Here is a 57,470-nt window from a genome sequence, read left to right as displayed (position 1 = left end):
GGAGCATCCAGGGTGAGAGCCAGGGAGTGAATACACACCAGCGCTGCTCCCGGAGCACTGCGTGATGCTGACTCCAAACCTGACGGCGTGGCCAACCACCAGCGGTGGGACTGCCACGGCGCTTGGGACCTCTCGCGAGCACTATGCCCAGCAAGCAGAGCTTGTCTCTGGCTCTCAGGGCAGGGGATGGCGAGACACCTGCTCGTCACCCCCCTGACCAAGGTCTGTGAGGACCCACCAGCTCCTTAGGACTTTCCAGCGCTGTGAGCTTCCCTCTGGCCGTGCCAGCGGGTGCCAGCCATCTCCTTTCCCCAGCTGCACAGAGGGACGCAGCGGAGACAGATGTCTCTGTCAGAGCGGAGCGGGCTCGGCTTGCTGGGAATGAATGGGAATTTGATTATGCTGCTCTGCACAGCCAGGCTAACGCGATTAAAAGGCTAGCAGGCGGGACTCGGAGGAAGGAGGCACCCCCTCTGCCCCTCTCTCCTTGCAGCTGGAGGCTCTCCTTTCCTTCATCCCCAGCCCCTGCCCTGCTCAGCTGGGACGGGGGTGCTGCACACCCTCTGCCCCGAGCCTTCACGAAAACCCAGAGCCCAGCCAGATCTGAAGGCAGAAGGAAGAGAAGACGGCAGAGACCTGCAACCAGCTTCCCCTGGCCCCGCAGGTCTCCCACCTCCCTCTCCTCAGCAGGCCCTGCCAGCTCTCCCCTCTGCCCTGCCCAAGCTCCCTTGCTATTTACATTACAAAGCAGCCGCTCTCTGGGTTATATTTAGCTCCCTGGCACAGAACAGCCTGTGAGATGCATTAACTGCATCCTATCTGCCAGCCGAGGCGCCCCACATCTCGCTAGCGGGGACAGGAGCTGGCAAGGGGACGCTCCGCTTTGCTCCACGGGGGCTAATGCCAGGCTGGGGGGCACAGAGGGCCATGGGGACCCCTCTTCCCGCTGCTGCAAGATACCTGTGAGGAGCCCTATGGTGCGTGGGCTGTGCTGGGTGCTGCCTCCGGAGGTGGCTGAGAACAGAAGGGGACTGCATTGACACCCAGCACATCCTTCACCCCATAAATGTAGCCTGCGGGGAGCCTTGTGCAGCGAGCTTTTGTGCGCTTGTGGTTTCCTTTCTGGGTAAACACGGCTGCGGGCTGGGTTGCTGGGAGCGGTGACAGTGACAAAGGCCACCGCTGCAAGTGTCACCCCAAAAACAACTGAGAAAGTGCTGAACACGACAGCGAGCCCGGAACTGCACCAGGAGAGGCTGCAGGGTGCTGCTGCGGCCAGCCAGCGCCCGTCCCAGCCCTCCCCAGCTCCAGGTCACAGGGCTTTTTCCTAGAGCAAAGTTCCTCCAGCCTCTAACTCGCTTTACTTCCACTGGAGCTGCCCCACTCGGGGAGCTGGAGATGCTCCTGCCCCACCGCAAAACCTTGGCAGAGACACCCGAGACTAGCAGGAGCTGTCTTCGGACTCCCCTTGGCCGAAGCGACCCTCCGGGAAGCAAGGCACAAAGCCCTGGCGCTTGCTCAGGGTTTGTTGCGGTGACAGGGAGCACGGGGTCCTTCTGGCATTGCGGAGGCACCTCCCTACCGGGAAGATTGTCCCAGAACGTGCAAATCTGGTGCACAAGCCAGCATCATTAATAAGTTTGGCACGAAACTGCTACTCAAAGCCCTAAATAGAACCTGAGCGCTGAGCTCTCTCCTACCCACCCAAGGCGCCTCCATACACCGTGGCAGCTATTTATGGAAGGAACTTTATTTCCATGGGCTTAATATCATTTCTGCTCATTTCAAAATCTTTATATAGCAGCTCATGCCGCGTGCCCCTTGTGATGACTAATGGGTCCCAGCAGGAACAGGCAGGTTGGCAGCAGGGGGACTAGGGCCTCCAACCTTGGCTTGACATTGAGGACACCTATGTTGCCCACAGCCCACGGAGGACGTCCTCCAAACTCCGTACCGGGGTTCGGTAAGTGCCTCCAGAGCCAGGCAGCACAGCGAGGGGATTTCTGTCAGCCCTCTCGGGGCTTCTTGCGCTGCAGGAGGGGCACCTGATGAAAGGCTAGCCCAGCTCTGGGCAACGGCTCCATCACCACCCGACCTGCCCCAGGGAGCAGCCAGACCCGACCCTGCGTGGGTGTCACAGGACGGCACAAGCAGATTTCCACCCCCAGACACTTCCTCTCCCGTTTCCCCTTCGCTTTGCTCAGCTGCCCGAAACAGAGGGTTGGAGGAAGCAGCTCATCCCAAATATCGCCTCTTCCCTCGCCGCTGGCCTGCAGGTAGCTACGGCATCCCCTCCGACCCAGCCAGACTCCTCGCTTCTGCAAAGCCGGCGCTGGATGGAGCAAAGCCTCTTGCAAAGAGACCCCTTGTGAGGGTTGAGGAGGACAGAAGCGCTTTGCGGAAGGGCGGCACGGGCTGGAGCGTGTCAGCGGAGCCGCCTGCCTGGGGTGGCCAGAGCAGGATGTAAACAATCCCCAGCAACCTCAGACAATTCTGGAGCAAATTCAGGTTGATTAAATTAGGTTGCAATATGGTCCCTTCCTCCCGTGGGGAGGCTGGATTATTGCAGCTGGCTAATCCATTTGCAAAACGTGTCATGCACATCTGGAGGAAGACAGCTAAGAGGAGAAAATCCTGCTCTGCCTGCTCCACTCGGCACGGTAATCCCTCATCCTCGGTGACGTTGGGGCAGAGACCCTCCCAGCTCTGCCCAGCACCCCAGCGAGCAGCGCTGGGTACCGAATGAGGGCCGGTGGGAATTGTCCCAGCTCACGCCAAGGCTCAGGGACGAAGGGCTGCCTCCGGGAGGACTCTGCCACCCCGGCTCCTGTTCGCCACCCACTGCAGGAATAATAAGTGCTCGAGATGAGTCAGCTCCGGGGCCCCTCCTGCTCTGCAGGCACTAATAGGGTTTCCCATTTAGTTCCCATTACTGCAGTATTAGAGAGCAATTTGCTCAGTTTGTACCGCAGCCCTTGCAAGGGGAGAGAAGGGCAGCTGCACGAGTGGGAGTGCAGCCTGGGGGAGACAGATAGCTCCTGCCCAAAATCTGCCCCCCCAGCAGAGCTCTGTGCCCCAAGGGTCCCCGACTCCCAGGCCAGCAGCAGGACGGCTCATCCAGCCTCTGCCCGCCACGGCAGCAGGCATGGCACCAAGATCGTCCGTGCTGGTTTTCCACCTGCTTGTAAACTACCTGGCATTTGCTGAGCACAGCATGACGTGGTGACACTGAGCCCAGGAGGACACAGACATGTCCCTGGGCCAAGCCAGCTCAGGAGAAGGGTAGGGAGGCAGCTCCTGCCTTCTCCCCTTTGCTCACTTTTACTCCGGGCAGGCACAGGGTTGAAGGATTTCTCCTCACTTACATCTGAGAGCCATTCTGTAAAGTTTGGGGACACTAAATGGTAGAAGGGCTTAAACAGTGGAAGAAAGAGGAGGATGAGACACCAGATCTTATTCGCTGTGAGAGAAAGAATAGAGCTGAGCTCCTGGAGGTGCTGACCCAAGCAGGATTTCAGACAGCATGGCTGGAGTTGGGAATAGGAGCTCACCTGAGCATCACCACGCAGTGGTTCCCATAAGCTCCCTGGCAATATGAAAACCATTCCGCCTCCACCAGCTTTGCTTGGCTATAGCAGGGGTGGGTAAGCAGAGTAGTCCTAGCAGAAGAATCACACCAAAAGCTAGGACAGATACTCCTCTCGCTGCGAGGTCCCCCCAAAGGGCACATTTTCAGATAAGCCCCAATCTCAGCCCCTTCATTTTGCACCACTGCTCAGTCTCCCCAGGTGAGATCAAGGTTGCTGGACCTGGGAATCAAGCAAGGGGACATTTGCCTTGGGGCAGAGGAGGAAGAGGAGAATCGATGTTGTCGGAATTCCCTTGTATCCAGTGCACTGAACAGCGATAAGGTGCTACAGAGAAAGAGGGAAATGTCCAGCCCACGGCCCCATGCCACAGCTGGTGGGAGGCCACTGGGCACGGGCTGCCTGGAGAAGGGCCTGGGAGGCATCACAGCCCTGGGATGGGAAAGGGGAGTTGGGTAGAAGGAAGAATAAGGGGCTCTGCAAGGGTGACAAGGGGACCGCCACTGCAGAGGGGGCTGTTGCATGGGTAGGGAGGGAAGCGGCTAACCCGTCCCCTTGTCCCTGTGCTCAGATGGTTTCTGCTGGGAAGGCACTGGTGGTGGGTGCGAAGAGCCAGCCCTGACCCCATAGGAGGGAGATGCCCCCAGGACAAGGCACTCATCCACCCCAGCCCAGCCCCGGACCGTGGGGACGCGGGGGCTCCTACCTGTAGGAGACCTGCTTTCTGATGGCCAAGTGCAGGAACTGCTCCTCCACCTCCGCCACCGCCCCTCTCATCTCCTCCCAAGCCGGATTCACGCCGCGGAGGCCCAAGCGTTGCGGTCGCCCAGCGCTCTCTGCATCTGCCGCTCCCCGGAGGCTCGCCGCGGCCCCCCTGGCCGCCTCTCCATCGCCCCTGGCTGGGGTGAAGTCTCTCCGGCTCCCGGGACCTTCAGCCATGCTGGAGTGAGGTGTCTCTCCAGGCGGGGAGTCCTGCTCTGCCCCCACAACCTCGCGGGCAGCTCGGTCCAGCCCCACAGGGTCCCACGGTGCTGCTCCGCTTCGCCTCCCCAGGGCTGTGGGACAATCCCAGCGAGGCTAAACTCCCCGGGGGGAGCACACGCACAGAGAAAAAGCAGCGTCCAACTTTTTGCAGAGGTATTTACTGGCCTCTTGGTAGCAGTTTGGGCAGCTCAGGCGCCGCAGCTCAGCCTCCCTCCGTCTCTGCTGCCCTGCCACTGCGAAGCGGAGGAATAGCTGTCAGAAACCCGGAGATGTTGGTGCTGCTCCTCGGAGGTGCCGGCACTGCGAGGGCAGCGAGGAGGGAGTGGGAAACCCTGCGCTCACCGGGAGAAAGAGTCTTACGAGAGAGCACGTCCAGGGATGGCGATGCTCCCAGCAAGCGAAGGAGAGCTTGAGGAGCCTTCTGGGAGGTTCCCCCGGGGACCAGGCGAGTCCCTCGGCGTCCCCAGCAGCAGCAGCCGAGCGGGAGAGGCAGGCAGAGGTAGGCAGCGAGGAAGGTGCCTGTGCACGGATCCTGCGGCAGCCCTCAAAAGACAAAGCAGAAAGTGAGTCTGTGCGTGGGGAGGGGGACTGCGGAGGGCTGCACCGAGCAGAGGCAGCCTGGTGTCACCTTAGAGACACTCGGAAACTGGCACTTAACCCTTCGGAGGCCAGGGAGGCAGAGGAGGGTGACAACTCGGCTGCTGCCCCTGGCTGCTCGCAGCCAGGCTGGTGTCTGCCTGCCTGCAAGGGCTGCTCCTCAGGGAGCTGGGTCTCAGCCGCTCATCTCAACCAGGCGTGCAGTCAGGTAAAGTCAGGCAGCCTGGAAAACTGTGACAGCAGCCCCAGCAGGGCAATGAGATGAGATCTGTCCGGGGATGGGGTCCCCAGCCTTGGGCAGTGGTACCCAAGGAGAGGTATGGCTGGAGCATGGCTTCCCTCCTCCCAGCAGGATCGCTTGGCTCCTTGCTGCTTGGGAGGCCACATTATCTCTGCTTTTTACTAATCCAAGGCATTTTTTTCTCCAATCCTGGCATCCAGAGGTAGAAAGGCCCTTCTGTCCTCTGCCCACATCCATCAGGAGAGTTGCATTGTCTTCGTCCTGGGCTGGGACTGGACTCTGTGACCCCAGTCCCAGCTCCTGCCTGCCTCAGCCTTTCCAGCCCCAGTGCTGTGGTTGCCAGCTGGGGTGAGAGATCCCCACAAAGCTCCCGTATGTGCCTCACTGCTTGTTTTGGATTTGTCCTGCCCCAGATTCACATGCTAAGGCTTTACCTGCTGGGCAATGGGAAATTTGAGCTTCAGGTCTGTAAGAGCCACCCCCTTGCATGGCAAGGTCCTACAGTCACGTGTTACATCAAGTACACACTGCTGTCACCCCTAATCCCAGTGTCTTCCCATGAAGGGCTAGCATGACGGGAACTGGAACATGTCCCCAGCCTGCTCTGACTGTTTTATCACCTTGGGAGTTGTCAGGAGCAGCTTATCTCTCCTGCCAGCGCTCCCCATCACCTCCGTGCAGCCCTGTGGCACCTCTGCTGCAGGGTGCCGTGGTAGGGCACGTTCCCACACCACTCCTGACCCCAACCTGGGAAGCAGCAGGGGCTGGAGAAGAGCTGTGCCTTTCCCTGGAAACCAGCTCACCGGCACCTCCAGTTCAAGTTACTGAACCTTTGTCTGGCCCTAAATGTCATGATGACATCCCACCCGCGCCTGCCTGCCGGGGGATTTGTGCCTCCCAGGGGCACGGCAGCCCCCGAGCCCACTCCTCCGCACAGTCGTGACTTGCGGGGAGCCCCGCACCCTCCTCACTGTGTGACTCAGCCCCTCCAGCCCCCACAGGGGGTTTGTTCCCCTTGAAAGCCAGAGTGCTGCTGGGCAAGCCCTCCCTGACAGGCAGAGCTGGCCCCTGGGGAAGCAGCTTCGCCTTCGCTTGCTGGGATAGAGACGCGCCTGGGAGTTTGCCAGCACTCCCCGCACCGATGCATGGCCCCGTTCCCCATCCTCCTGCCACCCACGGGCACCGCGGAGGCTGGGAGCAGGCTGTGGGCAGGGAGAAGCAGTGGGTACCCGGCTGGTGCAGAGGGACCTGTGGCACCTCGTTGCTTCTCGCTACCCACTGGGTGATGCCTCCCTGCCTGCCCCGGGGCTCACCCCAGCCTGGGGTGCTCACGTTGGCCATGTGCTGTGAGATCCACCTTCACCCGTGCTGGCCGGGCTCCCAGGGCAGGGCAGAACTGGGCTGCCCAGAGGAGCTACAAGGGATGGAGGATGCAGGTCCACTCATGCTCCCAGGAGATTTTGGCCAACATCTGTCTCGTCGCTCACGGTTGAAGGAGTCAGTGACCGCCGTGCTGAGGAAGGGGATGGCCAGGCTGGGGTGGATGCGAGTTGGAGGCTGGGGGTACGTGGGGTCCGGGTGCGGGAAGGAGGGGAGAGCCACCTGGGGCATTTCTCACTGATGGCTGCATCATCGGTCCCATAGGAAAGGAGTTTCAGGAAGGGAAGCTGAGGCCCTTATTGCAGGAAACCTCCCAAGAGCCAGGCACAGCAGAGCTCTGGGGTCACAGCACCTCTGGTTGAGGCAGAGAGAGGGGCAGGACAGCGGGTGCCTCCTGCCTTCCCACGGGGTCTGATCCTGTGCTACAGAAAGCGTCTCTGGGGGAGGAGCAGCCAGCAGAGGATTCTGCCCCTTTCTACCCGTGTGCCAAACTGTACGGCTGCCACACAGGCAGCGCATCCAGATTTTGTGTGTCTGGAGAAGAGGAGACATCACGGGATGTGCCTGCATGAGGGGAGGTAAAGGATTGCTTCTGCATCTCTCTGCCCACCTGTCTCTGCAGGACATTTCACATGTCTGTCACTAACGGGGTCACCTTTCCCTTGGAGGATGCCATCAGAGCAACCTGCGGACGTGGGAGGAGCAGGCAGACACTGGCTGGGGACAACGTGGCTGGGCAGTGGGGTTGGGTCAGTCCTTTCCTCCTGGCACCCAAGGCACCCTTCAGCTCAGCCAGGTCACCTGCTTACCTGGGGCTCACCTGCTTACCTGGGGCACAGGCCTGTGTCCTTGGCAGGGATTTCCTTCTTTGTGGGCATGTGGGACAGCTCAAGGGCAGCTTGGTGTTACCATGCAAACCCCATCCTCATTTTTTGCAGGCACAGGTAGGGTATGGGCTTCCTAGGAAGAAGCATTTTTAGTAAATAAAGCTCTGGGAGGGTACAGTCTCCTCCCCTGGGCATAAGAAAAGGAACCTCCACCCTGCTCACCTGTAAGCCCCATTTCAGCTACCAGGTTAGAAAATCAACACAGATTTGTTGAGGCTGAGGCGGGCTGGGTCAGCCTCTGGCCAGGTGCCATCGCTATTAACAAGCCTCAGCACCTGGTGGGTGTCAGGAGGTGAGACCACCCTGTTCACCCCAGAAGGTGTCCAAAAGCCCAGGCTCCTTGCCAGGCAGCAGGACGGAAGCCTGCCAATCCCATGATGGATCCGTGTGAGAATTGCTAGCACAGTCCCAAATGTTGACAGCAAAAGGGACCACATCAGGCTTGGAGAGTGGGGATGGTCTCCTGAGAGCCCTAATAGCACATGTCCTCCTGTAACAAACTCAACATACCCATCAGGTTGCTGCCACGCACCGCCAGTGGCCTGCTCGGCAGCGGTGAGATGCAAAAGCCAATTCTTTTCTCTTTTTTTTTTTTCAAGTTGGCCTGGTAACAGAGAACAGTTGGGAATAATTTGTCTCTGAAAAATGAAGCCCATGTTCTGTTAGCATTCTTTTGTTCAGGGCTTGTACATATCGACAGTGCAGAGGCTCGTTAGAAATGTGACCCTAAATGGGCAAAAGCCCGGCTTGGCGTGGCGGATCTTGGCTGGGGGCATTTGGAGCAGACCCAGCGTAACTGAGTGAGGCTGAAGGTGACTTGTAAAGAAGGTGCCCTCTCGCTTTGCTAATTCTCCTGTTCTGCTCTAATTAGTTGCTGTAGCCAAATTGCTAGGTGTGATTGTCCGGCTGTGTTTCAGGAGGCATAGTGAGGATCAAAAGATCCTAATGTGCCTCTTTTGAGCAGCTCAGAGTTATCTGGTAGACTGCAGAATTAGGAGGATTTGTCAAGATGAAGGGAAATTTGCTCCTGACGGACGGGATGTTCTGGTCACTCCGTCCGCATCAGTGTTAAAGGAGCCAAAGCCTGAGAACTCGTCCTTTTAAGAGCTCCCCTCTAGCACCTGTTTCCCTTGACATTTTGGAGCGTGCATGAAGGGTGCAGGCCAGAATGTCCCTGGAAGGCAATGCCCGAAGAGCTGGGTGATGTTTCACAGGGGTGAGCAAAGCAGGACCCCCTCCCTCGGGTGAAATCTGGTGGGTGAAGGGAGAAGCCTGGTTGCACAGCAGGGCAAGGTACATCACACTGACACAGGGGTAGGAGGCTGCTTCTGGACAAGGTGCTTCAGGGAAAAAGTCAGACCCTCGACTTAAAACTAGTTCTGGCCCAGGAGACAAACTGCAGGGCAAGGTCAGGCGTTTCCTTGCATCCGTGGGCGTGCGTAGGGATGGGAGCTCTGCCAGGGTCTGTAAAACCCATGTCAGACTAACCCACCATGAATCCCACGTCAAACCCCCTCTTGGCAGTACAGACCCAGCCAAGAAAAGAGAGCTCCTGTCTCTCCCAGCCACTGTTCAATGGCCAGCCCTGTCACAACAGTGTGGCAACTTCTCGGTGCTTTACTCCTCTCCACCAAGAAATTCTTACCCACAGAAAGAGATTTTTGCAAGCCCTGAGCCTCATAGCCTCCTCCTGTGGCAAAGTCAGAGCCCTGCTGTACCAGCCCAGCCAGAAGCGGGAGACGGAGCCACCTTTTAACACCTCTGAGAGAGGCTCCCGCTTGGGCTGCCTTCCAGATGTGGAGGGCCTGATTGCAAGGAGTTGTTTCAATGGCCAAGTTCTAACAAACCCACTTGGTGCCTTCTAGAAAATGAAGATTCATTTTCTAGACCCCCTGTTGCCTTGTGTTTTGCACAAAATCAGGACAAACCCCATCAGTTTTTGCAGATGTAAATGGACTGTCAGAGGTACAGGCTGACAGCCAGCCAGGTCCCAAGTCGTTACCGATCTGAGCACAGCTGCTCTGCTTTTACAGTTAACGGAAGGATTTAAGTATTTTTTCAGACAGGATGGGACCAGAGCCATGGTGCTACTAGCAGTGTCTTTGTTGTACAGACCCCTGCACAGCCCCTTCATCAGAGGAGCTCATTGCACCTCATAAACTTTCTTCCATGATCTTCCTTCCTCCGAGAGGATGATGTTAGCGGTATTTCGGAGGGGGAGAAGAAACTGAGGCAGAACAGTTCTGACTTGTTCAGAACTGCAGAAGAAATCACAGTGCTGCTGGAAATAAAACATGCAAGTTCGCTTCTAGCCCCTGACACCGAGCACGAGGTCCCAGCACTGAATCAATTCTGCATGCAGCCAGGGAACGGGACAGTCAGGGAGCAGGAGGTGAGGAGCTGTGCATGTGGGCTGGCGTAACAACCATGCCTCAATGAAAGGACCCGTCAACCCAGGGCTGATGCTGCATCTTTTTATTTTATTTTTATTTTGCTTCACTAAGCAAATGCAGAGCAAGTGATAGGAGGAGGGGAAAAGGTGGCTTGAAAAAAACAAAACAAAACAAAAACCAAACAAAAAACAAACAGGAGGGAAGAGGCAGCTGCTGGAGTATAAGGGGAAAGTGAGCTGCTAACAAGAAAGAAGTTCATAGATGCCAAGCCCGCACTATTTCTTAATAAAATACAATACTGAAAATAGGATCTGAGAGTCTCCAAAATACAATATCTTAAGGGATCGGCAATAATACAAAATAAGGTTCATTATGTACAAACGAGTTCTGCTCTTGGTCTCTGTACAACGGTGGGAGTGGGAGGCATGGGGACATGCTCGGTGGAAGTGTTGGGGTGGAGGAGGGCGTGCTTGGACCCGGCAGTGGTTCTTTGTGCTGGGGTGGAGGCGGAGGATGGGGAATGCAGTGGTATCTGGTGACCAGCAGGTCCTGTATGAACCTCAAGAAGAGCAGATCTATGCTGAAGGCCTTTCTCTTCCTCACCCCACTGGCCACGCATGTATGGTTGCAGCTAGCTGTGTCCGAATTTGTCCTAAATGGCTTCAGGGGGCAAAACCAGTTTTCAAAAGGGAGAAAAGAGGGATGTGAGGGCCCTTCCCTCGCTTCTCCCAGTCCTTGAGCAAGAGCCATCCCATCCTTCCTCTCCAGGGAGCCCTCTCCACTCCCAGCCTGAGTGGAGAGGCGAGGCTGGGGCAGTGCAGAGTGAGTCCAGGGTGCTTGCAGAGAAACAAGCCAAAGAGGAGCCTGCTGTGTGACCTGGCAGAGTGCACAGGGACTCCCATGTACAAACACGGGGCAACCTGCCACATTCCAGATCTCCGACACTCATGTCCCACATTGTCCTTCCATCAAATGGCAGCTGAGGGAACGGAGCGAGGAGACACTTGAGCCTTTCAGCAGGGCTTTTGCCGGGGAGGAAGAAGGGTCAGAAATGGGTGTCTGGGTGCTAAAGAGGATGGCATAGGCTTGAGATGAGGTCATTTCAGCACCAAACTTGGCAAGTCTGGCCTGAAGGGTAGTATGGCAAGAGTTTGCTACTGTTGGTGCCAGCATTTAGAAGGAAGAGGTCCAAAACAGTCTTTGGTGACCCTGGCCAATTCCAACATGCCACCTCTTTCTTGACAGAAGTACCTGTCACCAGAGATGCCAGTATGTCCTCAGTGGCTTTCACAACACTGCTGTGCACACGGAGGATGTGAGGGGAATGATGGCTATCTGACAGCCTTCCAATGGGCTGCAGTGCTCTCCTTGGCGGTTCCTAGAAAGACCCCATTTGGCATGAAGCAGAACTGGGGTTGGAGAGCTGGGATGGGGATCAGGTTATGGGAGTGGGTTTCTCTCACCCACTCTCAAGGGGGGAGGCCTGCAGAATGGAGAGTGAGAAGGCCACTGACCTGGTTAGCACTGCACTGTAGGGCCCAAGCTAGGAACAGAAAGGGAAATACCACCCCTACCAAAGCAAGGGTGCCGAGGGTGGGGACAGGTGGGTTGCGGGGGAAAATTGTTCTCTATTTCAGAGCTCTGGTTGCCCAGAAGCTGCTGGCTAATTTCTGGTGGTTTATCTGTCTGGGATCTGTCTCCCCCACTCCGTTTGTGTGCAGATCTTTGCAGATAGTTGGCGTGGAATTTATGTAAGTACGTCCCTCAAGAGAAAACTAGAGCAGGAAGAACTAGGTTTTCTCTCAATGGAAGCAGAAGTATACTAACAGATGGAGGGGAAGGAATGAGCTTAAACTCTCCAGAGCCATCTCTCCAGCACCAGTATCACCCACTCCTAAGTCTCCCCAGGCAGGACAGTAAATCCAGCACTCTCTCTCTCCTTCAGGTGCATCTGATGTAGCCAAGGGGTACAGGCCTGAGGACAGCCCCTTGGTCTGGAGGCTTTGGGGAGCGAGCTGAATAGTTTGGGGGCTTCCCCTGATCTCCCTCCACTCCAAGGTGAGCCCACATCCATAGGGTAGTGCTCATTTAAGCAGGAGGTAAGGCCAGGAGAAGAGGGTGTCTCAGGGTTTCGCCAGACATTTATTGCTGGTTCTGGCAGTCCTGCGACTCCCCTCAGAGAGATCAGTACTAACGGGGAGGCATGGGGAAGGGGAGGAGCTGAACCCAAGGCCAGTTTAGGAGTGTCTGAATGCAGTGTCCTCTTCCGCCAAGTCCCCTCAGTTGCTCGGTGAGGAGGGAATCCTGCAATCAGACAGATGAGGCCTTGAGGTCCAGCAGCTGCTACAAGTATTCAGCTGTCTCACTGGAGCTTGTCTCCCTGAGGAAAAAAATAGACAAGGCATCAGGTAAGGTTCATTGCAGCCTCCTGTGCAAATTCACCTCTGCGTGCTCAGCTGGTTTGCTCTGACCAGGATGGAGCCCTTCCCCAGGGTACTGAATGACCAGCAAGCCTGGGACCACCTGAATCACCCAGTCCTCCTCAGCTCTATGCCAGTGGGAGACTGCTTTATGGAGTCCCAAACTTTTACTCTAGAAAACAAACTTGGTTTTATGCTCCGTGCCAGCATTGGCCTCCTCCAGTCACTGCTCTTTAGCTAATTGTCTGTCCTGGGCACCTCAGCTGTCCTTAACTTGCAGCAGAGGGGACATGCCTGCTGCTCACTCCCAGACACTATTGTGTGTTTTTGGCTTGGAGGGTGGCCCCCATCTGCTTACCTCTCACGGAATTGCTCTTTGAGGTGGGTGAGAGTTGGGTCAGTTTGGTTCTGGTCAGGAGCCTCCAGCTGGGATTTGCTCAGGTATTTGGACGTCTCGTGTGTCCTGGCCAAATGAGGCCTTCCCTCCTCAGACTGCCCTTTTTCAGCCTCCCACCCCTCAGGATGGTCCATGGTTAGGAAGGAGCTATAGCTCTCTTCTAAGGAGCCAGCACTCTCATCATAGAAAAGGAGGCTCCGTGACTGAACTGGAAAAAAGGAGAGCATTGGTTAATAACGAGGACAAAGTCTCTTGCAATGGGCATGGGTCACAGTGGTGGTTTCAGCACATTCTCACACAGCTACGGCCTTGTCCGTGTGTAACTGTGCAGTAGGCCTGCTCTGCAGGTTACCCACCTCCCCACAGTCTCAGGAGGCAAACGCTCCCCTGGACACACAGCCTCTTCAGAAGACAATCCATCTGCCCTGGGACTTTTCCCTTGTGTTCCTTCTTTTGACACTTGTCATGTTTTGGGACAATGGTTAGCAGAGAACGACAACAGGCCCAAACAAGGTGCTGTTATCAGAGTTTGTACCACTGATAGGCCAGGAATCTCCCCTCACCAGAGCCCCAGCATATGCGGTAGGCACTGAGGGGAGGACGCTACCCCTGAACCAGGAGTCTTGAGAGAAGAGTTGACAGGGTGAAATGGAGGAACAACATTAGACTCACTCTTACTAGTTGTATAAATGTCTGGTGCTGGTGTTGCTTTCACTGTCTGTGATGATGAAGAGAACTCAGGGAGACAGGGCATCAGGGATCCCAGGATCAGAACAAAGCAGAGTGCCAGCACCTAGAGAGGAGACCAGCACAGAGTTAGTGTCGCTAGCCATGAGGGAACACTCCCCCCGCAGCACAAAACCACGAGGCTGTGTGAGAACATGTGGTCAGGCTGACAACCAGGTTGCTGTGGTCCCTCACAAAGGGAAAGGGCTTGCTCTGCTAACTCTGCTACAGATCTAAGAAGGGAAGCCAGAAGCTTCCTCATTTTGCTTTATTTGAAGTATTTCTGGTTCAATGGTGAGAACTTGCCTGTCCAGTTGATGAGAAACGGTAGAAGGCATAGCTGGGGAACAAGTCGAGAAAGAGGGAGACTCAACAGAAGGCACGAACTCTGCCTTGACCAAAGGGGACCTGACCATTGGCTCAGTAGGAGCTGTAGTGTTCTGTAAGAAAACAAGCTCACAGGGAGAAATCTGTGAGGTACCACAGCACATAGCAAAGTGAAGCTACTGTCCATGCAAGGACAGAAATGACAGCAGAACTGTAGCCACCTAATACCTGATAGCAAGGATGGAGAGTCCAAGGAAAGGGTTAAATTTATGCTTGACATGCACGTATACAGGACCATGTGTCCGTGCCTTCTGCTGTCAGGCAGATCCGTCAGAGCTACTGGGCAGTGATAAAAGGAGAGAGGCAGATGAAATCTCCCTGGAAATCCCCCTCTGGTAGGTCTGCACCTGTCTGTAAATTCTGCTTTAATAGTAAAGCTTCAGACTGATATGCCAGTGCTGATTGTAAGGGACTCTGCAGAGTTTAGGAAACTACCAGTACAGAGCAAGAGGGGACACATGAGAAATTATACAGAGCCAAATGCTTATTACCTGAATACCCATGTGCCATGGGTTGTATATAACTAGCTACCACCAGCTCAGTGCTCAGACTGAGCAGTCAAAGAGGCAATGCATCTCTTGGTGATTTCTACTACCTACATGTAAACTAGCTAAGTTTGACCTGTGGGGCCACCTGTGGGGACAGCCAGCAATTGCTTGACTGCTTTTCAGAATAGCCATCTGTTTTGGAATAGCCATGCCGGAGTAACGCCCAGAAGCGGGTACATCAAGGTAATTTTGACCACCAGTGGAGTCCAGGAGATGTGGAAGATCAAATAATAGCACGGGGATACTATGTTATGTCAAGAGGAATTTTAATTGTCCAGACTCTTCATGGCTGGTTTTAAAGTAAGGAAATGAAATGTGGAGAGCACAAGGCATTTAGAACCCTTATTCCACAAAAACAGGGGAAAAAATAAATTCTGAATAGATGTTGCTTGGAATTATCACAGCCAAACACACAACTTTCAAAAAGGGGAGACAGCCCTGTGAAGCTTGTTCTTCTCTTCTAAAACAAAACACGCTTTATGGGCTGGGAAAGAGCAGTATAGATAACATCTTGCTTTAATATGGCTTTCAACTCAGGCTTTGCAAACCAGCATTGTTTTTACTCTGTTTAGGTTCAGGTTAACTCTGATTGATGTTCTGATTCGGTTCTAGTTCAAACTCTGTAACACTTCATAACAATAACTCTTGGTTTGACTCTGAGTACCATTCATCTCACAGCTTTTGACCATCTCACCATTTTGACCTCTCAAAAAGCAAGGGAAACTAAGCTAGGGGAAACTAAGCTAGAGGAAACCACTGCAAAACCAGTTCGAAAGACAGAGGCAAAATTAATCAAAAAAAGACGCCCTGAGAGCATAGTTATCAAATGGTTCACTGTCAAACTGGGAGGAAGTAGCAGATGGAGTAGCAGAGAGATCCGTTATGGCTCTGGCAAGATTCAACATTTTTAAGCTTGGCTTGGATGATGGACTGTAGCAAATCTGCAGATGGGAGAGACTACAAGTAGACTGGCTTTTGGTCAGGATTCAAATTCAGAATGCTCTTGACCACGGGGAGAAGTGGTCCAAGGGAACAGTGGGCAGATCCATACAGACAAATACCAGGACCTGCTGAGACCTGTGAGGTGGCAGGACTGATTAACAGAGGAAACACCACATGTCAGCGACTATGTGGCCTGGCAGCTGTTCTACAGTAGAGGATCTGGGAGTTAAAATGGAGCACAATGCAGGCACAAGTTGGTGTCACTTTGCAAAGGGCAAATCTCTGCTTAGGCAGTATGAACAGGCTTTCTGGCTGGCTCTGTACCAGCTTTCAGGTGGAACAGTGTCCAGCTTTGGGCCCCATACTTCCGCAAAGATGTGGGGCAATCAGAGAAAATCTTGAAGAGAGCTCTGGGAACAAGCAGTGATTCAGTAACTCAACCTACAAGGGAAGACTGAAGAAATTGTGGTGATTTAGCAGAGCAGATTGAAGGGAGTTGCTCGAAAACAATAGTTTTCAAACATGTAAAATGCAGCAGCACAAAGGGAGGGTAAACTGATCTTGCTTACTGTGGGCAGAAGTTGTAATAGGCTTAAGCTGTTGCAAGGAAGATTGAGATGAGATAGCAAGAAAGCTTTATCTGTGAAAGATAACAACGCACTGAACAGTTTGCCTGAGGAGGCTGAGGACTGCTCATTGCTGGAGGCTTTCAAGAACTGGCTGGACAAATATCCATCAGGAATGACACAGGGCTAAAAGAGAAGGATGCTCTGACCCACTCCCATGCTGCAAGGCATGATGATTCTACATATCTGTTGTGATAAGGAGTGCCGTATTTGAAAATGGAAAATGGGAACTCTGAGGCCTTTGAGAGGAACTGGCCAAAGATAGAAAAGCAAATTACAAATTCCTGAAATGCTTCAAAGCTAGGAAGCCTGAGAGAGTAGTGTGTGGGCTGGGATGCCATGGAATGAAGAGCAGCAAGGAGAGATGAGACATTGATGGGAAGCTAAATTAGGTATTTTATCAGCCTATAGTGCAGGGAATGTCTGGAAGGCACCTCTTCTAGACTTGCTCATTTCAGGTAGTAGCCATGAAGAATAGAATTGCTGGAGCCAGGGGTGCTCTGATGAGCTGCTGCATTAAGGAGCAATGAGTCACTAGGCCCAGCTGGGTCACACCCGAAAATGTGGAAAGAACTTGGGAATGAAGACACAGAACAGCCAACAGAAAAGAAAGTAATTAAAATCTAGTCTGACATGGGGGCAGCAAAGAGTAGCAAAAGTTTGAGCAGATTTTGAAAGGAGAAAGTGCTGGAAATTACAGAGCAGGGGCTCTGGAACCCAGGAAACCGAACCAAGAGCAAAAAACAACCCCTCAGGACACTGAGGGTGCTGAGGAAGTGGGGCAAGCACTCACTATCTGTATTTCATGACTGTTAACAGTACAGAAGTGATAACTAGATACAGATAACTTTGACAAATTTGTCACAAGCAGCTACTCCAACAATCCTGCAAAGACATCACAGGGTTGAAGGTTATATTTTTACCATGGATCAGAAACTTTCCCCTGGCAAAAAATGAGACGAAGAATAAGCAATTGACTATATTTATGGCCACACACTGGCATGCCCCAAAACTCTGCAGTGAAGCCAATATTGCTTAACCATGATCCTCCACTATGAGAAAGGAGAGGCAAACAGGGATTACCAAAACCAACAGACAAGCCTGAATCATTGTGGTTAATCAAAAGGGCAAGCGAAGAGAATTCCAGCTGGATTTAACAAAGCCTGATGTGCAGGCATAGCAAGAACAGATGCCATTTCTTGCTGATAAACACAAGGTAATGCCCACTGGGAGGAATACTTGAACTGTTCATCTGCCCTGCTGAGTTAAACATTGAGCATTACCAACTCAGCAAAAGAAAACTCTACCCATTACGATGGAAGCTCATTGAAAATTTTTGCTGAATGGCTGATAGCTAATGAAAAGGAAACAAAGTACTGTTTTGCCCAAATAACAAGACAGTGAAAATGCAGGAATTATTCTAATGCTGTTGCATAAAAACCTGACACTACCGATGTATGTATGACACAGGGCCCAGCTCTGGTGACTCTAACACAAAAGGAGAGAGCAGATGTAACTGGCAACAGAGCCAGGCAGCGGGGAAGAGGGCACAAACAGGCAATCAACAAAGCTGTCTGGGGAAGCATGGTCAATAAGGAAGATGGAAATGAAGCTTATACCATTAGACAGGTCCCGGTCTGCGTGGAAGCCATTTTGTAAGGTCTGGAGACTTTCCCAGCTACCAGAGCCTGCAGCTTCTGTAACTGCTGGAGCAGAGTCCTGGGACAGGAAACAACCCAAATCAAAACTTGATAAGGAGGTAGCAGCCAGTCAGTGATGCAAGAATACCACTACCCCCTTCATATTTTACCCTGATTTTCCCTTTTTGTGAAAACAAGTATCTCCCCCTTGCTATATCTTGCCCAAGTTCTCCAACCAAACAGGCTTGGGAAGCAAGAAACAAATAAGGGTGAGTTTGAGATATAAAGTGTGCAGGAACTGTGGGAGGAACGCCCCAAGGTGCTGTTACGTTGAGGTAATGCCCTCTGTCTCCTCACCAGTAGATCCACCACAACCTTCACTGCAAACACCCACCACTGCAACTACAGCCCATTCATTTAGGGCTCCTGGGTGCCTCCAAGCCCAGCTGGTCATCTCCCAGAGCAATGGAGAGGCAGGCTACCATGAAAACCAAGCTCTGGGATGGAGGCAGGACTCTGTAGTCAGGTCAGACATTGAGCACAGGCCCGCCTGCTCCCACTTCACTCAGAGACACACACTCTGCAGCTTGACCTGTGCCCCAAACCATATGGTAGAGAAAGAAATAAAAACCAGTTTTTGATTCCCTTCAGCTTCTTCAGTCTTGGCAAACTCTGCAGAGGGATGTGGGCAAAGCCAAATCTTGAGTTCAGCAATTAATTCACTCTCTGGCTGCCCCAGCTGGAACATGTGCTAAGGTCTCTCCGCCCCACTTAACTGAACAAGGGCATCAGCACACATAAACACAAAACGGAGGTAGGTGTGTTACTAAGAGTCACCAAACGCTTCACTGGGCTAGCGAAGAAATCTGGGATGAGGGAGACTACAGAGCACACAGTTCCCAAGGGCTGCAAATTACCGAAATGCAGACTACTGTATGTTTCCCCTTGGGAGCACTGACGGTTTTACACAAATATGTTTGAACTTTTGTAAAATGCCAGGTCCTGAAGCCAGGAGATTGCAGGAGAATCCCAGCTTTATCTCTTTCCAAATCCTCTTCTGCTCCTTGTACACGTGGAGAGAAGCACAGAGCGTCCCCCTGGCAGCGCTCAAAAACCAAACCCAATTAGAAAGAACACAATGTGTATTTTGAAAAAAAAAAACCAAACAACTCTCTTGGCTTTTAGGCCAATCTCCTGATTTTGCAGGGTGAGGCTCATGCTTTTTCAGCAGCAGGGCTGCCTGCACTCCCAGAGAGGCTGGGCAGCCGGCTGTGCCCCACGGATGAGAGCAGCTGGGCAGCCATGTCTCCAGCAGATGGGAGGCTGCAGCCACCTCGGGCTGACCATGCCTGACAGCCCCTGGTCACAGCACCAGTGGCTGGCCTGGAAGTCGGGGCCACAGCACTCATGTCATGGATGGGAGGAAGGAGTGTGGCAGAGCCTCAAGGAGTACTCCATGAGCTGTAGTGGCAGAGGAGGGGTGGGTAGGGGGACTGGCTCTCTGGCTGTGGTTCTCCCCTTCAATTCGAGTTGGGGGTGATAGAAATGGGGATATAGAAATGAGTGTCCTGCTCACCAGCCCTGCAGCTGACCCTGCACTTGCTCACACCTGCTGCACCCAGTAAGAGGGACAAGAGCTGGGCCCTCCTCCAGCTTTTGCTGCCCATCCCCACTGAAGGCGTGGGAGTCTTCATTATTTGCTTCCAAGGAAGCAAATTCCCCTGGTGATCAGTTGGCCAGCTCCACATTTTAGGAGCACAAGTGCTCACCAGATTCTTGGGCAAGGGAGCCAGAAGCGTGCTTTGGGGCTGTGGGAGTGGCTTGCTCCTTCCAGGTGAGCAGCAGCAGCAGAGAGGAGGGAGATTCTCCAGGCTTGCTTTGCAAGGGGAAGAGGCAGGGCAAGGCCTGGGGTACCACATGCACAGGGAGTTGCCCTGGATTTGGTGCGAGCTGGGATCTCTACCTTTATTAGAGGAATGGGCTTTCCCTGTATTCACCAAGTCTGTTCAGTTCTTTCTCAAGAGAAACCTGAAACAGCCATATTATGCCCAGGGCTTCGTATTCCTCCAAAGAGCCCAAGAACAGAAACAGTGGGTCTGAGGGGCTGGAGTGACAGGCCTCCCTCGATGCAGCTGCCCTGCAGACAGCCAGAGGCCTGGAGGGCAATGGGGAGGGCAGCATGAGCCCAAAGGGCTGCAGGGAGAAGGAGGAAGAGACGTGAGAAACGCGCCTTCCCTCCTCCCCTTGCTGCAGCTCGGCCTGGCCGTCCCAACACAAACATTCCAGGCTCGCTAACCAAACCCAGCTGCCTCACTGCTGCCACGGGCCGAAAACCAGCGCCTTGCCGAGCAGCACATGTCCCGCCAGGAGCTGGGGGAGCCTGCCTTTTTCCTCTCCCCCCCCCTGCCCCAGTGCTCCCCTGGCTTCCCTTCCTGCCCACCCCGCTCTACCCACAGATGGTCAGGTCTAGCCCTTCTTACCTGTTTGCGTTTTCTAAGGTTTCCACTTTTTTCCAGAGTTCATTGTTTTCCGTTGTGTATGTCTCTACCCTGCGGGAATACAACCCATAGCCAGTTAGTTACAAAGGCCAGACAGATAAAGAAAATTTAGTCCTTGCCTCTCTTGGGGTGTGGAGGCTCAGTGGCCTCATCCATCACTTGCAGATATGGTCCTGGAGCCAGATGTTCCTGGCCCGTCTGGTTGCAGCCAGCCCCGACAGACCAGAGATGAGATTGCAGGTGGACAGTTACGTGTGACAGTTCCCAGTTCAGGCTTTCCCAAGGGCTGGGAGAGCCAGTGGCACCTGGTTACAGGCAGGTTAAGTCAGGACAGCCCCAGAGTTATGCAGGCATTTCCATCACTTCCAAACGCCCCTTAGGAGCATGGGAAAGGAACAGGGGGACAAATTCAAACCTCTCCCACTCAGACTGAGAACCTGCCCTGGGTGGGCGCCTTGCATATTGAAAACCAGGCAGTTCTGTGCAAATGCTGGGACAGCTCCGACTGCAGGCACTTGAGGGCAGCAGAGAACCTGCAGGCTCCCTCCCACTGCTTCGGAAGGGAAAGTGGCTAGGCTGCAGTTGGGACGAGGGAAGGGGAATGTCTCCAGGCCCGGGGGAAGGCAGGCCAGGGACACAGCCTGATCCTGCTTGGAGGCTTCCAGCACGGCCTCCGAATCAGGCGTTCCGTGTAAAAACTGGGCTTGCAGCAAAGGTGTCAAACTGAATGGTGAAGGGCCCAAGTACAGGTTTTGACAAACCAGCTGTTACAGGAAGCCAAGTTGACCAAAGACTTGTTCCATTAAAAAAATTCACTGAATACTGCTTTTGGTTCACATTTAAACCTGGCATTGTTTGAAAGCCATCTGTCACAGCAATGCGCTAGCGTAACAAACCGCTGAGTACATACAGGCACCACAGCCACGTCTGGGGAAGAGGCCCAAGCACAGAAAGCCCTGGACCTGCCACTTGAGCATGGCCAGCCAACTCCCCAGGCCCAGCTTGAAGGATCTGGGTGTCAATGTGGGATACTAGCTGGAGGTGATGTGCTCTGATGCTTGGAGACACACGTGCACGCTGAGGTGCTGCTTATGGAAGGGCACGAGAACTTGAAGGTGCCTTGAGTCTCATCTGTTTCTGTTCAGCATTTCTGCACACTTACAGAGGATAAACAAATAGCATCAGGGAGAAGAGTTAATTAAAGTTGGGTTTGGGGGTTGTTTTTTTCCATTTTGCTGATCTCAGGTGGTGTAATAACAGGAAAGAAGATGGTATTTAAACAGAAATGCGAATTTGCACCTGGATCCTGGCATTCTTCTTTGCCTGAGAATGCCCATCAGGGGCTGCTAGTACAGAAGGGATCACAGGATCAGGCCCTCAAGAGTTTTCTACCCTGTCAGTGTCATGTGATGTCACCTTAGGCCTATGCCTGCCATACATGCAGGACCTCAGTGTTGCAAGAAGAAAAACAAGCTCACGCAGGGAACAGTGGAAGGGGAGGGAGTGTGGGGAATAACTGTAATGCAAGGTTTTTCTTGCTATCAAGTACTCGTGTGTCCACCCTCACGGGAAGAGAGGGGAAAAAGCCATGGTCAGTGCTCTTAGAGGCCCTGCTGCTTATGGGATAGACAAAATATAAGCAACTTCTAGTGGGGAAACATGACTCTTATCCAAAATCCCACCTTGTTGGCAGCCAAAATGGCCTGTGTTCTGCAGGGGACCAGCCAAACTAAGCAGTTGGAAACACAAGGTTTCAAGAGCAATCTTTATCCTGCAAGAGGATTTCTAGGAGGGAGAGGAGTAGGGGCAGGATCCCAAACCAAACTTCTGTGCAGCCAGCCTTGCAAGGAATCGTACTCTTTGAGCAATCCAGAGACAAAAGTACTAGAAAGGGGGACTGTGCATGGACAAGGCTCCTTTTTCAAAGGTAAGACTGAGAAGAAGAAACTCACTTTTTCTCTAGACACTCCACATATTCTTTCTTCTTCCTGCGACTCTCCTGAGCAGAGATCTGTGAGGGGAGCAGCCATCAGAGAGGAGTCAGTATCATAACCCTCTAGACATTTCTTTGTGGCTCCCTCATCTTGTCTGTTCCCTGCACACACAGCACCCTAAAGGTAAATGGGGAAGTCGCCTTCCAGTCTGCCATTCCTACTGGTCTCCTGGCCAAAACTGGGAGGGATGGATGCTGTAGGTATGCAGCCTTCTTTGGCCTGTAGGCCACAACCATTTGTTGCAGTATGCCTGACCCCCTTGCTGCTGAGAGCATCTTTAGGGTTGCTTTGAACTCCTCTGACTCACATGGGTACGTGCTGTGGCCATCCAGGCAGATTCTGCCCCAGACCACTTCTGAGTCACTGGGTGACTAATTCAGGGTCTCACCATTTCTCCCATGGGATGCTTTCTAATCACAGTCTAAAGTCTCACAGTCTCTGCCTGGCTAATGAGCTCTGTGCATCACCCGTCCTGCACCACACAATGGCTCTTGTTTCCCTGCCCCCACAGCAAGGCCTGACCAGGCTGGTTTGTCTGATCCGTGATGCCTTAGCTTGTGGGCCCCATCCCAGGCCACACACTCCCAGGAGCTGGGCTGGAAGCCACACTTCCCAGACATGGCTGCATGCACAGCATGCATGCAGAGATGCCCCATGGTACCATTTCTGTGGGCTGGGCAGCTTGTGCCAGTGCACCAAAGGCAGGATCCCACCTTTTCTGAGCTGCACTGCAGCTGAGGAGGTGAGGGTAACTATAGCTCTGGAATCATGGGAACTGCATGGTTACGTTTTTTGCAGTCACCTTGTTCTTGATTTTCCTCCTGACCCTCTTCAGTGCTTTCTCCTCTGCTTTGGTGAGGGGCAGCTTGGTAGGAATGGGGTACCCCTCGGCAATCAAGGTGCGTTTCTCCTCTTCAGTCAAGAGCAGTGGGCCAGAGGTCCCTTGCAACTTCTGAAACACACAGAGAGCAGTCGTCAGTGTCAGCAAGGAGTTCTATCCCAGTGATCCTCCTTAAAGCCCTGCAGAGCAACTAGGGGCTCAGTACAAATAGATGCAGGGCAGTGCTCTTTCCTGCTCTCAATCTGATCCTGGGGGCACAGCTCAGCAGCTGTCTTCCTCTTTTACTTGTCAGGGCATCTGCTCCTTCACGGCGAGGCTGGCTACACACTTGCACTACATGACCCCGCCAAAGAACTTTTGGGTGATGGTTAAAACACAGTCTGGTTATGGGAATTCTCAGTTATTCCCTTCTCTTCCATTAACCTCCTCAGAAAGTCCTCCAGTGCATAGGCCACTTGCCAAAGTACGGGGTGAAAGACAGCACTTGCTAAAACAAGGTAGCTGCTGGTAGGCATTGTGCAAGACTCATTGCGCTTCTCCTCACTCCTGTGAGCACCATCCTGTCCCCACATCCCTGCGCTAAGACATCACATCGCCCTGCCAGCGCATTTCAGCTGGGAGACCTTAACAAGGGCAGGATCCTCCACATGAGCCTCGTAAAGCCTCCAACCCCCTCTGAGCACCAAGGAGCCCTGTGTCCCAGTGACATCCTGCTGCCTCCTTACGTGTGGTGCTGTGAGGAGAGGTGAGGAGGAGATGGCAGTAGAGGAGCGAGCAGCAGGTCGGGCTGGGCTGGAGGGAGGCAGGGACCGGGGGCTTTGAGATCCATCGCTGTCACTGCCGTGGCTGCTGGGTGGAGTTGGAGGCATCTGCACCAGGTCATCTACTGCAAAATAAGGAGATCAAGTCAATGGCTGTCATGTCAGCCTGTTCATACAGAAATGGGGCCCTGAGTAGCAACAGGAAAAGGCACTGCCATAACACAGGACTGAAAGGAGCCGGTGATGAGTCTCACAAAACAGGGTGGGTCTGAGAACAAGGCTGGACTAAGCACTGCCTAAGACAGAGGTGAGGCTGACCTCAAATGTGCTAAACTAGGAACTGCAGGAGTCAGAGAGCTGGCAGGGGCTTTGCCAAGACACTGAAGGTATTTACAAAGCAATAAGGTACTCTGGTGTCAACCAAAATGGAGTACAAAGCCTGTGATATTTTGCTCCATAGCCTGTTCACAAGTACAGGAAGCTCTAGAAGAGAAGAGCTCTTCCAAAAGCACCACAGGGCTCACACACTTGCCAGCACACTTGATCCAAAGGGGCTCTGGTCACTCAGTTGGTTCCCAAGCACTTGAAAACTGTCCCCACTTTGTACTGGAGAGCCCTGGGGGCCTTAATGGAGGTGGGAATATGCCTAAGGAATGTCTTTCTGCAGCAGTGGGAGTTCCTATAGTGCTTTCATTTGTGCATCGGCAGATTTTCAGATGCTTGGGTTTCTTTCAAATTAAACTGGATCCTGAATTTCCTGACTTTCAGATGGTTGTTTTTGGATAACACTACAGTCTCTCTGAGGATTTTAAAGGCACTCTTGCATATTTCCAACTCTGAAGTAGCCTGTTTTGCCTGGGAGTCCCTGTCTGAACAATTCTGTGCCTGGCTGCTGGACCAGACACTGAACTGAGTTGGAACAGTGCAGTGGTCACTCCTCTATGGGTCTGTGCCCCAGTGCTACCTTGTATGCACATGGTTCTGCTCTCAGGTCCTGTCTTTCCTCCCTCTATAGTAATGATCTATACCTGAGTAGCATAGAGGGATATAAGTTGACCAGCAAATTCTATCTTCTTACCTGCAGGTACATTTAGAAACTGGTTCACCTCTTTGGGTTCAGCTTTGATCACAGGTGCTGGAGTCATTTCTATGGGAGTCTGTGGAAGAGAAGCAGAAAGAGCTCTTGGGTGCTGCCACCTCCCCTACCCAGAGGGCTCCTACCAGTTCTGTTCACAGCCACTGCTCCCCTGCTCTCTGCCCTGCCCCGACTTACAGCTCTGCCCCAAAGCAGCCTCTTACCACACATAACAGAAACCAAGAGTCCAAACATAAGCCCCCTGAAGTCTCTGTCACTGGGCACACAAAGTGCAAACACATGTTTGCAGAGGAGGAGGCAGTGGCAGATGGATATGCTGCCAAGCAGTGCACTGAGTACCTCCAAAAGGGAGATGACTTTTATCCTTGGCAATTCTTCCCTTGCTAGACCCAGGCAGTGCAATTTAAACCAACCTATGCATTACCATGGGAAGTCCCTCTTTGATCTGCCTTCATTAGAAATGGGAGTATAGAGGTTGTACAGAAACAGAACAAACCCCCTGTCTTGCTCACATGATTTTCACCAGGGCTGCTGGACAGCTGTTTCCAATCAGAGGGGACTGAGAGTTAAATAAAGACTAGATTTATTCCCATCTGGGCTATGCTGCCCCTCAGCTCCCTGGCTCGCCAGCCCCCAACCCACCATAGGCTGGGGGAGTTTTTACACTAAACAGACACATTGCAAACTCCTCCAGACTGTAAACACAGCTGAGAGAGCACCACAGTACGGCTGCTGAGCACACACAGCAGAGCTTCGAGGGCACAGCAAGTTCAAGCTGTGTAAATAATGAAGGAAGTTTGTGCACAGTTTTGGCTGGAAGTACCCATTTGTTTTGGATGGTTGTTTAAATGGGAAGATGCTCAGCATGAGTGAAAAAAGGAAGCAAACCCCAGAGATGCTCTACTGTTATCTACTGAGCTGCTACAAGATAGCCAAGGTCTGTGTGAGACTGGTTGGGCCTTCCCATCCAACACAGCTGGACTCAAGGCCAGCCAAAATGAGCCCCCAACTTATACCCATGTACCAGTGGCATAAGTGAGCCTGCTTCAGACAGACTTCTTAAGAACTTGGCCCCTTGTTTCTTAGAAATAGTAATTCCTGCTGCTTCATAGAAAAAAGCAAGCAGGACCTGGAGTGGGACCTCCATTTCCACTGAGCAGCTGAGAAAAGTGAGAGGCCATATGATAAGCCCAAGGCCATGAAAAAGACAGTGGCAGAGCAGGGGTCTATACTCAGGAATAGTGGCATCACTGGCATCCCATTAATTGACACTGTTTGCTGAAAAATGAAGATAAGCCAAGAGTGGCTATAGAAATATTGGCAGATTGGATGGTACAGGCCTCCAGCACGTGCAAGCTTAAAAGCCTTTGGCTTTTGTGACAAGAAAACATGCTTGTATATAACCGAGATTGTAAAGTCTCCTGTGCTGGAGAAAACCCTCCTTCCACCACTTTCTCTGGAAGGATAAGCTGTCTTGTAGCTTCACTGCAGGGATCAAGCACAGTTCTAGCTAGATCAGGAGTGCTGCTCCTCTGACTGCCATTTCAAGAGGAGAATGACAAATAATGGAGTATCTGGGCTTTGTATCACCTTCTCCTGTCTGTCCAGCGGCTAAACCACCTAGCAGGACCCTGCAGTCACATGGCTGGGTCTGCATCACCAGGGGTGCCACTGTGTGAGAGCCCAGGTTCCCGATGGATCTTAGATGGGCTCACCTCCTCGGGGACTGGCAGTCTCTGCAGAGGGTTGAGGTTCAGCACTGGTATGGAGCTGGCAGCTAGCTGGGACTCAGCCAGGTCTAGAGCCAGGTTCTGTTCCTGTTTCACCATGATGGAGCAGAGCTTGGGCCCCAGCGACCATACTCCATTCTCCAGCTCTGAAACATGCACAACGTGAGAGTCAAACTCCAGCAAGAACAGGACAAGAAAAAAAAAAAAGCCATGCAGACAGCTTCCCCCCATTTGGGGAGGCTGCCTTTCCAAGTTTAGCACTGTCACCACACAAGCATGTGCAGGCCCACAACACAGAGTACAAAAGGGAATGAACCCCCAGCGTGCGGGGAGCAGACGGGACAGAGTTACAGGGATTGTGTCTCTGCTCTGCTCTGACTGTGCAGCTCAAGCGCTGGAGGACAGCTGCAGGGTTTCTTCCCCCAGTGGTGTCTCGGTCTGGTCCTCTGGAGCTTATTTATATTTAGAGCTCATTGAGAGGAGGATGCTGCGCTGTTGCTCCTTAGGCAGCATGGCCAGCATCACAGAGCTGCCAGGTGTGTTACCAAGAATAGCACCATCTCTGTGCTAGAGAGCTGGCGAGAGGGAAAGCACGATGACAGTGAAAGGCTGACAGCGCTGCTCTGGCCTCCTGCCGATGTTGTGCCAAGTACCAGAGCTTTGTTGCATGACAGGAGAGGAGGAAGGTCCATTTTTGTGGAAGGAAGTCCAATGTGGCACCTGCTTATGAGGCTGCTCCCATGGCTGCTCCCCTCAGTCTCACCTCCAAGGCTCCTTCCTCCACCCTGCGCTGCTCAGGGGGACTGCTGCCTACAGCCATGCCCCGCTGCCATTGCTTGCTGGGACAGAAACAGCAGCGAGGGAAAGGAAGTGTCTGAAGAGAACTGAATGGATCTGTGTGGGCATGCTCCCCTTGTCCCCTGCTTGCTCTGTCCTGTGCACATCTGTGGTGTGAGCCTGGCTTGTCACTGGAAGTAGAGATCCTGGGAGGTGGGATTCAGGCAGTGGTGGATAAGCTGCAGCTCAGATGGAAAAACAACACGCTAGGCAGGAGAGCTGCCTGGGCTCTGCTCTGAAGTTTTGGTCCCCTCATTGCTGTTCAAACACTTCAGCCTGCCAAAAAGCAACTCCTAGCTGGCCTGGAGCCTGCATCTTCCTCCTTAATCCTCATCCCTTCCCTTCCCCTTTTTATCTGACAACTAGAAATGCATTTAGCTTGACACAGGACAGACTGTTGCTAAGTGTGTCACCAGATAGTGCCCCAGTTGGCTCAACATGAGGCCACAGTCAGGCTCACTCCCTGACCCTTCTGCACTGCTCTCTGCATACAGCACTCACAGACCCAAGGATGTTGCCCAGCTGTCTGCTACTCAAAGCAGCTCTGCAGTGCAGGTCTCAGTCTAGAAGATGTCCTGGCAAGAGGAGAGGGCAAGAAAGGTCCTTCTCAGTTCCAGAAAAGCCTGCACAAAGAATAGCACAAGCAAGCAGCTGTTCATGTGGGAGCTGCCATCTGAACTAAACTTAAAGGTAGCTTAACATTGTCTTTGCCCAACTTGGTCTCTGTTGCCCTCAGGATAGGACAGGGCAGGATCCTGCCTCTGGCTTTTGCTTGGACACAGTGGTGTTAAAGCTTGGGCAAGAATTATATCAGTTAACACAGTATTGCCCTTGCCAGTGGAATACATTCTCTTCCTGTCTTTGCCCTAGCACCCCTTATTTTGCTGCCTAGATAGGTCTCTCCAGGAGAGGCTCATTCCTCCCAGCTCCCTGTGTGACTGGACATCAGGCACAGACACGAGTTCCTGTGGCTGCTCTGTGTGTGTGTGTGCGCGCGTATCAACTGTGTGCACTGCTCTCAGTGCTGCTGGATCGCTTCCTAGAGCTTCCCACAATGCAGCAGGGCCAATGTCATCAGGCAGCGTCTCAGGCAGGGGTGCACTGGAGAGGCTGCTGAGCAGGCAAAGACTGAATTGCATTTTCTCTGTGCCACCAAGGACACTACCAGCTCTGGGTTTGGTGAAGTCCCCATACCAGTTACCCCTGATATGCAGACAAGACCTTTATGATGGAAGGAGGCAAGGCGTTACATAGCCACAAGTGTCTGCAGCCAGAAAACTTGGACTGACTTCTTCTGCCTGATTACAGCCTGCCACAGAGATGAGGGACCTTGTGGATTCTTCCAGTCTGTCACACTGCTCTAGGCAAGTTCAACTAAACCTGTGTCAGTCCTGACAGATGGTTGTCTGACTTGACTTTACCCCTCTGAAAAGTGACAAAGAGCCCACAGCTTCCCCCATTAAATCTCTTCTATGGTTTCACTATGCCCACTATGGGAAGGTTTTGCCTACTGGCTAATCTGAAGTTCCCTTATTGTGATTTTAAGCTTCATCTTCCTCATCCTCCCTTTCTGTTGCAAAACACTACATTTCGCTTTTTCTCAGAGGCGTGGGGCATCCTCTGTCTGGGAAGGCTGCTGCTGAAGGAAGTTACCAGACAAGGGCGAGCAGACCACCAAGGGCTCTCCCCGTTCAGACTTGACTCAGGGAGAGAGCAGCCCCCAGTGCTGTCAGTCCAGACAGTCCAAGGCGCAGACACACAAATAAGTATGTGCTGTTCTCCCACTTCCTGTCTACATTCTGACCCTGCTCTCTTTCCCACCCTTGGAGATTTATCTGGGGAACGATTGGGTTACAGAATCAGAAACACATAAGCCATCAGAGGGTCAATGAGGGACTGAGGAGGAGGCATTTTGTGTGGACACATCCATGTTCTACTGCCTGAGAGAATGTTTCAGAGCTATGGCCAGTCTGCAACCAGTGCAGAGTTCACTGTATGTTGGTGGGTGAGGCATGCCAGGAAGCTCATCCTCTGCTCTAGAGACTCTGTACATAGTGGGAAGAAGTATGGCTGAGAGATATTCATAGCTGCCCTGGGCTGAGGAAGTGAGGCAAAGAGCAGTGAGGAAGCAGGACCTGTACAGGAGTGTGGGCACTAGTCCGAGGCTGGTCCAGCACCCGCTGTTCTGCACAGCCCTGGCTCTCCCTGCTCCTGGCATCAAATGACGCCCTGCAGAACTGAGGGCTGGTACTGAGAACTGAAGCAGCCGGTCCATATGCGCAAACCATCTGGAAAGCAGATTCCACTGATAAGCAGGGTCACAATGCACCCAGTGGCTTGCCCTAGCTGACCCATGTTAGTGGGAACCATGTGGGAAGGGGCAGGATTTGGAAGTGGTTTGGAGATCTGCAGAAAAGCTGGAATAAAGCTGATAAATAGCAAGCCTCAGATAGCTCCAAGCCTAGACAGAGCCCGGGCATTCCTGAGGAGCTCTGCAGACCAAGCAGAGCTTGCTTAATGTTAAAGAAAAGCCATTCCTGGGTAATTAATTTGAAGTGAATGTAAGAGGACTGAGACTGGATGGAGTTGTGCCAAAAGGACTGCACAGCATTGCAAATACTGGACCTGACTCAGGGCTACACTAGAATATGACTCGCATCCAGTTATGAGCCAAGATAGCCCTGGAAAGATGGGTTGAATTATCCTGCTGCAGGACTGGGTGCATAGATACCCCTATACCTGCCACATTAATACTAGGACTTACTCCCTGTATAGAGCTGATCTGCACTCTCAGAGAGCAAGTGTCACGTCCATAGGTCCATCTCAAGCTCTCCTGGGTTATGCACTGTACACCCTGTGCTGGCCTCTGCCCAAGGATCAGTGTCACACTCCATTCAGGAGAGTCATGGTCTTGCCTTGGAGACACTGCAGCTGAAGCAGGGGCATGTCCAGACAGAGAGGAGGGGAGCAGAAATGGTAACAACTCAGAGAGGAGTCCCTGAGGTAGCTTCATGCAGGCAGACTTCATTTCACTGCTTTCTGCAGACTCATGCTTTTGCTTCTCTCGTTCCCAAGCCTCATCTCCTCCTATTCATTTGCAGGGGCAAAATAAAGATGTGTTTATGCACTCATGCTGGTTTGTTTTTTGTTAGTCATCTGGTTGCCTGTTTGGGCTGAGTGCCCTTCAAGACTGTATGGGGGTTAAAGCTAAGGAAAAAAAAAAAGTAAATGGAAAGCTGCTTTGATACTGAGGCAGACCTTGCTTGGCCTGCCATGAGCCTCTCTCCCAGCACCTCTCTGAGTGGCCCCTAAGGAACTTGGCACTGATGGCTGCACCCTTCGCAGGGACCAAAGAGGCAGTGGAGGCCAGCTCCTCTCCTCCTGCCTTGGCATTTGTACCAGAGAGCTGGGATCATTCTTGGCCATGAGAGGGAAGCCTCTGTCCCAGGTCTCACTCTCACTCAAAGGAATGGCTTTCTTCTGTGTATACTGAGCCTGTGCCACTGCTTTTTCAGGCAGCCTGGTGTCCATCAGCTGTTGGGACACCCACACAGTCCCGCAAATTACAGGACTCTCTGCAAGGACGGCTCTAAAAATATCCAGCCATCATAAATTATCCTGAAATGAATTGTTTTAAAAATAGGTTTTGAAATTACTGTTCCTCTCTGTCTCCTGCTAAAAGATCTGCTGGTAAAGAAGCCACTTAGCTTTCCACATGTACCAGCACTGGTTGCAGCCGGAGACTCATGCTTCCTATATTCAAGCCAAAACCCTGCTGCTTGATGCCAAAACAGACCTGGATCTAGGGCATCCACACCCAGGTTTGCAGGGTCCTAAAGTGACATTGCCTATTGCTTGCCAGAAGCTGGCAGCACACCAAACCACAATCAATTATCATCCTCATAAATAACAGCCCGGCAAAGGAGCAATGTGACTGTCAGAGCACAAACTGAAGGAAAAAATGTGGGCTGTATTTGACAACAGCAGATCAAATTCTTGCCTGGATTAGCCATGCGCAGGCCCAAGGAATAGCCAGTTTGTCCTTATATATGGAAGCCAGCCAGAGCCTCTGCTAACAGATGTGCCCAAAGCTGTGCAGTGTGCACATCTCATGCTCACCGTTAGCATTATCTTCAGTCTTGACAGGCACAAGGGGGCTCTGGGGAGCAGAGTCTCCACTGAGGGAGTAGCTGTGCTCTGCCTGGATGCCTGGAGTGGGTGGATCCAGGTCCATGTCCAGCAGTGGGTTCTTCTCAGCCAGTACTGGGTCATCGAAGAAACTGCTGAAGAGGTCGTTGGAGAAATCCTCCATGTTGTCGGAGAAGTGATCCAGGTTCTCTGAGAAATGCTGAGGAAAAACAAAGGGAGAGAGTATGTTAGTGTCAACTTCAAGAGGGATCCGAGAGCCTTCCTCTGCACTGAGAGCCAAACCTCAGCAACAGCCCTTTTTGGATGGGAAAAAGCAGTTCCTATCCCTTGCCTGCATCGGTTTCATAAAAACACCTTGAATTAAGATAGAAAGGGTCATGGTGCTATACATCTTCTCTGCCTGTTTATCTATGCCACAAACACTCATGAAACTCTTCTATATTCTCACATTTCCCCCTTCCTCTGTGGGTACCTATCTTTGGCTTCCTAGCATCATCTCACTGTGACAGTGAGCTGAATAGAGCACAAGGCAAGAAATCCCTGTGATGACAAAATGCAAGTGTGGCAGAAAACTGTGGTCTTCAGCACCTGTCCTTGGTGACAGACACTTTCTCATGTTCTCTGCCAGCAGCAATAGGCACTCTGATGCCCCAGAGAACATCAACCCAGCTGCTGATTTCTATCAGAGAAAAAAGATCAGTTGGATCAACATAACAGGAAGGCCCCCTGTTGTATGTAATTTCCTCTGGGATTTCACAGCCCCTCTGTGGACCATATGAGGCTGTCCTCCAGCCAGATAGTGCCTGTGAAATTCAGCTCCCCGATGAAGTTTAAACACTACAGATGGGCTGTTAACAACAAACAATCATTCTACTAATCATTCCAGTAACAGTCAGTAAATCTGGCCAGTGCTGCTGCAGAGCTGGGCTCCTGATGCTACAGGGAACCTGTTTCCTTTGAGGCATATCCTCCTGTTCAGAAGTAAAATCGCTAACTTTTCCATTTGCTACAACAAAGCATTGGTTGGGCAGGGAGAAAAATGATGGTTGCCAAACACCAGCTGAAAAATTATCCCATTTGTTGGCAGATTGAGGCTTCTGGCTCAGGGAGAGGAAAGAAAAGACAGATACATTCAAGTGACTATATTACACAGACGGAACTGTGTAACTTAAATGAACTGGAGAGAGCTCAGCAGAGTCAGACTGGGTCCCCCCCGCCTGGAAAAGCATCTGGGTGGGCAGAAAGGCATTGAAAGCAGCGTATTGAAATACCAAGAGCAACAGGGTATGGACGAGAGAGAGTGGGAGAGAGCACGCAGGTCCTAGCGTGGAGACATGAATGCCAAAGGATTCCAGTGTGAGAGCTGAGCTCAGGAAAGAGCCCGGCTCCTAAAGGAGCATGGGGTGTGTGCAGTCCTTTCTTTCCCCCAGTGCTAGGACTGAGGGAGGAGTTGGCCAGAGGACCCCGGATGCTGTAGCCTGCAGGTTCCTGCTCCTCCAGGAAGGTATATTTGTTTTACCTGAGCACTGTATCACTCTGTCAACATTACGCTGGCTGTCAGAGGGTTGGGGTGAGGCTGGGGAGTGAAGTAGGCTCCAGCTGAGCAGACCCAAGCTTCCCACCAAGCGGGGGAGGGAGACGGTCAGCTGCAGCGATCTCCAACATGCCAGTGCCCTTCACCCTCCAACATCATCCCTCAGCCACTCAATTTAAAAACAGATGCCCACAGAGCATGCTGGAAGTGGGGGGGGGGGAGTCCCTGCCACCTGCATTGTGCCTAATACGAGGTTTCTCTTCCTTTGCTTCCTTCCCACTTGTCCTGTCCCCCCACTGCCTGGAGTGACAGCCTGACACACCACCATCCGAGGCTCCCCTGGGAGGGCAGACACTGCATGTGCAGGTAGGTGAAGGCACACTCATGCTAAATCCCAGTGTTGAGGCCCTCCCTGGGATGTCTGGGCTGAAGTTTTCTCCACTTGTTCCCATACCGGAAGCAGAGTTGGCGGGGTAGCTTGATAAAATCTACCCAGCCATTTCCAAATTGCCTAGAAGCATTTCTGCACTTGAATCAAGCAACAGAAAACACCTCCCATCTGTGCTGAGCATAACTGATCTTCAGAGGGAGCTGAGTCAGCAGATGGAACTGGGTTAGATACTTATCTAAAAAGCACTGGAAAACCACGTTTTGTGCTATCCTACAGCACTAAGGGGTAAAGAGTTTGGAGTCCTGAGCATTAACCCCAGAGGCTGCCTGCTCATGTAACAGCTGTTCTTTGTCTTGCTTTCTCTAAACGACACAAGCAAACACAGGATATGAACACGATAGCCTTACGGTAAAGGGTGAGAACATAACAGCAGAAAAGGAAAGAGATTCAGAGTTCTGGCTGCCAATGCACCACGACAGCACAGCAGAGCCGGGATCCAACAAGAGGCTCTCAAATCATATATACTGTTGTAACTGTCAAAACTAGAACCACAATGTAACCCTGGAAAAGCAGCAGAGCTGGATGGACAGCTGCAGGGAGAGCTGTCTGCGACTCTGACACAAGCTTCAAATCTCTTTTACAACTGTGCATTAACAAAGGCAGAGGTGGGAGTGAAGAGAGACAAGAAGATGCATTTATGCCGTAGTTCCACACACTTTTAGCGGCATCCCACCCACGCTTATAACAAGGATCTCTTGGTCAGTCAACAGTCTTCCCATTGTAGGACAAACCGACCCTGAGGGAAGAGGTGGAGATGTGCCTCTGGTTTTATTCTGAAACCAAAAAATCACCCCAGCAGTGGCTATGGGGTGAGAGGTGAGTAATGATTGCAAGGGGTTGAGTATCAGAGCCTTAACACAGGCACCAGCATTGGCAGGAGTAATTGCAGAATTCTGGTTCTTCTTTTAGACACCACACAACAGGCTTGCTGGGAGACCTCACTGCTTGGAAGTGAGGATGAAGGCAACACTGCTCTCCCAGAGATGCAGGAGTTCAGGTCCCCAAGAGACCATTATTTCCCAAGAGACAGAGACCTACTGCACCGTATGGGAAAAACATGGGTGAGAATCATAGAATTGTTTAGGTTGGAAAAGGTCTTTAAGATCAAGTCCAACCATCAACCCAACACCACCATGCCCACTAAACCATGTCCTGAACTGCCACGTCTACGCGTTTTTTTGAACACCTCCAGGGATGGTGACTCCACCACTTCACTGGGCAGCCTGTTCCAATGCCTGACAATCCTTTCAGTAAAGAAATTTTTTCTAATATCCAATCTAAACCTCCCCTGGTGCAACTTGAGGCCATTTCCTCTCGTCCTATCACTAGTTATTTGATAGAAGAGAGCAGTGCCCACCTTGCTATAACCTCCTTTCAGGTAGTTGTAGAGAACAATAAGGTCTCCCCTGAGCCTCCTCTTCTCCAGACTAAACAACCCCAGTTCCCTCAGAGAAGCAGAGAATGAAACTCACCCCCCGCCAGGAATCCAGAAATGTTGGGGCACATACCGCTCTCTGGGCTCCTGGGTCTTATCCTCCAGCACAACTAAATGCTGGCAAAGCCTCCTCATCAAAGTAGGCCCCTTTCAGCTCTCAGCAATCATACATATACCAGTCCAACATCTCCAAACACAGGTGGTGGAGAGAAGGGAGCAAACCTATGACATTGGGAATAACTGTGGTTATTATCAAAGGGGGCACCAAGGATCAGACACCCTCAAAGAGGGAGGGCACCTAGAGCTGTCACAGAGCTGGAGATTGCTATTTTACTCAAAGAAGGTGGCAGGAGGCAGAGGAAAGCAGAATAAGGAAGGATAGAGCAAACAAAGATAATGACATGGCTTTGTAGCTGGCTATATCCACAATGGAAACTACAGGACAAGCAGGAAGCTAAGCCACCATGTCCCAGGAAGACTGCTGTGTCTCTTAGCTTGGCTCCGTTCTCTCCTGATGCCAACAGGTATTGCCAACTAGATTTCTGATTAGTAAAGACAGCCATGCACGCAACCACATAGTAACAGGAAAAAGTGTCCTCTTGTCCAGATCCAACTGTGATGAGCATAGTGAGGAGCAGCCCAGGGCTTATTTTGGATAGATGCCATCAAAACCACTGCTAATTAGTTCAGATCGAGCCTGCTAACCCAGAATATGCAAACTCTGTCCCACCCGGCTCTGTTGGGGGAGTTGCACCTGTCTGGTAAAACTCAGAGAAGGCTTCAGCCATACTCTTCCTTAACGTGTATGAGAGAAGGCTCCAAGGAACTGCAAGTCGCAGGGTACAGTGTCTCAGAGCTGTGTGGATCATGGCAGAGTATGGCAGGGTCTAAGCTTCTGAGCGATAAACAGAAGCAGGTTAATCACTTGACCAAACAGACGGTAGCTTTATCCTGGCTGGAAGGTCACCTGCCAAAGGAGTTGCTGAGCAGCTACTAGCCCTCCCTTCCCACCCAGACTGGGGCCAGCACAGCTAAAGGCCTTCATGTGCTGCCACTAAATGAAACAACTGTGCTGGGCTTTAGGGATACTTTTGCCCATGCCGTGGCAATGAAGATCTCAGCAGACCAGAGGTCCATGTTGGTGGAAGGTCCAAGAAAGATCCCACAGGACTAGGACATGAATGAAGGTGGGATGGACAGAGATGCACAAGCAGAGCAGGCTCATACTCTCACAGCCTCTTCAAGGCCTAGACTCTCTCCTCAAGATCACCTTCCAGCCAGGCTGAGATCAGCCAGCTCCCGCTCCTCAGAGAATTTGGGCAATCTGGCCAAGAATTTCTAATTGTGACAATGAAGGACTCTGCAACTCTGCTGAGATTCTCCTTTAAGGTATCTCAAGTAGCTTTCACACAGAAGGGCGTGGCTTGTGCAAGGGGGAACCAGTCAACTGGGAAACGTGAGCCTTACCATCCTGGCCCAGAGGGAGCGGGTGTGAAGTGTACTGAGGGAAAACAGCTTCCAGATGGGATACGAAGCTCGCAGCTCAGTCTCATTTTGCATTATTTGCTCCTGCTATCTCCCCCTCCCTTTCACACCCTCCTTCCTTCTCCTTCTAACTATGCTCCAAAGCCAAGAAATAGCACGAGATGTGTTTCCAAAGCTGTATTACCAGTGAGCGGTCAGGGAGGGGGCAGCCAAGGGACAGAAACGCAATGGCGAGGATGTGCTGGATTTCCTGATCCAAGCCCGATTTCTGGCTGCCTGTCCCCCCCACTGCAGTTCTGAGAGGATAGGGAGGCAGCGCCCAAAGGGGACAAGCCAGCGTGCGCAGGTACAGGGGAGGCAATGACCACCGCATCTCCAGGCCCAACAGAGAGCCTTAAGCTGCTCTGGTGCCACAGAAGAATCTGCTCGGGCTGAGGCCACCCCAGCCACAGGGAGAGAGTGCGAATCTGTCAGCTGCTGGCTCCCGCTCTCTCCCACTCCTGGTGACTGACATAGGCACTGACTCTTCCAAACATATTTCCACCACATGTTTTCATCCTGACCTCATGCTTCGGGTTGTCTAAATAGCACACTGTATGTGCGTGCGTGCACTTCTCATTCGAACACCCTTTCCTGTTGTACAACAGTTATCTTGGGAGCTAATGTAAGGCATCCAGACATCCAAACGTAAGCTCTCTATTTCCCCCCACCCAATGCTGGTGTTAGACCTCTGGGGGCCCCAAACAAAGACTGAGGCATTAAGCCTTTTCCCCTGTCTGGTTGCGCATGGGATGCCTTAAGGTGCCACTCTTGTAGCCCAGTGGCATGACGCATTGCTGAGGAGGGGATGGTTTCTTCTCCTTGGATCCACTTCTGCTCTGTGGTCACCCTGGCTGCATCTGTCTCTCCTTTCCCCTTCCATGCTTCCATCCTTTGACTGTGACTTTCCCCTTCCCACCTCCAGCTGAGTTGTTTGGAGGTAATCTCCCTTCAGGATCAGCCTGGTTCTCACAGCCTCCCTGCTCTCACCACAACGGTCTCGCTCCAAAGAGAAAGCGGCGAGGGCCTAATCCAGCTGGGCGGCAGCCCAGGCCCAGGAGACGAAGGGCCTTTGCAGGTTGGAGGTTCTGCTCGTGCTGGCAGGCAGTGCAGATGGGGAGGGGATTCTTCTGAGTTTTCTCTTTTCTTTTTGAAAGTATTTTTCCTCTTTGCTTGCCAAGATAAATCTCCTGTCCCAGCTGTGACATCTGCATTTCCCTTCTCTGCTTTCACTAAGGAATGAAGCCCCCTGCACTCCAGCTGCACAGCCGAGGTTTCCTTTACATTCCAGGAAAGAAGAGCCCATACACTCCAGACAGTCCTTCTGCTCTCTTTAAAATACAGTGAATTTTAGACCTTATGAAAGTGAAGGTCTTGACAGCGTTAACAAGATCCAGGCAGGATGGACAGATGCTGTGCACACTTCTCACAGTCTAGTTGGTGCATCTGCACCCCAAGGGGCACAAGTGATCATCCAACCACCTCTTGGCTCTCTCAGACCGCTCTGGTCCCCCTCTGTCCTGACTCGTGTTGCTCTTGGTCTCTCTTCTCATGTACCACAGCTCCCTGCTGCTCCACGCCTGGTCTGATCAGGCCCCTGGTCTGCCTGGATAGCTTGCCACTGACCTTCTACCCCCTCGCTGTTCCTGCTTCTCTGCATGGCACAGGCAAAGCACTTCAGGCCAAATCATCTGCAAACCCCACTGCTATTTCCCTCCAGTAGCAGGACAGCATCCTGACCAGCGGCACCCCCCAGTCTTTCTCAGAGACTGCCAGCAATGCCCATGTCACCTGCGATTATCTTCTGCATCACGACCTTGGACCGTGTGGGGAACCAAACGCTTACCTGACACCCAGCCTCCAAGTGGCAGAGGGTTTGACTGAACCTGATCTGGAACCAGGCCCAGAATTTACTGCTGTCTCTAGAGTAATGCAGAACGGCAGAAAGAGGGAGCTTTGTGGTCACTGAAAGCAAGGCAGGTGACCTGCTTCCCCACCGGCCAGCTGTGCCATCAGCTCCCTCCCCACAGGGACCGCAGCCCCTCAGACCAAAGGCGCTACAAGCGGCAGCCATGTCCCCGGTGCCTCGCGAAGTCCCAGCAAGGCTCAGGCGCGGCTCGCTGTGGAAACCTCCTTCCACCGCACATCCGTGCCAAGGACCTGGATTTACAATTTCCAGCGCTAGGCGCCACAAGACCTAGGAGGGACGACAGAGGCTCAAGGCACAATCAGGGGAAGGCGATTGAGGGAGCCGCGCCAAGGCGCTACCCTGAAGCGAGGGAGCAGCGGCGAGCCGGGCCGACGAGGTCCCCGCCTGGGTCCCGGGTGCCCGCAGCCGCTTCAGTCCTCCGCCACCCCGTCCAGCGGAACGGCCCGAAGAACCCGGGTGAGCGCCCAGCGTTCCCCCGGCTGCCTCTGCGTCCGCGGGGCGACTCGGCCCGTACGGCCGCCCCCCCCGCCCCCTCACCCAAGCCGCTGGCCGTTAACGGTCGCCGCGGCACGCTTCCAACGGCCCGGCAGCGACGGCCGCCCATTGGCCGGCGCCGCCGAGCGGCGGCCAATGGGAGGCGGCTGCCAGCGGAGCCGCGCGAGGCGGGCGGGAGGAGTGCAGGGTTAGGACGGAGCGGTCCGGGGACCCGTCCGCGCCTCACGACCCGGCCCCGCCGGGGTATCGGCGTTAGCGGTCCTGTCACGGTTCTCCCGCGGTGTACCGGCTGCCTGCACGGCTGGGCTGGACGCTGAGGTCGGAGGGGACGCTGAGATCGAGGGGGAGAGCCCGCCGGGGGGGGGTGGCGGGAGGGGGGCTGCGCCCCCCTCCCGCCACCCCCCCCCGGCGGGCTCTCCCCCGTGAGGAGACCTCGCCTTTGCCCCTTCATGGCGCTTTCTCATCGTGGGATGTCAGAGGAAGGGGGGAAGAAAAATATCAGCTGACAGGAATGGGTGATGTTGTTAAAAGCAGACGCACAATACAGACCACATCAAAATTCTGTGGCTGTGATTGCAGCCGTGTAATTCCCAGCTCGGGAGTTTGCGAGCCTGGCTGTTCGTTGGGGAGGAATCTTGGGAGGCACCCAGGCGTGGGGGGAATGGGCGAGTGAAGTCTTTAACTTAAATGTTTTTGCCCCTGAAAGGAAAAAAAAAAAACGAGAGAGAGAGAAATGTATGTGGAAAGCTGAAATCCACCAGCCTGTGACCGGGTTTCTCAGCAACCCTGAAGGAGGCACCGAAGGCACCTGCTGCAGCAGTGGCAGAAGAGTCATGGGCACTCGTGTACCCACACCTGGGTTTAGTGTGCTCAGCATAAATGGGATTAGCAGCCAGTGTGGGGCAGTGGTGATGTGGGAGACACTGGAAGCGCCCTGTGAGGGGAATGACTTGTGGAGCAGGGCAGAGCCCAGGGCGAGGTGAGACAATAGACAAGTGGCATCACAGTGTGGCCATAATGGTGTGGCCATCTGTGTGCCCTCAAACCACCTGCGGATGCCAGGGTGCGGAGAAGGTAAGCGTGTGCTAGGGAGGAGGGGGAACACGTCAGCCTCCCCTAGGGCAAACCAGGACTCCACTGGCCTGGGGTGGAAAGCAGCTACAGTACACCATTTGCTTGTTGCATGAGACTTGCTGAATCTGCAGAGACAGAAGCACCTCTCCTCCCAGCAGCAGCACCCTAGGGGATAAAGAGGAATGCCTCTGCTTTCCAGCGAGTTTTTGCTGCGTGTACGCTACATATGCAACGAACGTCCCAAATTTCTTTTGGCTTACAACTCCCTTGCAGCCGACTGATAAAAAAAAATTTGAGTGGGACTTAAACCATAGGCAGAAGTGGACACAACCCTCTCAGGATGAAACATTTAGATCAGCTGCTCTTAACCCTCATTTGGCAGAAGATTTGGGGGCTATGTCTAGGAGTCCATGAAACGTAAATAAAAAGTTTGTCCTTCAAGGCCTTTCTTGAGCTCGGAGAACTGAAGACACCTGCTTGCTACAAAACAAAGCTGCCTTTATTTCTGAGCTGTCGTGGTGGCAGCTGCGCCGTGTTAGAACGGAGATGCGTGGGAGGTGTTCTCTGTGGGAATGCAGGTACCCCTGGGCAAGCTGGCAGGGGTCTCTTCCTCTTCTTTGCTCCTTCCCAAGCCAAGGTCAGTACAGTCTCTGGGCAGAGACTTCACACGAGCAGTAGCTCTGAGAGAAAGAAGCTGTATCATTATCTCTGCCCTCTTGTCTGAATTGGTGCTTTACCTCTTTGTGTTAACTTGGCAGCCTCAGCTGAGTTTGCAGCAGGATCCCAGTGACACCCTAACTCCACACAATGATGGGGGAGCAGGGGTCTTTCTGCTGCTGCAGCACCCAGGGGATGGGCTTCATGTGAACTTTGTCTACTTATGTGTGAAAATATAATCCATCATCTTTGGGAAGGCCCTGTCTGCTATGTTACCCCGATCCACCTCCACCCAGGTGTGCCTTTTGCAGTGCCCAAACACATCCATCCCTTCTCAGTCCCCACAAAGGCACAGCAGCCAGAATACAACTGGGTTTCTGTAGCCATGCCTGTTGTCGTGTGGCACCCCTGCGCAACCTAGGGATGCAGCTCCAGCCCAGCCCTGCAAATCTACCCTGAAAAAGCCTACATGGATTTAATTGTGTGTGACATGTCTGCCTGGACAGTTTAGGGAAAAATACTGCTTGATGGAGAGGGATGCGCTGTGCAATGAAAGGCAGCAGGCAGGGCAAACAAAAGAAAATACTGGTTTACTCTGCATGATTCTGTGAACTATACTGCCATTCTGCAGTGAAGCTGGGTCACAGTATCGCCAAAAGACATGAAATACAGCATGAACGTTCAATACAATTAAAAATAAATTAGAGAGGTGCAACTGTTCAAGCCAGTCACCAGTCAGTGGGATGGGAAAGTTTATTCAATAACCAAAACAAGCTGGAATAAATGCTGCTCCACCATTTCTTCCATCTTTCTTGGAAGCTTCTGGCCCTGCCCAACATGGGGCTGGAGCCACCAGAGTTGGCAGATCTTTGCTCTTACACAGCTTGTCACCCTCATGCCATTACGGGCCTTTTTTCTGCATCTTGCAAGAAAGGCAATATAAGCAACGAGAAAAGCACCCCTGGGAGATAAAGGAAATCTGCTTTGGGAGATAACCAGAGAAGGAGGAAAGGTCTGTATTATCTTTACAATCAGCTTCATTTGTCTCATTGAAACTGTTTCTCTTTAGTGCTCAGAGAGCAAAATCAGAGATAATTCACATTTTGTCCCCTGGCAGGTCCCTGGAGACCCATAAAGAAAAGCAGGCCTTGGAAGAGGAAGATAGCTGTACTCTGTTCAAGTCCAAAAGCTGAGGCATGCAGCTAATACCAAACATTACTGGTGGCTTTCATTCCTTGGGCCTTTGTAAAGGGCAATTACAGAGCAACTAAGTCTGGACCAGCTGATTTGTGATTCAAGTATCTTCACCCAAAATCTTGAGAGAGCAAGAGCTGGGACTCTCTTCAGTGGCTAGGCTGGGCAAGAGCTGGGTTTTGCAACCAGCAGACTGAATGGGGTTCCGCACCAGGACTGTTTTCAAAGCAATTCAGCTTGGAATGCAGATTTCTGACCTGCTGCCAATATCCCAGTGGAAAATCTGTGCCCTGAGCAGCAGATAGGAAATTAAACTTCAGCTCCAATGCTGAGGGTATCATTTTCACCTCAGCAGTGGCGCTGCAGAAACCAGAGTCTCTGGAGAATGGGGAAATCCTTCCTAGCCCTTGAAGGGCAGTAACACCTCTCAGACCATTTGTCACTATGGGATTAACACTATCCTGGGGGAGAGCGAAGGTGTGATGTTGATGAACGAGGGGTCAAAGCCCTGTGTTTCCAATGACGAGGATAGAGATCTGACTGGCCAGAGATAATGCAGTTGCTTCAACCATGGGATGAAAATCAAGGCTGAAGGAGAAAGGCAGCCTGTGAAAATCCTTTCCCAATGCCTGGCTCTCCAACTATCCTCTCTCCAAGCCAGACTTCTCCACGACAAGGCCCAGCAGCCGAGTACCCTGTAGCTGGTGAAAAGAAGTAGAAATGTGAAGATGCCTGGGAGCGTGTGCTCAAGTAAAGTCAGAGGCTTCTGGGAAGAAAAGATCCCATGTTCCTTTGAAGACAGGAATCCTATTATGCCCTGAAAACCTGCCCTTAAAGCTCCTGTGTCTGAGATCAAGCAGGCATCTGCACCCCAGCATTGGAGTCGTGTCTGCAGAAACCGGTGGATTTGGGAATCTGTTCTCTGGACACCCCTGGAGCGGCACAAGGAGACGATGGATGGCTTCATGGGTTTTAGGGCCTGGAGGAACCAGTCTGGTAATCAAATATGGTTCCTTACATAGCTGAGTGCAGGAGCTATATTCATGCCTCCCGCTTCAAACTCATCATCTGCAACTGAGCTTCACAAAAAGAAACATCTCAGTTTAAAGGCTTCAGATAAATCCACCCCTTTCTAAAAAAAAACTGTTGTAGAAGCTAACTACAGTCACCAAACATATGAGTCATTGCAAAGAGGGACTCTCTCGCTTAAGCCTCCAAAGTGTTTTCTCAGGCCTTTTGCTCTTAGATGAACAGGTCCTTACTACCAGAGGTCTTCCTGAGAACTAAACCAAGTCACCTTTTAATCTGTGGAGCATGGTATGGCATGGCCACCCTACCGGGTTATTCTGCAGACAGCAGAAACAGCACTGGTCTCATTGCAGGCAGGGAGAACTTGAGGACTTATTTAATGATGGCAGGTTGTAATCACGCAACTCCACATTAGCGGCAGATTCAAAGATTAAATTATCTTTCTGTATAATTAATTGCTAGATTTTAACATAATCAAATCACAGGTGGAAGTGAGTGATTGCTGTGGCAAAAGAAGTTACAGCCCTGCCATGGTGGCCAGTGCTGCAAAGCAATAATGAAGGCTGTGCGAGCCCTAGAAAATTGAGATAAAATCTACAGTGGTTTGGCTTCTGGGCATCCTTTCAGACACGGCCTTATTATGCAGGTGTAAAATCCAGGACCAGAAGCAACAATAACCTCTTAGTATCCATCACGGTTTTATGTGCAACAAAAGAGAAAAAGCACCAGTGAGATCTTCCCCTTCTGTCCCTTAATCCTGATGCCAAGTGAATTTTCCTAAGTATGGAGTTCTCTGTATACATGAAACCCTTCATAAGTGCCCAGTGTGTGTCCCAGCACAGATGCACCCAGCCCCTGTTCCTCCCTGGATGCTCACAGCACCAGCCCTTCTCATGTCACCCTCCTCCCTCATGCCTCCGCTGCCTGATTCTCCCCTGCTTCACTCCTCCATTGCCTTCCTCCCACCTCCTCTCTCCGAAAGGGTGCACACATCTGGCTTGCCTTTATTGTGTGATAAATCTCACCCTGCATCTTGGGTTCATTTTCTGAAACTTTTGAATGGTGTCTTGGAAATGCTGTTGGACAATAGGAGCTCTCTGAACCCAGGCCAGCTGGACGGGACTCCTTGCGTTGCAGCTGACATGCAGGCTTTGGCGGTCTTTCTCGACTCTTTCCTCTCTTCTCTTTTCTTTACAGCACTTGAATTGTCCTCAAACTTTATTTTTGGAGTGGGCAGTGCGTTTCTGAATCTTTTCATCGTTATATTATTATTAATTATGGTCATGACTATTTCTCTTTCTGCTGGCACTCCTGGGTGGATCTCTCCTCTCTCACTTAATGTCTTGGGTAAAACTACCTTGGCTGCAACCCACTTAAGCAGTGACTCAGAATCCCTGGACCGCTCCCAGGAGAGATGCAAGAGTTTTGCCAGTCGGCTTATAAAGAGGCCATCGTTTTCCTCAGCTACTCTCTCTCCCAGCAGAGCTGAGTCGGGTGGAAAAGCTCAGCTCTGTGGTTCCAGTGAGTCCATCCCTGGTGGACACGCCATCCCTAGGGTATTATGAAAGCAGAGCCTTGCTCCCTCCGGGTGCAACCGGGACAACTTCTGAACCAGGCCATAGGATTCTCCGCTGAACAAAATTTTGCTCTCTGGGGGGGTCACTGCACTCAACTTCCCTGTTCCCAAGCCACTGGAGGAAACAAAGCTAAGCGAGGCATGTGGGTAGGATGAGGCATTGTGAGGGAGGGAGGACTGTGTGCTTATGTCAAACTGTTGCCTAATGGCTCATCACACAGCTACCCACATCTCTTGAGTCAGAGCAGAGAATGGCGTACTCTGAGGCAGGCCGTATCGCTGGGTTTGACGCTTGCTTGCAGCAGTGATATGCTGTAGAGAAATCCCATTTTCATCCTCTGGGCATCTCAGACCTTTCCAGCCCTGTGGGAGGGTGGGAGTTGCTCTGTTTCGGAAGGCAGGACGAGACCTGTGGCTCTGCTGTTTGCCTCTCCATACATTGAATTTAGGTAGTGAAGAAGACCTCTTTGCTCCTGTGTGGCTCCTGTAACTTAAAGACAATCAAACAGTGTGCTTTTATGGAGATGGACGTGCAAACCCTCTTCATTTCATATGCTGGGAAGGACTGAAGAAAAAAGACATGGCTGGTCTTGGTGAGGCATGGCTGTCTCCCACAGACCATGGATGGAATGTGAGTCTGAACCCTTCCCATTAGACTGCATTGCCTCCTGCAAATGGCACTGAGTGATGGAGGGAAGCAGATCACAGGCCTTCCCCTAGGAAGGGTGGGCACTTGGCGACGTCGGACCACGTCCTCCCCAGCTCCCCTTCCCACGTGCTGGGAAGCCCACCTGCTTCACAGGGCAGCTGAGAGCCTTGGTGCTCCCCGGTGCTGGTGTTAGAGAAGAGAGGGGCTAAGATCATTGGTTGCTTTTTATTCACATCTACCAAAGGGAGGAATAAGTCTTGGGCCAAATAAAATTCTCCTTCCTCCCATTCTGCTGCAAGACCCAGCAGGCCAGGGAAGCCCACGAGCAGCCGGGAAGGGCGGTCCTGCCAGCCCTTTCTGTGCTGGTGTTGAAGGTTGAGCCGACTCCTGAGCTCAGCTGCAGTGGTCCAAGCACCAGGCAGAGGTGTCACCCTCTCCAGCTGTGGCACGGTGCGAACCACAGCTGGTTCCCCATGCGGGGCTGCCCCTCCCTGGCCCGCAGGCTGGCCACGGCTGGCCTCCACTCTGCGCTGACGGGGTGGCATTGCTTCTTCAGCTTGAGGAATGCAAACCGCCCGAGCTCCTCTTGAGGATCGGCCAGGAAAAGTCCACAAATAGCAACAGGAAATCAAAATGCCCGCTCCAGACTTGCACCAGATACGAGGCCATCCAGCACAAGGAAAAAAATCAAATGCTGGACGATGGAGATTACATCATGCTGTGGATAAACCTGTGAGCCCGTCCAGCTGGGGCCATGCCAACAGGTCCAGATGGCTCAGGAATGCTAACTGCATAGCTACCTCTCTCTTGTCTTTGCTTTTTCTTCCCTCTTTCTTTCCCTATTCTCCATCCCTGCTGGCCTCCTTCCTTCTTCCCTTTCCCAGAATAAATAAATAAATCCTCTGGCAACTCTACATAATCCAATTTCATCGAATATCAGAAAGGCATCTGAGACCAGTGGACGGGGCACTGGTCTGGACACGGGTCTCTGACACTTACTTGTAGATATCAAGGCTGCTGGGTGACCTCAACACAGTGTGTAGCTGCTGGGGTTGACATAGTAGTGTGTGCCTTCATCTCACCTGGGACTTCAGCCCCTGACTACAAATGAAGAGGTTGCCAGGGCTGCTCCCCTGGAGCCTGGAGCATGCAGGAAAATTAAGAAATGAGCATTGCTCCTGCTCTGCTGCAGCTCACCCCAGCTGCTTACAGCTGCCACTGACTGCTCGCCATGGCTGCAGTTACAAGAGGAGGGAGAAAACAGTTTTGCTCTCACAGCTAGCAGCCTCTAGCTACCACCCTGGTACTAATTAGCAACAAAGAAAGGAGTGCAGCACCCTCTGTTCTGTCCCCAGCATTGACCAGAGCAGCATCTGGTAGTCAGCTCTCTCCCAGTGTGATAAAAACAGGGCTCAAAGACATGTAAGAAAAGAATGAAAGGTGTGTGTTTTGCCAGGTCTGAAAAAGGGCTGCAGGCCATTTGCTCATTATTTAATGCTAATCCAGCTGCTGGACGGCTGCCAACTACATTTAACAAATCCTGAAGAGCAGAAGTGTTGGAGAATGGGAAAGCAACCTTTGCATCGCTCTTCCCAGTGGACGATGGCAATCCTGACTTTACAACAGGTCAGGCAGACTTACTGTGGGGAAAAGGCACCTCCGAAGAGAAAGGGAAAACACAAAACCATGTGCTGAGCAGCAGGAGGGACTGACATGGGCCTTGAATGCCCTGCTAGGGGACTGATAAAGTCATGGCACTCTGGTACTTTCAGCTTGTTACCTCCTTCTCAGATACAAATGAGATGAGACCAGAGTTTGGGAGCTTGGGAACTCGGCACAGTCCTGACCATGCAGCAATTTCGGGCAGAAATGTAACGGGGTGCTCTCAGCAAGTTGCGCCAAACCCAGGGAGAAGTTAGGTTTTGCAACTGAGCCAGGATCTGGTTGTGCAGTGGAGGATGAGGTATGAGTACAGCCCATTCACTGGATTTATAAAGCACAAATTGTTTGGTTTTCAGTAAGGCCCGAAGAGGTCAGGCCAGCAACAGCATGGGCCAAGTACTTTAGTTTAAATCCTGATGCTGACCAATGCAGTCCTTCAGGCTGACACAGAAAAATTACTCTTGATTAGCTTGAAGTATGAGGTCAGAATCAGACATGTGTAGTCCCCAGGGATAAGGAGTAGAAGAGGGGTGAAGGATAGCTGGGACATCAGTGGAGGAGGATGGACCTGCCAAACTGAAAATGTTGCAAATATCATGCATAGCTGCAAAGTCATTCAAAGACAATCTAACCGGGGGAAGCAAAGTAATAGCTATAGCTCCTCTGGACCTTTCCTGGCAGATACCTACTAGCAAACCCCCACCCCAGTCTAACTTTTCATTAATCTGCTTCACCCATTGATGGCACTGCCACATGTCGGTAAGAATAAGGATGCGCACTATTTTATAGTGAGCAAAAGCTGCATTGCTGCAAGTGACACCCTGAGGATGGCACACTAAGTAACTGGCAGAGCTGGGACTAAAATACAGTTCTCCCATTCCTGACAACCTCACTGCACCACTGTCCACAAGGAGAGAAAAAACACAACAAAAACAAACCCAGCATCATTCAATTGGCAATTCAATATTTGTGGCTCAACGGCACCTCATCAACTCTTACAGTCTGCCACATTTGCTTGGAAAGAAGAGCCAGATTTCCAGCACTCCCTGGGCAAAGAGCTCTCAGATCGACAGACTGAAAAGGCTTTGAAAGAAACCTTCCATCAACAGTCTTTACCAATGTCAGAGCTGGTTTCCTCCTCCCTGAGCTGCCTGGCTTGCAGTCCCTCCCCCGGGGCAGCAGTGAGCTCAGCCAAAAACACCTGCCCAGCTCCTTCCTTCAACTGTCATGAATTTACGGGACTCATTTAACATCAAGCTGCTCTGACATGGAACAATTAACTCTCGAAGCTCTGGACCTGGGTCCTCTTCTCCATCCTGGTCTCCCTCTGCCTCATCTTCCCCTTCTGGAGGTAAAAGCTCTCCTCCCAAGAGAGGGAGGGCTGCAAATACTGCAGAGCCAAGAGCAGGTTCACAAGGTAGACCCCCTGCGCCTCAGCCAGCAAAGATGTGATATTCTTGAGCTGCAGTGCTCCCACCTGGACATGCCATGGCATTGGGAGGAGAAGCCAGTGCCCCCATGACACTGTGGTGGGGAGCTCAGCATGGGAGAAGTTCTTTGGGCATCGGTCTAAAGAAGCTCACCTGCAGGAGGGATGCTGACAATCCAATATGAGTGTCCAAAACCAATGTTGCATCCAGCTCCCTCCTGGGTAACGTGCTTGGTGTCAGGCCCAAGCTGTATTTCTCCTTCAGCCTCAGCTGCCAGGTTCCTCCCAAGGGAGCCCTGACATTCCTGTTGCAGGGGAACTCCTGACACAGATCGCTGAGCTGAACGCGTTACGTTGCATCTATTCTAGGAAAAATGTTAACTGTGTTTTGAGCAGGCTTAGCTAATCGGGTCAGCCAGACTGACCTAAACGAACATTTTTCCTAATCAAGACAAAGTCACAGTGTAAAGAAGCCAAAAGCAACTTTGCTGAGGTAGTCAGGGGTGAGTTTCCTCTGGAATAGACTGGACAGCGATAGTAATGAATGACCTCATGTAAGGCATCACCTTTGAGCCCTAAAGATCGTACTAATTACCCCAGCTCTGGTTTAAATTACATACTAGTTTCAGGGAGAATAGCCATGCACATTGCTTCCATCCTGTATGAGGAATTTCTGCAATCTTAGAAAGTGAGATGAAATAGAAAGAGAAAGAAAGTGAAAGAGTGGCTATCTGCAGTTCCAACCTTCACAAGACCTTGTTCTGGCTGAACAATGTGTTAAGATCAGTGTCAAGCATCTATCACTTGGACACTGACCAGACCAGAGCACCTCCACATGATTTCAAAGGCAGACAGCTCTGGAGACATTTAAGAAAATAGGAGTAAAAGGAGAGATGCCAAGAAAGAGAAGAGAAGGTGGGTAAAGAAGTCAGAAAGTGGTGGGTGAGAGGGGAAGGCTGGGGTGTTCGGGTCGGCTTAGGAGACTACAGGAAAGGAAAACCTTAAATGATGTGACCCTACAGGAAAGAGAAGCAAAAAAATTTTTCTTGAACAGCTGGGAATAAGTTAGAGAGATGTAAACACGGTATGACAGACATGTGGGGAGCAACTGGGTTGAAAGACACAGCCTGCCTTTCAGCATGCTACCTGCAGTCCCCTAGTGCTCTGGCCATGCCCTGAGCTCTTCACAACCTTTCAGCTATTTCTGCTCTGAGGTGTGATGCAAAACATGCAGGTACCAACCCAAGAAAACACCTAACAACTCACAACACACGTCAAGTTTCAAAGACAGGGAAGAGTAAGAAATGGACTCCATGCAAGCACCCACCCCATCCTATTGCCAGCCTGAAAACAGGATCGATGATTTCAGCCAGGGGATACCAAACTACATTCAAGTTGCACACACAGAAGTCACCTGCTGCAGCAGGACAGCCATGGTGCCAGTATGGGGGTCAGTCAAGAAACACGGCTTTGGTTCCACCATTGCTCTCATCTCCCATGTGGAGACGTGACGTCCCAGCAGTTCAGGTGTGTAAAGGAGGATAAATACAGTCCCCAGCAGAAAGCTGGGATTGGTGGGATGTAGTAATCCCAGGACTGAGATTGGCCTGGAAGTGAGGACTAACACGCTTGGCTCCTCTAACAGACACCTCTCTTGAAGAAGAACAATGCTGGCCACAAGGTTGCATGTGAAGCATAGGTGACTGCACCTGACCTTGCAGCACAGACCTGGGATTTCCCTGGGGAACCTCCCAGCCAAATCAGGTCAAGAGACAGCTCTTGGCCATTTCTTAGTTGAGCTTTAATGGTCCGCTTCATCCCTGGTGCCCCACCTCTTTCCCGGTAACTCTGCAGCAAGGAGAGTCACCGGCTGGCTTTTGTGAACCAGCACGTTTCCTGCAGTGGACTGTCCACAACAGGACAAGGATGCACAGGCTTTAGTCGGTTGACTCATCCCTTCCTTGAAATGCACTGGTACAAGTCAGTCCTGAGAATCAAATCTTCATATCAAGCACAATCCTACCTGTGGCTATGAGAAGAGGACCTGCCGTGCAGCTGTCACAAAGACAACCCCAGAGAATTGAGCGTTTTCATTCACTTAACACTGAGAATTCTTTAAATAGTAAATAAGTAATATACTAAATGCTAATTAAATACTACAGTCTTAAAACCTATAGGGAAGTGCTGAGAAAAAAAGGAGCAAGCACAGGAATAGACTTTTCTCAGAGGAAACACAGGAGTACATCACAGAGGTGTCAGCCTGGCTGTATTTTGAATAGCAGGGCTGCACCTGTGGCTATGAAATCCCTACTTCTAAATTTCCCTTTAAGCGGCTGCTTCAGAAAACACTCTTCTTTCCAAATTTCCCTCTCTACCAGAGACAGCTCCATTCCAGGCTTCAGCAAGACCAGCGCAGCACCAGATGGGACCAGCACAGTGCTGGGTGAGACCAGTGCAGTGCCGGATGAGACCAGCACTGTGATGAATGAGACCAATACAGCATGGGATGGGACCAGTGCAGCACCAGATGGGCTCCTGGGCAGCAGAAGGCACTTTGCATCAACAAAGCCAACACTTGTCATGGGATTCAGAAGCCACCGTGCTTAGGCACTCATACTGGTATCAGGAGGAGGTCTAATGGGCCAGTCTCAGAGGCTTTCTACAGTCTCATCTGTACAAACGAGACCTCAGGTTTCCTCCTCTCTGAAAGTGGTGGTGGCACTGAATGATAGCCTTATGCCAGAGGGGATGGGAATCACCTGGCAGACATGGCCAGAGCTGTACATGACTCCAGCATCTCCCAGCTGGTGCTGCTGACACCATCCCTCAGTGGGAGCAGACTGTATGCACAGATGTGCTTCCACCTCCTGCCAAACCCTCCCTTTGTTTACTCTGCAAGCACTTCACCAAAGTCCTTCCTGCTTCTCCCCACCAAGATGATGGCTGTCTCCACTGTTTAACCCTGTTTTGGACACATGCCTTCCTGCACTCCTGCTCAGAGTTGCAACCTCTTTCCTAGCTCTGGCCTACCAGTGCAGTTAAAGGGTTCTCCCACTTGGTCTGAGATGAGCATTTAGGCCAGTGGATCCCCAGCACATGCAGGCAGTTGTCCAACAGATGAACGTTTTTATTTAGGAAGAGTATCCCAAATGTTCATCATTTTCTTGGCAGCTAGGAGGGACACACGAAAGATTACCAGTCTCTGTGGAGAAAGTATTGACCTAGAGTCTTCCAAAGGAAGTTCAAGTCTCTCCCCCTCTTCGCTACCAAAATGGAAATATGTTTCCTGGTGATGACCCTGCGGTGATGATGCTGTAGGCTCAGAGACCCATGAACTTCCGTGTTCAGCTCTGGCTTCATCCTGCTGCTAGAACTTCTGCAGGTGTAAGCCCTGCTATGAGCCAGTAAGGAGCAGCATGGACATGAAGTGGAGGAACCACGAGATGGATCCAAAGAGACTAAGGAAATAGGAAAATCTGGGAACTATTGTTTTAGGATTAATTTCCATCAGGCCAGATCTGATGGCCCCACCAGGTCTCTCTGTTATTTGTGCTCCAGATCCCACAAGAATCTCTGACTGGCAAGTTCCAACCAAAATTTAAAGAAAAAAGTCTTGCCTTAGCCAGTACTTGGCTGACTAACCAGGGATGTGTCACTGACCAGATTTTACCAGGCGTGAGAATAAAGGGCCAAAATGCTTGCTGCACGTGTCCCCCTGAGGGACTACCATCAGTCCCAGAAAGCCAGGCTCCCATTACAGCAGAGCTCCCCCGTCTAGCAGCTGGAAGGGATGAGAAGTGGATGACCAAATCTGCCTGAGCTCTTCGTCCTCACTGTGTGCACAGATGGTGAGAGGGATCTTACACAGCATGAAACTCACTCAGACCAAAGATCGGTCCAAGACCTAAGCACCACTTAAGTGCTATTTATGTCCCTGTAGCAGGCGTAAGAGGGATAGAAGTGTGCACAGGCTTCTTGCAAGAGCAACAATCACCCATGGTAAATACACTCTCCTTATCTTCAGGGGAAGCTGTCCTTACGAGTTGCACCAGCACTGCCCTCAGCCTGCTCACTACATACAGTCCTGCTACTCTTCTCCTTTCTGTGGGCCAGGACAATATTAAAGAAAAGAGCACACGGTAGGCACAAAACCCAGTTTGCACTCAAGGAGCAATCCACAGAGACAAGCCGTTCTTCTCTGCTGTCCCCCAGTAGGCTCCAGAAGATGCCACTTGTCATGTTGCCCAGGCATATAGGATCACAGTGAAAAAGCACGTTACTGTGCATTCCCCAAAGGGTTAGCACTACTGAGACAGCCTGAATTGCCATTTTGCAACTTCTAACAGTGGAGATCTCGACTAATATGTAGGCTATTTTTTTGCCTTGATGTCTCTCTTTTAGAAGGAGGTAAAGAATATGCTTTGAAAAGCATAGAGTCAAAATAGAGCTGTGTTTACATGAACATCCAAAATAATCTTTGAAGGTATTTTTCATACTACAAAACGCAGAAACATAGGGAAGAAACAAACCCACTGGGGTACTGGGTTAAAAAAAACCACATGACTCCTGTTTGGCTGGTTTATTCTGGCTTCATTCTGACACCAGAGTGTCACAAACCCAGTGAAGCACAGTGGTGAATCGGACTCAAAAGATAAGGCTTTTGAAGAGTTTCACAGCACTGATAAGAGCTGAGAGAGAAGGTAAGAGCTCTCTGAGTGCAGCTGTAATAGACCGTAAGTGAATAGATGGGTGCTCGCAGGAATGACCAGAAATGATGACAGGTGAAATTGATAAGCAGGCACTGCATGAAGGATCAGCTTCATTTATGATAGGTCCTTCTGGCAGAAAAAGATGAGCAAAGTTGCCTAAGTTCAAGAGCAGTAGGTGGCCTCCTGAGCCAAATGAGACTGATAATGCTGTTAGTAGTCATCATATGTAAGTCTGGTTAGCAGAAGCTAAGTGAAGTAAAAAGAAGCATTTTGTGTCCTTTGGAGATTTCGCCTCCAAGTACCGAGCAGACACTACTCGCCTTATGATTTAAACCTCCCAAAACCCATCATATAATCACAGACTCATGCAGCTTGGGTGGGAGCTCAGGAGGTCTCTAATCTGACCTCCTGCTCAGAGCAGGGCCAACACCAAATACAGGTTGCTCAGGGCTTTGTCCAGATAGGTCCTGAAAACCTCCAAGGACAGAGCTTCCACAGTGTCTCTGGGCAGCCTCATCCACTCCTAATTCTCCTCAGTGTGAGAAATTGTTTCCTTATACCCAGTCTAAACCTTCCCCGTTCCAATTTATGACGACTCATCCTCCTGCCATGCACTTATGGAAAGAGCCTGGCTCCGTCTTCTCAGTAACTTCCTCACCAGTGCAGGCAGGCTGCTGCAAGGTCCTCCTGGAGATGCCTCTCCTCCAGCTGAGCAAGCCCAGCTCCCTCAGCCTCTCCTCAGAGAAGTTCTTCAGTCCCCAGCTATACTGGTGACCATCCCCTCCACGCACTCAGTTTTATCAATGTCTTTCTGGCACCGGGCAGTCCAAAACTGGACATTGTATTTCAGACACAGTTTTATGATTGTCAAGAAAAGGGGGATAATCACTTCCCTCTGCCTATCTACCACTGCCCTCCTGTTGCTAGCTGCTAGCTGCCTTTGCTGCCGGGGCACAGCACTGCCCCATGACTCCTGCTGGGTCAGTCCATCCATGCCAGGGGCAGGAGCTGGTATTTGTCCTTGCTGAATTTCAAGAGGTTTCTGTCAACCCATTCCTCCGACCTGGCTAGGCCCCTCTGAATGGCAGCCCCCCCCCTTAATTCAAATTAATATTTTTTTTCTGTTTCAAGCACACAGACCTTTTCGAGGATGCATCTACAGACGTGCCTTCATTACTTTGTCACAACCTTAGATGAACAATACAGAGAACCATTTTTTAAAGACCAAGATGACTCATTATGAGTGCCAAGGTTCAGGAAAGGAGAGTAGCTCAGAGAAGTGTAATTCTTGCCCCAAAGGAGCACAGCCTCTGCACTAAGGTTCATCCATCTTTTCTTTCTGCTTCCTTTCTGAATAGAAGAAATCATCCTCACAAAAAGTTTCATACTGGCATTTTGTGGCCAAAATTCCTGGCCTGCTCTAAGAAAAATGCTTGCTGAACAATATCTGGAAAAGTTTGCCATCTTTGAAGCAAAGGCACTGGCAACTTTGTGAGCTATTGTGCACGGTGATGCTTTGCACAGTTCTATGTCAAAAGAACTTCTCAACACATCTCAAGATCCCAGGAGATTTGCTGGATTTAGTAAGAAAATGTAAATGTATTTCTTCCCCCCATATTGTCATGCAGAGTGAGAACAAAGAGGGTGATGTATTATGTTCTGGCTCTTGTATCACCAACAGATTTGGTAGGCGAGAAGCGGCTACAGAATCTCTTATGTTTATCATCTGCAGCAAGAGAAGGTATCAGCTTGACTCTCATACTCCAGCAGAAGTTTGCGGTGCTGGCAGTTGCGATAAAAAAAAAACCACCAAAAAAAATTAAAATCCTTTCTACTTGTAAGTTGAGCACAATGTTGCCTGAGTCACTGCAACCTACTTAACGTGAAGGCAAGGGTAGGCTACTTCCAGAAGCAGCTCTCCAAGCAGAAAGGCCATTTAAATGAGGCAGGACAGAGCCAGCCTGCACACGGCCACCGCACACTTGAAACACACTGTCCTGGCAGGTGGCACCAGATGGCACTCTTACACAAAAGCTTCTTTTTCACAGGGTCTGCTTGCAGGCGGGGGATGTATTTAAGCTATAAAGAGGTACCGCCTATATTGGTCAGGGGTTCCCCGACTTCTGACTGCAGCCCATGTTGCACCTAGGTAAAAGGGCTGGTGCCAATACATACTATTTTCACTTTGGTGAGGGAATAAATGGTCCTGGCAAAAAGCACTTTGTATCAGCATAGCTTCATCCACAGTGCATATATATGGAGTTAGGGAAAGCACAAGACTCCTGACAACAGGTCTCTCAGATATGAGCAGGCAAGGCCTCGCGGTGCGAGCGAGCGCTCCGTCTTGGGGTGACGTGCCATTGGAAGGTCTGCCTGAACACAGCGGGACCGTGCTGCCTCCCACAGAGCCCGACCGGAGTCGGTCCTTGAGGCACGGCGGTATCTTGGCAATTAGGAGCTGGTGCAACTTCTGAGAGATGGGGCTGCCTGCATAATCTCTTTCCCAGACCTGGTGTGTCTCCACACACCAAGTGTAGTGCGCTTAACATTTATGCAAATTCTGCATCTCTACTCTCTCCTCCACAAGGGAGGCAGCATAAAAGGCTTTAGATATCTTTTGTGTAGCAAAGCAGAAGTGGATTCATCAGGTGTTTAACGGCTACAGCCCTCCTCTCCCTGTCCCCTGCTTCTCTGTCACGGTGCTGGCATCTCCCCTGCTCCCGTTGCAAGGGTAGCCCTCAGAGACGCTCGCAGTGCTACAGCGGGAACGTGGGAGGTGCCCGTATTGTGACAGGGGAGTAACAAGCCGTGGCGAAAATCTCTCTGTCCGGGGCAGGCACACCGTCCCACGGCTGCAGCTGCTCGGAGGCCGGTGGAGCCCCGAGTGCAGGCGGTGCTCCGCTGCCCGGCGTGGGATGATGCCCTCAGCCCAAAGCACCTCCGAGGTGGGGGTGCCCTTCTGCCTCAGGGCCGGGTCCTCCCTGGCAGAGGGGCTGCAGGATTAGCAGCACAAACCCCCACCGAAAGCTTGGGGCAGGACAGCGAAGAGCCTGTGGGCGCTTGCTCAGGGAGAGCTGCTGGACTGGTGACTCGCATGACTCCTCGGAAAGGCTGGGCAGTTTCCCTAGAGGTGAACAATGCCCCTTTGGTTTCTTGGGACTGGCAACGCGTTTTCCTCCCCAGTCGCTCTTCCCCTTCACCCTTCTCTCCAAAGTAAATCAGCCCAGCCTTGACGCCAAGCGGGAGACGCTTCGTCTCCCAAATGCCGCTCCGAGGAAAAGTTACCAGCAAAGGAGAGCGGAGGTGCGGAGCCCAAAGGTCTCCCGATGGCACCCGGCCGTGCCTCCGGTGCTGCCCGAGCCCAGCGGAGCCGCGGCAGGTTGTGCGCTCCCCGCCCGGGACCGCACGCTTCTCCCCCAGCCACGAGTCTCAAAAAAGCGCATTGTAAGGAAAAAAAAAAAACCAAACAAAACCTTGCCGTTCCCCAGCCGGGGATCTCCTCGGGGTGCCGGACGCCCGCGGGCGGCGGGGCCGGTCCCGGGGGGCGCTGGCCGTGTGCGGCGAGGGGCACCCGGCTACCTGCACCCCCCCCGGGGCACCCGGCTACCTGCGCCCCCCGGGGTACCCGGCTACCTGCACCCCCCCCGGGGCACCTCCGCGCTCGGGGGCAGGACCCCGGAGCCCCGGCGAGCCCCACCGGCGGGTCCCGTCCCCTCCGCCGGGTCTGCGGCCGCCCGCCCCGGGCCCGGGGGGGGGGGGTAGGTGGGTTGCCGCCGGCGGTCCCTTACCACATTGCTGAGGAAGTCCGCCTCGCTGAAGTCGCCGAGGTCGAGGAAGCCGGCGCCGGCGGCGGGGAAAAGCCGCTCGGCGGGGAAGGGCTCCAGGATACTGTCCATGGTGCCCGCGGCGCGGGGGCTCGGCCGCCCCCCGCGTTCCGCCGGCCGGGCTCACTGCGGCGGTACGCTCCCGCCCGCCCCCCGGCGGCGGCGGCGGCGGCGGTGGCGGTGGTGGCGGGAGGGGGGGGGGTCCATGGGGCGGCGGCGGCGGCGGGCCGCGGCGGGGAGCGAGCCGCCTGCCGGGGACGGGCGAGCGGCGGCGGCGGCGGCGGCGGGTGCCCGCTCGGGGCAGCTGTCAGTGCCCCGCCGCCGAGGGGGCGGCCGCCGCCCGCCCCCGCCCGCGCACCGGCAGCCGGCGGGGCGGGACTTTCCCCTCGCCGACACCCCCTTAAGGCGGCGCGGAGGAGCCCTCGGTCCGCCGGGGAGGGCGAGCCCGGGGGGCGTCCGTGTCGTCCCCCCCACTCCCCCCACACACACCCCGGGGGCTGGCGGAGGGGGCCCGGGGGTGACGCTGGTCCCCGGCAGAGCGATTTCGCTCGGATAAAGTGAAGAAAAAACGTCCCTGCCGGCAGAAAGGCGGTGGAAGCCCCCCCCGCCCCCCCCAGGCCCTTCTGCACCCCTCGGA

The 57,470-nt window shown here is 52.3% G+C and overlaps 1 protein-coding gene across 2 annotated transcripts; it reads right to left on the bottom strand.

The window, feature by feature from the left end:
* Positions 1-10,136: 10,136 nt before the first annotated feature.
* On the bottom strand, positions 10,137-57,161 carry CREB3L1 (cAMP responsive element binding protein 3 like 1). 2 transcript variants are annotated; one of them, XM_075030769.1, is made up of 12 exons: positions 56,798-57,161; positions 31,632-31,860; positions 26,661-26,821; positions 24,928-25,006; positions 23,814-23,974; positions 23,050-23,199; positions 22,206-22,264; positions 20,236-20,304; positions 17,735-17,834; positions 13,565-13,679; positions 12,848-13,094; positions 10,137-12,449 (listed from the first exon to the last, which is right to left on the bottom strand). In XM_075030769.1, exons 1-12 carry the CDS (start codon positions 56,903-56,905, stop codon positions 12,413-12,415), a joined length of 1,515 nt encoding a protein of 504 aa, XP_074886870.1. In that variant the 5' UTR covers positions 56,906-57,161; the 3' UTR covers positions 10,137-12,412. The 2 variants fall into 2 exon arrangements, with proteins under 2 accessions (XP_074886870.1, XP_074886869.1); XM_075030768.1 differs by having other exon boundaries at positions 13,559-13,679; positions 56,798-57,159.
* Positions 57,162-57,470: the final 309 nt, after the last annotated feature.

The sequence above is a fragment of the Buteo buteo genome, chromosome 6, assembly GCF_964188355.1.
Source record: "Buteo buteo chromosome 6, bButBut1.hap1.1, whole genome shotgun sequence".
Classification (NCBI taxonomy): domain Eukaryota; kingdom Metazoa; phylum Chordata; class Aves; order Accipitriformes; family Accipitridae; genus Buteo; species Buteo buteo.
This window is presented reverse-complemented; position numbering and strand designations above follow the sequence as displayed.

Excerpts from the sequence above, each read along its gene's own strand:
- CREB3L1 (XM_075030768.1), bottom strand. The coding sequence starts at position 56,905 with ATGGACAGTATCCTGGAGCCCTTCCCCGCCGAGCGGCTTTTCCCCGCC. Across the intron at positions 25,007-26,660 it reads GACTGCCAGTCCCCGAGGAG|ACTCCCATAGAAATGACTCC; the intron begins GTGAGCCCATCT and ends TCTCTTCCACAG. Across the intron at positions 13,095-13,558 it reads CATTTATACAACTAGTAAGA|TTCAGTCACGGAGCCTCCTT; the intron begins GTGAGTCTAATG and ends CCTTTTTTCCAG.